Source organism: Rousettus aegyptiacus, unplaced genomic scaffold (genome assembly GCF_014176215.1).
Source record: "Rousettus aegyptiacus isolate mRouAeg1 unplaced genomic scaffold, mRouAeg1.p scaffold_m13_p_19, whole genome shotgun sequence".
In the NCBI taxonomy this organism is placed as follows: domain Eukaryota; kingdom Metazoa; phylum Chordata; class Mammalia; order Chiroptera; family Pteropodidae; genus Rousettus; species Rousettus aegyptiacus.
Genome location: NW_023416294.1, coordinates 4,378,416 through 4,449,207, shown reverse-complemented (window position 1 = coordinate 4,449,207; position 70,792 = coordinate 4,378,416). Strand labels below are relative to the sequence as shown.

The window sequence follows — 70,792 nt, the reverse complement described above, 5'->3', positions numbered from 1 at the left end:
TGGCGGTCTGGATCTCCTGCGGGGCACGATTTTAATCCGTCTGCAACATTTAAAAGGCAAGAGGGCTCTGTGAGCTGGAGGCGGGAAGCCCCGGACCCAGGTGCGGGCTGAGGCCTCCGTCCCGGGCGTGGGGACACGGTGCCGTCCCCGCGACCTCCCGTCCTCATCCCGTATCCTCATAAAGACACAGTCCTCTGGGAGCCGGGTCCAGCCCGGCGACCTCATTGTAACGCAGTCGTCTCCGTAAAGACTGGGTGCACGTCCTGAACTCCTGGAGGGGCGGACGTCGCCGGGTGGATTTTGGGGAGGGGGGGTCAGTGCGTGAAATTCGAGGCGTAAGCGTTTCCGGAAAGCAGCCTCCGGGATCGGGAAGAGGCGGACCGGAAATGCCCGTCACGTGGAGGGCATTCGGGCTGGGGCGCGGAGGCAGGTGGGCGACTGGGCTCTGGTCCCGCGCCCGTGCGCTGAGCCCTGACGCCCATCGGGCCGGCCGCCTCCCCCGGCTGCGCCCTCAGCCGTGGCCTCGCCGGCGCCCCGCCCGGCTCTCGGGATGGGGCCCAGAACACATTCCTGCGGTCTCCTCCCTAGAATCTTCGCTGGAGGAATTCGGCTTTAATTGCTTCTAAAAAAAAAAGAAAGAAAGAAGAAAGAAAAAAGAAAAATCCTGGCACTGGAAAAGATGCGAGATAAAGTGCCGTCGGCTGCGGGCGGCATCGGGGCCGAGGTCGCGGGCGGCTTATCGCGGCGTCCGGGACGCGTTTTGGGGGCACGGAGCTCTCGTTCGCCCGCCTTTGCGCGTGTGCGGCCCTTCCCCGTGCACCCCGCTCGGCGGCCTGGAGCAGACGAGCCCGCCCCGCCTCGCTCACGGAAGGCAGGACGCGTAGGTCGTCCGAGGGACTCCGGCTCTGTCCGGCGGACGAATGCGCAGATCCACCGCCTGGGGAGAGTCATCCTCGCGGCCGAGCTCACGCGTCTTCGCCGCCTTCGGCAGACGCTGGAGGCCGGAGCTGGTTTTGCTCGAGCGGCCGTGCTGGACGGATGTGCCGGTCCGTGCCTTCGGCGCGCGGGGCCACCCGCGACCTAAACGTGGAGACGCCGTGACTTTCCAGCTGCTGCCGGTGGCTCAGCTGAAGCCGTGAGTCTTTACGGCCTCCGGGTGGGGTTCGGGAACCGGGGTGGGGGGCTGGGAACGCCGAGCAGCCCTGCACCGGGGGAGGGGTTCATCTTTGGGTTCAGGGGAGACGCCTCGCTCTTCCCAAGCATAAATGTGTCACCTTCGGAGGAGACTGAGCTCAGAGCAGGACAAGCTGCGGAGACGCCGCCTTCAAACGAGGTCACGCGGCCCGGTGCCAGAGCTGCGGACCTGAGGATCCCTTTGGGGACGTTGGTCCAGGCTGTTCGAGGGGTCGAAGGGTTGTATCTTCAACGACCGCCGAAGCCTCGGGGGCCGAGTCGGGACTCGAGTAGGACGTCACCGTCCGCCGGACGCCGTTTCTGCTGCAGGAGAAAGGAGCCGCGTCACGACCGGTTGGAATCTCGATTTCGGGGCGAAATCTTCCTTTTCAGAGTTTTCGGACGTCCGACAGTGGGCCTGGGAGCCGAGACCCCAGACGGCCTTTTCCCGGCTCCTCGCGCATCTCCCCCAAGTTCGCTCGAACCGAGCTCACATCCGAGCAAGTGCCAGGTGCTCGTGAGCTGAAGGATGGTTGAAACGTGCGGGAAGAGGCTCCTGTGCAGTCGCCACCACGTCCCGGAGGAAGGCGGCCACGCTCCTGTGAACACCAGCGCGGGACCCGAAAAGAAAAAAGAAAAGAAAAGAAAACAAAACAAAAAAAAAACTCGAGGAAGCAGGCGTTGTTTATAAGGACTTTCCACATCTGGAGCTTCCAGATTCTGCCACTGCAGGTTTCTTTAAAACGTGTCAAACAAGCAGCCAGTGCATCTGAAATGACCCTGGCACTGCCCAGCACCCCACGCTGCCCGCGCCCCGACGGGCCGCGCTGCGGGGGGCACCACGTTTCCCGCGCGGAACCTCTGTTTACTGACTCTACCTCGATGTTCCGTATTGCCGGTTCAAGGTCCCCCCGTCGACGTGATCGTGATGATGATTATTTTTTTAATAAGAAAGCCTCGCTCACGCCCTTAGGTCTGCCATAAAATCCTTTGGTTACGAGAAGCAAACTTTCCATTATTAATGAAAACCATATGCTGCGGGCGAGATGATGTCAGCGCGATTCCTGGGGAAGGACGGGACGCGGGGAGCTCTGTGCGGCCGACAGAGAGCTGGAGAGAGGCAGAGAGAGAGAGACAGACAGACAGACAGACAGACAGACACAGGGAGAGAGAGAGAGACAGAGAGAGAGACAGAGAGAGAGACAGAGAGAGAGACAGACAGACACACAGACACAGGGAGAGAGAGAGAGACAGAGAGAGAGACAGAGAGAGAGACAGAGAGAGAGACAGACAGACACACAGACACAGGGAGAGAGAGAGAGAGAGAGAGAGAGACAGAGAGAGAGACAGAGAGAGAGATGGTGGATGATAAATGATAGATAGATAATAGGTAGATGGATAGATGGATGGATGGATGGATTATTGGATGGATAGATAGATAGATAGATAATTAGATAGATAGATAATTAGATAGATAGATAGATAGATAGATAGATAGATAGATAGATAGATAGATAGATATACATAATAGATAGATAGATATACATACTGGATAGATAGATAATTAGATAGATAAATGATAGATAGACAGGTAGATAGACAGACAGACAGATGGACAGACAGACAGAGAGAGCCAGAGGGGGAGGGAGGGAGGGAGCCTGCAGCTGGCCCTGCCCTGTCGTTTTCGGGAGAGAAGCCCGAGGGCTGTAAATCAGAACGTCCCGTCTTGGTGTCGAGGGCCACGAGGTGCCGAGTGCCGAGTCGGGGGTCGGCGTGGGGGGTCGGTTCCGTCACGCTGGTCGCCAGCACCGCCGCCCACGGCACGCCGTCCCGGCCGAGACGCCGGGCAGCAGGGAAAGCGCGGGTCCCCCGAGCGTCCGGTGCCCCCCGCCCAGCCCGGCGGCCTCCCCGCGCGGCCCGGCCTGCCGGGGGCCCTGCGTGATCACGTCCTGACCACGGACGGGCCCGGGCGGCTGGGGCTCCACCGGCGTCACCTCGATACCCGATGTGGGACGCGGCCGCCGTCCTGCCCGGCTGCCTGCCTCCCCCGCGGCCACGGCCCGTCTGCGTCCTCCGCGCCGTCGTGCCCGGGCCACACGCCTCGTCTCGGCGGCCCGGAGCCCTCGGCCCGTCGCGGGGCCCTCGCGCTGCCCAGGAAACGGGGCGGGCTCGCGTTCCCAGCCCAGGAGCCTGTTTCCGGGACGTTCCTCCTCCCGCGCCCCCTCCCAACCCCCCCCCCCCGTCAGCCCTGTTCCTCCATAATGCCCCCCGTCCCCTCACCCGGACACGCCAAGGCTGAGGGCCGGCCGGCTTCTTCTTGTGCACGTGACCCTGTCTCCTTCTGCTCCTTCAAACATGACAGAGGAGCCCGGCGTTGCTGCCACCCTCCCTGGGGACACTCACTTCGCCGGGCTCTAGGGACCCTGTCCCCCGCAATGCCCCCATGTGACCCACTCGTGGAAGTCCATGCGTTACCCACACTTCTCTGCCCCGAGCATGCTGTGCGCCCCGAGTCGCAGGGCCCTCCGGCCGTTCGCCCCAAGGAGAAACCACCGGACATTTCTCCGGTCCCTGTGCCTTGTGTCCCGGCCACGCCAGGGGCGTCCCACAGCCCCCCAAGTCTACGACCCTCTCTCGCCCGTCCCCCCATTCTCAGTCACACGGCTGTTTCTCCGTCTCGAGGCCTTGTCGCCCCGGTGACGGGCAGACCCCGCTGACCCCACTCCAATCGACTCGAGTCCAGAATCGGTGTGCCGGGTGCAGATGGCCCGGCAGGGGCTCATGTCCCAGCATTCCTTGCAGCCAGCGACGGCGAATGAGCCGGCCGCAGCCACCGGCCGTGGAAGCCGTGGGGGCCGAGCGCGGCCCTCGCTCGGCGTCCTCAGGGCCGAGCCACCTTCCTCCCGGGCGGCGACTCAACAAACCCAGATTCCACCTTGTTCGTTTCTCCCTCGGGGACCACTCACCTGCCCCATGTCCAGTCTGGAAGACCGTCCTTTCCTGCACGCGGACTATTTTTGTCTTTTGACTGCTCGTTTGAGGCTGGAGGGTCGATCTGACCTCTTGGGCCGAAGACTCGTGTGGTCCCCGTGACGTTTAGGATTTTAGCACCGAGTCTCCGCAGGGCGGGATGCGTTCGGCCCCGAGCCCCTCGGTCCGTGGGAAGGTCGGGGCCTCCGTCCACCTGCCGCCGGAGTCCCAGGGACGTCCCACTTCTCTGAGTTCCCTAATTCCACACCGCGTGTCCGCGGAGCCTACGACGCGCCACGTCCCGGGGCTCAGTGCGGCCTCTGACCACGCCGCTAAAACGTTTACGGACTTTTTTTGCACATTTGTTTGTGAGGGGAGGGGACGGGACCCTGTGAGGGGACTCAGTGAACAAACGGAAGGGGACGTCACGCCCTTTGTCACTCTCTGAGGACGACGACGGAAGGTCACTAAAAGGGGCTCGTGGTCAGCAAGGCAGGAAATGCCCTTGGAAGTTTAAGAGGGGGGAGGCGGAATCAGGGTGGCTGCTGTGCCTTTGAGGAGAGAAATGCAAAGTGTGTGTGTGTATATATATAAATGCACACACACTCACACTCACACACACACACACACACACACACGCACAGCAGGGCCGTGCGCTCGCCGCTCCGGGAGGCTGTGTCTTCTGAGGCTGGTGAGCCGCCCACGCCAGCCAGAGAAGACCTAGATGGTTTACTGCATGGCGGGACCCACTTTTTGAATTTGCGGCCGTTCGTTCATCTGAGTGCATAGCTGTTTGTTTTTTTTTTTTTTCCTTTCCTTCCCCAGATCGCAGGCTTCATGGGATTGTCACCCACGGCATGAGAAGCGCCCCGAATCCTGGCACCCTGAGTCTTCAGAATAGAGTTTCCACCCAGGATTATGCATGAGAAACGCTGGGAAAATGTTGTGAAAATCCGTTCCCTGCACCCCACCCAGACCCTGCTTGAGCACATCTGGTCGAGAGGAGGGAATGAATCTTCAGTCCGTGTTTTGAGAAGAAGGGAAAAGCCCAGCTCCGTCTCATGCATACCTCTCCGGAGCCGTCATCGCAGGCCACACGAGTGTCTTCAAGATCCTGAAATTCCCCTCCCGACCGGGCCTAGGAATGGACGAGGAACGACTTGCTTGGTCAGCGCCCGGCCGAGGGAAGAGGAAGGACCACGGCCTTGTGCACGTTTGTCAGCACACGGGGACTGCGCAGCGTGGCCCCGGCCGCGTCCCGCACGAGCCGGATGTGCAGCTGGGAGGCCGCCGTAGAAGCAGTGTGCAAAGCATGGTGTGTGGTGTGCAAGGCAAGGCGTGAGGTGTGCAAAGCAGGAAGTGCGGTGTGCCAAGCCAAGTGTGCAGTGTGCAAAGCAGGCGTGCAGTGTGCAAAACCAGGTGTGTAGTGTGCAAAGCACGCTGCGTGGTGTACAAAGCCAGATGTTCAGTGTGCAAGGCAGGGCGTGAGGTGTGCAAAGCAGGAAGTGCGGTGTGCCAAGCCAAGTGTGCACTGTGCAAAACAGGCATGTGGTGTGCAAAGCAGGTGTGTGGTGTGCAAAGCAGGCGTGTGGTGTCCTAAGCAGGTGTGCTGTGTGCAAAGCAGGTGTATGGTGTGCAAAGTAGGCGTGCGGTGTGCAAAGCCAGGCGTGCAGTGTGCAAAGCCAGGTGTGCGGTGTGCAAAGCCGGCGTGCGGTGTGCAAAGCCAGGCGTGCGGTGTGCAAAGCCGGCGTGCGGTGTGCAAAACCCGGTATCGATTCAGTGGAGCCCGCAGAGGGTCAGGGCTTCAGGCGGCGACGCTGCCGGCTACGTGTGTGCGAGTCACACGGACGCCTGGCTGTCGGCAGACGAAGGGAAGTCTGGGCGGGAGACGGGTGACCAGGGACTCGCTGTCGTCCAAGGCACGAGCCGCGCAGGACGGAGGGTCCCGGGAGTGTGGGGTGGACGGCCCAGGCCGTGCCGTCGGTGCGGCTGACGGCGAGCGGGGGAGGAAGGTGGCCCAGGCCCCTCCCCGCGCCGGCGGGGACGCGGCTAGCCGGGCGGGCGCGTGCGGGCAGGCCCTGCCACGCCGGGTCATCGGGGCTCACGTCACCGCTCACCACCCGGGAGCTAACTGCGCCGCGCGCCCCTTTCCTGGCCATGTCAAGGGTGCCAGGTGGAGCTCCATCTGGGCTCTTCACGGGCCCGTCGCGTCGTAGGGGGAAGTCCGAGCTCACGGACGGGACGGATTTGTCCCGCTGTGGCTCATCGCCCTCCGGGGGGCGACGTTTTTACGGGACACGCAAAGTCCCCCACGCCGGTGGTTTTGGGGTTTCGGGCGGTTGCTGTGGGAGGGTTTCAGCCGATGCATTTCAAAGCAGATTTACGTGTCAGAGCACCGAATGGCCCCCCACGGGACATTATAATACGTGGGAATGTATTCGTGTGACACGTTTCAACGTGCCGAGTGTTCAAGTAATCCCTGCCGCGAAGCTCTGGACAGGACGCGTGAGCTCGCCACGGCGCCGACCGGGCGGCCGATCGCGGACGCTGTGGCCCTCGGCCCCGCGGGCCTGCGGGAACAGAGGCGCGGGGCGTTCGGGACATTCAGCCGCGGTCCCACGAGCCGCGAGGGCGGACGTCGCCCTGCGCCAGGCCCGGTCTGCAGCGCGGCAAAGGCCGTGTCCCGGGCTTCCTAAGGAGAACCCCGCCGCTGTCGGGGGCGGCCGTGGCGGTCCGAGCGGCTTATTCTCGCCGTTTGCATTCGCCAGGGGGATTTCGGCGGCACCGGGCTCATCAGCACGGGGGGCGGGAGGGACCGGCAGGGGACGAGCCGTGCATCCGAGAGCCAGGGGAAGTAAGACACGGCTTTACCGCAGTGGATGCCGGGAAGTTCTCGGGGACGCGGGTGCCACCGAGCTTCGGAACGCGGCCGCCCTTGTCACGCGGGCCGGCGCCGCGGGCCGGGGCTGCTCTTTGCAATGCCCGAGGCGTCACGTCGCACGCACGGTGGGCGGCTCATCCTTGCTGCCATCTGGACCCGAGAGGACGAGGCGTCAAGAGCTGCTCGAGATCCGTCTACGCAGACGTGAGTTTTGAGGACGCACGCCGTTGTCTTCCTGGTGACAGTCGGGAGTCGGTGCCGGCGAGGTCCACGCGTCTCAGACGCGGGAAGAGGCGTCTAGAGGCCCCCGCTGCTGCCCCCCCACCCCGAGACGGTCCCCACGTGAGCACGCCCGCTCCGTGAAGGTCTCGTGAAATGCCATCGAGACAGGAAGACTGGGAGCATGCTCTGCAAGCGGCCAGGGCGGCCGAGACGGGACAGAAAGTAGGTCGCCTGTCACCTGGACTACGTCACGCAAGCAGATCACGGAAAACGGGAACGTTGCCGTGTGGCCGACCCGCGCCAAGGGCTTGGCAACGGTCTGAAACCCTGCAGCCACGGCCTCAAGTTTTCCACCTCCCTCGGCCAGGCTGAACACTGCATCGACTAGAAAACCAAAAAGAAAAAATAACCAAGGTCACTGTACCAAGAGGCACAGGTCCACGGCAGCGGGGCCTGAACCGAGGGAGAAGGGAGAAGGCAGACCCCCGCCGTCCTCCGGGGCCGGCTCCCCGGACGCGAGGGCTGGGGCCGGAGTTTCCCCCGCAGCGTCCACTCCTGGGCCTCGACTGAGACGTGCTGGGGTGACTCAGCACCTCGGATCTCTGAAACCTGGCAGGATTCCGGACACTCCTCATTTCGAGCATGGCTTTCGGCCAGATGGGCTCGGAAGACGCAGAGCCGTGTAATTTCTGGTGTCCTCAAAGCACGCCTGCACAGGGCGGCCGTGTCCAGGACCCCGGCGGGGGCCTTACGACCATAGACATTTGTTCGTCCCTGTCCTTGAGTCTGGACGTCCGAGATCTAGGTGCGGCCAGGGCTGGTTCCTCACGAGGCCTCTCTCCTGGGCGCATGGACGCTGTGCCCTCCCTGTGGCCTTGCCTGGCCTTCCCCCTGTGTGTGTCTGTCCGTCTGTCCTCATTTCACAGTCCTTTGGGATCGGGGCTGCCCTGGTGACCGCGTTTTATGCTGACATCAGCTCTGCACAGACCCGTCTCCACACCCAGCCACGTTCCGAGGTCCTCGGGCAAGGTCCTCAAGGGACACCCTTCGGCCCACGACGCCGCCCCTTCCTGAGACGTCGTGTCTGTGCTGATACAGACTGCGCGTCCCCGGCCTCTGCCCGGCATTTCCCCCTGGAGCCCCGGGGACACAGGCATTGTTTGCCGGAGTTAGAGAGCATGACGGAACAAAAATTGCCTAGTAGGGCTGGATCCGGTGTGAACAGCTTTACGCGTGACTCTTAAATGTTGGGAATCGGTCCTCGAAATCAGAGCCTGGCGAACTGGAGCCCACGGGCCAAATCCAGGCCACCATCCGGTTTTGTGGATAAAGTTTTATTGGCACACAGCTACGCGGTCCGTGCACAGTTTCTATGACCACGGAGTTGAGTTTCTGCCGTGGAACCCAGATAAACATCAAAGCCAAAGTCTTTAATTCCTCGGCCAGTTAACGAAACAAATAAACCGACACACAAAATGCCAGCCCCTGCCCGCAACGGCAAAGCGTGATCGGAAAGGACTTTTCTTTAAGAGAAGCATATACTCAGGTGCATAGTTTCGCAGTCACCCAAACACTTCCATAGGAACCGGAGCTGAGGGAGCCTGTCCGCATGATGGAATAGTACACGGCTGTGAAAAAGGGTGAGGCACGGCCGCGTGCTACTGTGCGGATGGGCCTGGCACGCACCCTGCCCAGAGCGAAGCCACACACAGGAGCTCACACGGCGCGTGGCTTTATTTGCGTGAAACCTGCAGGACACGCACGTCTCTCAGACAGGAAGTGGGGACGTGGTCGCCAGGGGCCGAGGGAGGAGCAGGGGGATGGGTCTCCTCTTGGGGGCATGAGAACGTTCTGGAACCAGAGAGACAGAGGCAGCGGTTACATAACACGGCGAATGTGCTGAACGCTACTGAACCGTCCACTGGGACATGGTTGGTTTTCGGCTGATGTCAATTTTGTCTCAACAAATTATTTTAAAATAGTTTAGCAGGAGCAGCATGCTGAGCACAGGTAGACCCTTGCCGTCACCAGTGAAACGTAATTAGTTCTGTGTTCCTATACTAAACGTGTAGATAGATAGATAGATGGATGAATGGATAGATCGATAGATGATGGATAGATAGATGGATAGATAGATAGATAGATAGATAGATAGATAGATAATATAGATAGATAGGTAGATAGATGGATAGATAGATAGATAGATAGATATATAGATAGATAGATAGGTAGATAGATGATAGATAGATAGGTAGATAGATGATAGATAGATAGATAGATAGATAGATATAGAGTAGATAGATAGGTAGTAGATGGATGGATAGTAGATAGATAGATAGATAGCTAGATAGATGATGATAGATAGATAGATGCTAGATAATGGTAGTAGATGGGTAGATGCTGGATCGGTAGATAGATCGTAGCTCGTCGCTGATCGCTAGTCGATCGATAGCTGATATAGAGTCGATGCTAGGTGATAGATGGTGTATATAGATATATGATATGATAGATAGATAGATAGATAGATAGATAGATAGATAGATAGATAGATAATAGAGAGTAGCTTAGATAGGTAGTGATGGATGGTGGATGGATGGATGGATGGATGGATGGATGTATGGATGGATGGATAGATAGATAGATAGATAGATAGATAGATAGATAGATAGGTAGATAGATGGATAGATAGATAGATAGATAGATAGATAGATAGATAGATGATGGATAGATAGATAGATAGATAGATAGATAGATAATAGAGATAGATAGATAGGTAGATAGATGGATAGATAGATAGATAGATAGATAGATAGATAGATAGATAGATAGATAGATAATAGAGATAGATAGATAGATAGATAGATAGATAGATAGATAGATAGATAGATAGATAATGGAGAGATAGATAGATAGATAGATAGATAGATAGATAGATAGATAGATAGATAGATAGATAGATAGATAGATAATAGAGATAGATAGATAGATAGATAGATAGATAGATAGATAGATAGATAGATGATGGAGAGATAGATAGATAGATAGATAATAGAGATAGATAGATAGGTAGATAGATGGATAGATAGATAGATAGATAGATAGATAATAGAGATAGATAGATAGGTAGATAGATGGATAGATAGATAGATAGATAGATAGATAGATGATGGAGAGATAGATAGATAGATAGATAGATAGATAGATAGATAGATAGATAATAGAGATAGATAGATAGGTAGATAGATGGATAGATAGATAGATAGATAGATAGATAGATAGATAGATAGATAGATAGATAGATAGATAGATAGATAGATAGATAATAGAGATAGATAGATAGATAGATAGATAGATAGATAGATAGATAGATAGATAGATAGATAGATAGATAGATAGATAGATAGATAGATAGATAGATAGATAGATAGATAGATAGATAGATAGATAGATAATAGAGATAGATAGATAGATAGATAGATAGATAGATAGATAGATAGATAGATAGATAGATAATAGAGATAGATAGGTAGATAGATGGATACATGGATACTCATAAATTTTACCAATATAAACCTTCGTATATCTTACGTTTAAAACGTAAATGGAAACCGCCTAAAGACCCTCCTAAACTCCTCCCTCCGGTAATCAGCATGAGCCCGCGTGTCCGCTGAGCACACGGGTGCAGCCCTCAGCAGATCCGCCAAGCGGACGTCCGGAGGACGATGAAAACTCTGCGTGAAGGCCCGCGGAGAAGTGGCCCGCGGCTGCTCGCGTGACCTGGGACCCTCCAGCTCCACGAGCTTCGACGGCTCCTCACGTCCACGTTGAGGAAGCGTGTCACGAGTCGGAGGCTGGCGCTATTGCTTGTGTTCTGAAAATCATGACTTCTTTAACGTCCTCGCTCAACAGGGAGGGAGTTCCGGGCAGCTCAAGGCTGCGCCTGGGACAGGTTCCTCCGGGGGGACCAGGAGGTGAGCAGGTCCAGCACCCACAGCAGGCGCCGATGATAGTCTTCCGAAGGACTCTCAGAGGCTGGCTGTTATCTCCCCGAAAGGCAACACCCCTTACACCCTGCTGACCTTCGCTGAAATAGCCTTGAGCCTAATGACACGTGACAGTTTTCGGTTTTTATTTTAATTTCGGAGCTAATTGATCTGAGCTCAAACGTGCCGGCTTGAAAGACTTGTATACAAATCCGAAACGAACCGGACCCAAAGCCAGGCGTGCCTGCTCTCTTTAAGGAGCGGTCTCATCTAGCTAGGACCTACCGTGGTCATCGCTGGCCGGGAAGCCAAGCGGGGGTTGGTACAAGGACCCGGGCGTCCTGCGCCGCCTCTGGAAGCCTGTATCCTTCTCGTAGCCACAGCCGCGTGTGCCAGCAGACTGCGGTGAGAGTGTCCGACAGTTTTCCCGTTCTCTTTTGGGGTTTAAAATGCAGGACGACCTACCACGTGCCAGCTCTGCTGGGGTGGACGCTTGGATTAGTGTAGATGATCCAGTTAGAGGGTCTGGACCTCGCCGTGAGCGGTCTCCTCTGCCCCCGGAAGGCACTCAGCCCTCCAGACGGGCTAAGTGGGTGGACTCACCGTCTCAGTGAAATTAGGTAGCGTCGAACAGGTGTACAGTTGGGGGGTGAGGTAAGGAGGGGGCAGAAGGAGAGAAGGAAGGAAGGAAGGAAGGAAGGAAGGAAGGAAGGAGGAAGGAAGAAGGAAGGAAGGAAGGAAGGAAGCAGGAAGGGAAGGGAGGGGAAGAAGGGAGGGAGGAACGGAGAGAGGGAACTATGTGCCTACAGGATTTCATTGCATAAGTACTCTTCGGAAGGCTGCATTTCACTTAAATGCTGCAAACACGAAGCTTTAGTCACCGTACATTGGTTGATAAAACAATACACTCAGAGAGATACTCGACCAAGACAGCATTAAGTCTTGACACTATATAAGAACTATAGAAAGTCTTTATTTTGCCCCCGAGAAACTTGGCAGTCCAAGGTTTCTCTTTTAATCAAGACTTGCTTTCAATGACTTCTCCAAACCTTTCTACTTTATTTTGGATCTCGACTACACCTGTTCCGCTGTCTCTCGGTTACACCTAACCCTTGGAAAAATAAGTCGTTTCCACGTTCACCATACTTCCATTTTCCTATGGATGAGGATTGCCAGCCGTCTGTGAAAATCTGAAGTTTGCTCAACGCTCAGAAACATCATCGATGTTAGCCGGATGCCCACGAAAAGCTGAGTTTCGGGGTCTGTAAGAGGAAAACACCTGATGAGCTGTCTGGACATTTTCACGATCGAGCCTTTTGCACAGTGATCATCCTTTGCATAGTAACTCGTGGGCCGTCTCGTTTGATGAGAGGCTACGTGATGTTTCCACCTTAGACAAAGACTCAGCGTGGCAGGCGAGGCAAGCGAAGCCTCCTGCCTCCCTGAGGTAGTGATAGAGAAGAGTCCAGACCTTCCTAAAATATGAGAGAATTATGCTTTTTCTATAAAACACACAGAAAGGATTATTTTGCAAAGAAAGTCGCTTGTAAAGCAGAGTAAGAGAAACCTACCGGAAGAATTAAAATATTTCTCAAACTCGGGGTGTCGACTTGTTCGATGACACCTACTGCCCCCTCATGGGAATATCTTGTGCCTTTGCCCCCAAAATATATATTTTCAGCTATTATTAGATGGATTATTTCCAACAGAGAGAAGGTGAATCAGTCTGGAAACATTCCTTGTTAATTGACGGAGCAGTTTAATTGTCCAGAAAAACCACAGCGAGCAGAGAATCTGCAAGTATTCTGTATACAAAGCAGCTGAAAGTTTTGCAGTTCGCATGACCGTAAAGTAAATTGTTTCTTCCCTTTTCCCCAAGATTACGCAACCATAAACTTTTTAGAAAGGTTCCAATCCGTCATGTTCGAATCTGTTTAGTCCACTTATCTTTAAAGAGTTGCGCAACGTCTGCTCGCTACGCGAAGGGAGGCCGTCCAGCCGCCACCGCAGAAGGAGGTCTGGGGCTTCTCACCACGGCGCGACTGTGGAAACAGTGTCCCTAAGGACACAGACGCCCGAGGGCCGTGGGCGCGAAGGGCGGGGTTCGCCTCGCCTCGTTCCGCTTGGCGACACTTCCTTTGTGTTATTGTCATTCTTGGTTTCGGAAGCAGTTTCGGACCCCAAAAAAGGAGGTGGCCGTGCCCGCCGGCTGGACCCAGGAAGCCGGGAGCATTGGAGCTCGCTCTGGGGCCAGAGACTCTTCAGGCGCCGGGCGGGAGTCGCTGCATGGAAAGCGGGGTTCAGGGAAAGGGCCCCTGCTGCCCGGAGTCCCGTTGGCCCCGGCAGGTGACGCGGAGGCCGAATGCGTCGCGTCTGGGCACGGCGCCCTCAGGGGACCCTGGACGAGGTCTGGAGACACTCATGGGTGTCGCGATTCGGGGGGAGAGAGTAAGTCCCGCGGCGTCCGATGAGTGCAGACCGGGGACGCCGCCCGCACCCCGCCGTGCGCAGGACGCCCCAGGTCGCCGGCAGCGCCCCGGACGCCAGCGGCGCCGAGGGCGAGTGACCCCGTTTGACCACGAAACTGTATCTGCCCAGCTGCCTGTCCGTTCGTCATGCATCAATCCGTCAGTCTACACACCATCTATCCATCCAGTGACTTATTGATCATCCAGCCATTCATCTATCCACCCGTCCACCCTTCTAGCCATTCATTATCTGTCTATAGTACACCTGTCATCTGTCTGTCTGTCATCCATCTATCTATCTATCTATCTATCTATCTATCTATCTATCTATCATCTATCTATCCATCCATCCATCCATCCATCCATCTCTATCTATCTATCTATCCATCCATTCATCCACCCACCCACCCACCCACCCATCTATCTATCATCTATCTATCTATCTATCTATCTATCATCTATCTATTATCTATCTATCTATCTATCTATCTATCCATCCATCCATCCATCCATCTATCCATCTATCTCTATCTCTATCTATCTATCATCTATCTATCTATCATCTATCTATTATCTATCTATCTATCTATCTATCTATCTATCTATCTATCTATCTATCTCTATCTCTATCTATCTATCTATCTATCTATCTATCTATCTCTATCTCTATCTATCTATCTATCAATCTCTATCTCTATCTATCTATCTCTATCTATCTATCTATCTATCTATCTATCTATCAACCCTGAAACGACCTGAGAACAACTCCTGCCATCCCAACCGGGCACCGACCGCGATTAGGAGAAGGTGCAGGTTTTGTGGGTGCCGAAGCTCACGACGTTGGGGTGCCGTCTCGAAGAAAATGAATGCAAACATGAACTTCTACCTTCGGAAGTTTTTCTAAAAGGCGCAACCGTGTGAGCGCAGCGTACGGGCCCCTAGGCAAGGGCGTTACGCCATTCGTGACCAAACCGCTTCCCAAAGCCCCTCCTCAAAGAGCACCGTGTCGGGGGGCTGGATGCCACCTCCACAAAGACAGTATCAGGCCACCCACGAGAGGCCCTGAACACAGACCCTAAGCGTCAGTCAGACATAACCCAGCCCCCTGAAGCAGCCACGTCTCATTTGCCCAAACGCTGACATTTTCACAATGCCGCGGACGCTCAACGTGCCGATTCTCCTTGGAGGACACTACACCTGCTTTTCATAAGCAGAGCATTAAAGCGTGTAACTCGACACGATTTGAGGAATTGTCTTACTTAAACGCTTCTTCTTAATAGACCGGGAAGGAATATCGATCAGACGGAAGCATTCCAGGCCACCTTCTAAAAGTGAGTGTATTTTCTCCTCTCATTATAGAAAATCTGAAGCCGCGGAATAAAGTCCAGCTCCTGAAGTATGACTTCTCATTTAAATAATAATAAAAAAAGAGCCTCATTGCTGTTTTTGTTGAAATGATCTCAGTGTTATTTACAAAAAGTTATTTTGTGAAATCGATTTTGATTTAAACTTTTAATGTAGATCAGCTCATCAAAGCATAGAGTCATCTGGGGAAGATGAAGGAGAGAAATATTGAGCTAAAGAAATGGTTTTATTTTCCTACAAAAATGTATTTTTAAGCCAATTTGGTTTTAACTCAGCGTGACATGGAACATTTGAGTTCTCTGTCTTGCCACAGCCACCCAGGTCAGTTCGTCAGAAATCCCCAGAATAATCTAAGACTGCGAGGAGCTCAGAAAATGCTTCTTATGCTTGCTTTCTTCTCGCTTTTTATGAGGAGAATATTTAATTATTTGGCTCTCGATGACTAGTTCTGCAGAAAAGTTTCATAATCGCTTTATAAGCAAAGATTGTTCACACAGCTGGGTCAAGCTTATAATTGATGGATGAATGGACATTTCAAACTAGGTGATAGACAGATGATAGATGATAGATAGATGATAGATAAATGATGGATAGATAGATGGATAGGTAGATAGATAGATAGATAGATAGATAGATAGATAGATAGATAGATAGACAGATAATAGAGGTATCTTTTCATGACATGGAAAACCTTCAAAATGCATTAGCAAACATCTAGTAAAATGAAAAAGATTTACTTAATTTTCAAAAATATTTACACTGTTGTGAAACTGGTCATGAAACAGCCAGTCATCAAACCAGTATTCTAAGATGTTTATCTGATTTATCTAACATTAGTCATTTTATCTCCACCAGTGCTTCTCAGGCTTAGAGCAATTTGACATTCGGAGCAAATGCTTCTCTGTTTTGGGGGGGCTGCCTAGTGCTTTGTGGGGTATTGAGCAGCATCCCTGGTCTCCACCTGCCAGCCACCAGTAACCTTCTGTCCGCAACTGAAAAAACATCTCCAGAGATTGCCAAACATCCCCCTGGGGAGGGAACGGATTATCCTCAGCTGACAACCACTCACCTGTAGGGTAATTTTCTGAGCATGTGTAATTTCGTTCATCCTGGTATGTGATGGCTAATTTTGTTTGTTAGCTGGGCCATGGCACCCGGATATGCAGCCAAGTATTAGTCTCGATATTTCTGTGAGAGTGGATTTGGGGTGAGATTAACTTTTCAATCAGTAAAAGATATCGCCCTCTCTAATGTGAGTGGGCCTTGTCCAATCAGTTGAAGGCCTGGAGAGAGCAAAGATTGACCCCCCCACCCACCCAAAAAGAGGACATTCTGCAGCCGATGACCTTTGCCTTGAAATGCAAGTTTTCTATGAGTCACCAGCCTGCCAGGCTACGCATCAAATGTTGGAGCTGCTAAACCTTCACAATTGTACAAGTCAATTTCTTAAAACAAATCTTTTGATGGATGGATGGTTGGATGGATGATGGATGGATGGATGGATGGGTGGATGGGTGGATGGGTGGATGGACGGGTAAATGGATGGATGGATGGGCAAGTGGGTAGATGGATGGAAAATAAATGGGTAAATAGGGATGGATGGATGGATGGATGGATGAATGGATGGATGGATGGATGGATGAATGGGTGGGTGGATGAGTGGGTGGCTGGCTGGCTGGCTGGAAGGAAGGAAGGATGGGTGGATTGACACATTATCCACTTATATACATCTTTGTTCAGTGTCTCTGCAGAACAGTGACTGATGGAAAGAGTCACCTAGGAGAAGCGCACGCTGTCTCTCTCTCTCTCTCTCTCTCTCTCTGTCACTCTCTCTCTCTCTTTCTCTCTCTCTCTGTCTCTCTGTCTCTGTCTCTGTCTCTGTCTCTCTCTCTCTCTCTCTCTCCCCCTCTCTCCATCCTACAATCTATACTTTGGCTCACACACTCATCTTGCTTCTCAAAGCCCATCTCGTACTGTCCCCCTGGCCTTTGAGTCCAGCCCCAGCTGGGTCTGACTTCTCGGCAGCGGTCAGGCGCTCGGCCTGGCTGTACCTTGGAATTCTCGGTTCAGAGCCACCGTCCCGTATGAGTAAGCCGACTTGGAGTCTGAGTATCTCCTTGAATGTTTCATTCTTTCTAAACCACTATCTGCTCCCTGGGAAGTTCGCCAGGTTCAAAAGGGCCTTCTCTTTCATTTTCTTGCAAAATCGGGATTGGGAAAGAACTGAGCTGGAAACGTTTTTTTTCTTTTCTTTTCTTTTCTTTTCTTTTTTTTCCTAATTGGGATTAAAAAACATGTAACATAAAAATAACCATTTTAAGGTGGCCTATTCGAGGCATTTAGTACATTTACAAAGTTGCACAACCAGCTCCTCTATCCAGTTCCAAGACATTGTCATCTCCCCGAAAGCAGGCCGGAGCCCACGAGCGGCCCCTCCCCGCCCCCCGCCCCCCACCCCGGCTTATCCTCACCCCCTCCCTGGCTCCCCAGATGGGCCTGTCGTGGACTCTCGCGTCTGCAGAATCACACACTGTGCGGTGTTTGGCGTCTGGCTTACTTCACTCAGCATCGCGTTTCAAGGTGTCAGAACTTGGTTCGTTTCTTCTTTTTCGCTTAGCAGCTTCCTCGAGGAAGACTCTGTGTGTTGGTCCGGGGGAGAGTCTGTCGGTCCGTCTGTCGATCCATTCTCACCGTGTCGATTTAACGCGGATAGCACGGAGCGCCTTTTTCAGGTTGGGTCCTTGTTTCGGTCATTCAGTCATTCATTCGTTCACTCGCTAATTGGCTCGCGCGCTCGTTACAATCAAGAGGAAAGAGGAGCTGCTCGTCTTAGATACCGGCGATAAGAGAGGCTGTCGATTCCCCGAGAACGTCTCCGTAGGCTCGAGCGGGTCTCGAGACGGCCCTAAATGCTTCCCTTGTACACACGCGTTCACTCTCTGCACACTTTCCTTTGACCTGCCACGTGGCAAATTATGTGACTCTCGAAAACTTACTCTACCGAGGGAAGCAGACGGGAGAAAACTCCGAAAGCTGAGTTCGTGTCACGTCACGCCGGGACCAGGGGAGGGAAGGGGAGGCGTCCCAAACTGTCGCCGTCCCAGGAAGTCATGGGAACGGGAGGAAATGCGTCGAATATCTTTCCTCGGCGCTGCATGGGGCACGGCAGAGCCCCCCCTTCCCAAGAGCCAGGGGTTTCGAAGTCTGTTTGCAAGGTCACCGAAGGTCACGTTCTCCAGGCCACGTTGTCCACGCTTCTCGTCCGTGTGAAAACCGTGACAGAAACCCACGCGGCAGCCTGTGTGGCGGCCGCTCGCTCGGCTGGCGACGGTCTGGGCCGGTCAGCGCTCCGGTCTGCAGATGCTTCGTACGGAGAGAGAACGACGTTTCGCTAGCTTGCAGGAGCGGTTCGCCCCGCCGGGGACACTCGCCGACTCCCGCAGGCATTTTTGGTGGTCGCAGTGGGGTGGATGGGGTGTTACCGCACTCGGTGGGTGGAGACGGGGAGACTGCTCAGCACCCTGCGGTGCCCGGGACGCCCCGCGTGAGAGTCAGCACCCCAGATGTCAGGACGGCAGGTTGAGTGACCTGCCTTGGCATGGGAGAAACTGTCTATCCATCCTCTGTCTGTCTATCCTCTATCTGTCTATCTGTCTATCTGTCTATCTATCTATCTATATCTATCTGTCTGTCTGTCTGTCTGTCTACTATCTATCTATCTATATCTATCTATCTATCTAGCTATCTATATCTATCCATCCTCTAGCTATCTATCTACTATCTATCTATCATCTATCATCTATCTATCTATCTGTCTATTTATCTATTTATCCATCCTCTATCTATCTATCTATCTATTATCTATCTATCTATCTATTTATCCATCCTCTATCTATATCTATCATCTATCTATCGTGTATGTATGTATGTATGTGTGTATCTATCTCTCTATCTATGTATCTATCCTCTATCTATCTATATCTATCTATCTATCTATCCATCTATCATCTTTCTATCTATCTATCTATCTATCTATTTATCTATCTATCTATCCATCCTCTATCTATCTCTCTATCTACCTTTCTATCTATCTATCTATCTATCTATCATCTATCTATCTATCTATCTATCTATCTATCCTCTATCTATATCTATCTATCTCTATCTATCTATCTATCTATCATCTATTTATATATCTATCATCAAGTTAGCTAGCTATCATCTACTCATCTATCTTTCTGTCTATCATCATATATCTATCTACCCACCTATTTGCTTGTAAGTACCTACCACCTACCTATCTGTCCTTCTAATCATCGTTTACTTTTCAATCAATCTGTCCACCTATCTATCATCTATTATGTATTATATATCTATCATCTACACATTGTCAATCTATCTTTGTATCTATCATCTATCTATCGTGTATGTATGTATGTATGTGTGTATCTATCTATCTATCTATCTATCCTCTATCTATATCTATCTATCTATCTATCTATCTATCTATCTATCTATCTATCCGTCTTTGTCTATGTAGCCATTATTTACGAATCACTTACCTACTTTTATATTTTTCTAATCTATACAATCTCTCATATATTTTATAACCTATTTATTTTTATGCATCATCTATCCTACGGATAGATGGATAAAAGTTTATAAAACATACACACACTTAGAATAAAACCCTTGGGGGGCGTGAGATGAGTAACTTGGAAAACGCGGTACGTGCGTAGAGCTCTCTGCCGTGTCACTCGCTCTTCCCGACAGCGTGGCCCGGGCTCCTTTCTGGGCACAGCCTCCTTCGCTGCCCCCTCCCGCCCCCCCAGCCTGCCCTCGCGCCCGGCTGGCCTGGTTTGGCCAAGGACCCATCTCCCTGGCCCTCGGCGTCTGAGGCTGCATCTCTCCTCACCTGCGCCCTGACTCTCGGTCCCTGGGCCGCGTCCCCCACACCCACGCCCACGGCGCAGACAGGGAGAGGCGCATGGCCGTTCCGGAACGCTCTCCCCCTGCCTCCGGGGGCCAGCCTCACGCCACAAAGCAACGGACGGAGCAGCTCTGTGTACAACTGCCGCCGAAGGACCCTAGATTACGGTCCCGATTTTCACTCCCGCGATCCCGCTCGTGACACTGAGGGAGTTTATGTTCGGGCCCGGGTCATGGCTGACAGGCAGTGGGGGGAGGAGGCTCGTTCCTGATGACCCCGTCCGCGCCGCGTGCAATGGAACAGCTCTGCTGGACCGTCTTCTGAGCCTCGGTTCCAATGCATCTGGTTCCCGTTCGGGCCGGAGGAAGTTAAGCGCGTTTCATCATGATTCTCCATGGCGCGCACATGTGTGTGTCGGGGGGCAGCGTGTGATGTTTGCTGGTGGTGGTGGGGAGCAGGTTTATGTCGTTAATCCAGCCGCTCTCCCCACTGTAGAAAGCGCTGCATATAAATTTGAATTTCATCTCCCAGCTTGCATTTCCCTTCATTTGTTCAATGCCCCCTTTTTTTTTTCTGATTAGAAGTGACATGACTAAATTTTCCTGAAAAATCATCACCAGATTAAAATCCTGTGGGTCTCTTAACTATCTATCTTCCTATGCCAGGGGGAACTTTTTTATAATTGTCATTTGGATTATTCACATATTCTTGAAATGTTTTAACAAAGTGACTTTTGAAATGTTTCGATGAAGATTTTGATCGGTAAGAAAGCCGATGCGTCTCGTAAAATTAAATCTCATGCGGATTGTGGTGGGAAGCGGTGTAACTACTCAGCGAAATAACAAAGATTCAGAGTCTGATTTTCCTGCAAAGAAAGAGGGCTGGAGAAATGTTCTTTTCCAAGTATAGAAACCATTCAAGCTTCATGAGTTCACTGTTTTGATCATAATTTAAATCTCTTCCAGATTTCTAGCCTTAGGAAAAAAAAAAAAGTATGGGTTCATGCTTTTAGCAACGAAAGATCAAAATAGTATATTAAATACTCCCGGAAGACTTCTCAAACACATAAAAAAAATATTCAGTGAGTTAACAGAACGTAAATCAGAAACAGATACCGACGCTGCCTCAGATGGGACAGGCATCGAACCCTCAAGAAGACGAGGGATCAGGAAGCGGAAGGTTCGCGGAAACGACCGGTCGCCCGAGAGAAATATGTTCAGATCTCCGCTGTGCCTCCGCGTCGCCATGGTCCTGGAAAGCTGACTGTTCCGCGAAAACACGCAGCGCCCCGTGGTCACACGTCACGACACGGAGTCCCGGCCCCGCGCACTTCGGGGGCCGTGCCGGGGGGGCCAGCGCAGGGCCGGCGGCCGAGCGGCCGTCGCCCACGGGGCCTCGGGGCCCCTGCACTGTGTCCGTGCCCGGTGACTCACACATAAACGACGTGCTGGGCGGAACACAAGTTCCCACCACTGCGTCCAGCGGCCCCCAGGTGCAGGGAGTCCGTGCTGGGGAAGCCGGCGGACCTCGGCCGCGGTTCAGCGTTCCCGCTGCACGGGGCTCGGCCGTCTGTCCGCATGACGCTCTGCGGCCGCACCGAGCCACTGCCTGCCCTCGGCCCCGTCACGGCACAGCCACAGCCACGGGGCCAGCGGTCAGCTCCTCCGCCATGCTGGGATGCGTTACAGATCAGTTAACCCCGGGTGGTCCTCCCGTTCGTCCCGCCTACGATCGGTCACGTGGGGGCCACAGCGCGGGTCGGAGGGCGGGCGGGTGAGCCAAGCCGGGGTCGGAGCCCCCGCCTCGTGGTCGCCGCCCTGGCCTTGCACGGGGCGGTCTCGGGGCTCTGCGCGGGTGGACAGGACCGCCCGGGAGGCATGACGGTGACTCCGCAGTGGGTCCCGCAACGGCGCGGGTCCGAACGGCGCGGGTCCGCTCCCGAACGCGTGGCTTCCCTTTCGCGGTCCATCCGCAGGGCTCCGTGAGTGGGGGTCGACTTCGAGCAGACGCCGCCGCTTGTGTACGCCGAGCAAACCGGTCCTCGGCGACCCGTAAGCGCTCGGGCCACGGCCGCCAGTCCGGGAAGCTGTGTTGGTATCGTGGGGCCTCAAGGACAAGTCACCGCTGGCTCCGGGACTGCAAACAACACACCGTGATTCCCTCGCGGTCCTGGAGGTCGGAAGTTCGAGACAGGGGTCGCCGGCGCGAGGCCGAGGCGACAGACAGCAGGGCCGGCTCCTGCCGGAGGCTCCGGGCGAGAATCCGTTCCCCGGTCTTTTCCGGCTCCTACAGGTGCCTGCACACCTGAGCGCCTGGATCTTTTTTCTCTTCCAAGCCAGAAGGCTGCGCCGAGTCCTCCTCCCCTGCGGTCACGGGGACCTTCTCTCCTGCCTTCTCCTCCTCTTTTAAGAAGCCTTGTGATCACAGCGGGACCACCTGGACCAGCCCTATTGTAAGCGTAAGCCAGTCGGCGACCCGAATCCCGTCTGCCCCTTTAACGGCCCTTTGCCCTATACGTGGGTAGTCTGGGTTTTAGACTGCCCTTCAGCAAATCCTTTTCTTCACTCCGAGAGTCTTTATGCCACCAAAAAAAAAAAAAAAAGGAGAATATCCCATAAAAGAAACCTCACGCAAAACCCCGCAGAGCTCTTGAAAGAAAAGACGGGGGTAGTTCACGTTCTGTCATCACGAAGGGGGGTTTTACGGGAGGCTCGTCGGGGGCTGTCGGGGCGGCAGCCGGCCCTGGCAGAGGGGACCACCCGGGGGGGGATCCGGGGGCCGCCCGCGCGATACCCTCCGTCTGCCCTTTCGCCTTGGGAGGCCACATGTGTGTTTAATGGATGAGGTCATCCCTCGGTGCGGTTAATAAAACCATGCTGTCGGCTGTGAACAGACTCCTATGAGCATCGACCATTGGAAAGTTAATTTCTGCAGCGGAAGCAAAATTTAAAAATGGAAGCGCGAGGGGCCCTTCCATCTGGGCACCACGTGTCCTGGGGAAGGAGTTTCCTTAGATACATGGGTCACGTCCCCAGTGGCTTCGGCTGGTGAAGCTCCCGGGGTCGTCCTGTTATTGGTGTGAATGTGCAGGGACAAGGCAGAAGGCGTCCTGCGAGCTGGTCGGGGACACCCGGGGTCCCACACCCCGGGAACCGAAGGGAGGAAATGTCCGTGCGGGAAACGCCACCTCGCGTCCGGGGCCGAGCGCGGCTTTCGTTAGTACGCGAGGACACAGAGACTCAGCAGTCTGAGCCACAGCTCCGGGGAGAAGCGGATCCTTCGACGCGGGCGCCGGGGAGGGCGGCTTCCCGGAGGAACGAGGCAGCGGCAAGAATCGCGACAGGATGAACACGGCACCTGCAGGGAAGAGCCCGCCGTCGAGGTCTTTCCCGCTTAAACGTGGAGGTCTGCGCGGAAGCCACTGAAGAATGTCAGCCGAAGCCCCGTGAGCTTCCGGAAGGCCGCGCCGTTTCCCACCCTCCTCACACCGAACGCGACCGCCCCCGGCTAAGTTCGCACTTTGGCTGTCATTCTCTGCAGAACTGTGGTTTTGTAACGCTGGACACGGTCCGACATACGCCATCCTGGCTGTTCTTAATGGCTGTGATTCGGGGATCTTTAAAGCTCTCCGTCTGGAGTTTGCGGCTGGCGGCAGACAGGCTCGGTCGGCTCCCGAAGCCCTCGCGAGCCGGGCTGCCGTGGGGTTCGGAAGACGGAGACTTGAACACAAGCCCCGGGAGGGGGGGGCAGGGGACGGTCCCGGGGGCCTGACGCGTCATGTGAGGACAGAGGAATGAGGTCACGGCACGTCCAAGCCCAGAGTGGCATTTTCACGGGGCCCTCATCGCGATGACGCTGTGACGTGTCGAGCACGTCGGTGCAAATCCTTGGACAAGATTACGGGACAGATGACATGGCTTGACATTCTTTCTGGCCCTACGGGTCTAGAAAAACACACACACACACACACACACACACACACACATTCTTGACGTTAGAGACGCTTGAAAGTCGTCCCCAAATGCCGCCTCCTTGAGGGAGCGAGAGATTCACGGCGGCCGTCAGCTCATGAAGCCCGTCTCCACCTCACGGCTCCGACGGCCCCTCGGGACTCCTTGGGCGGCCCGCGCTTCGCGGGGGACGCCGGCCGGAGATGCGTGTGGCTCTCTGCGGGCGGCTCGGCCCTGGCCTCCTGCGGCGTCGCCTGCGGGTGGAGGCCACTCGGGCCGCCTCAGGACAGGGACCGGGCGGCGCACGCGCCGAGCTCAGTCGGGGCGACGTTTGCAGCCCGTGCCGGACCCTGGGCGTTGCCACCTCCACATCTCCCTCCCGGGCACCCGTTAACACGAAAGCCAGCTGCACGGCTGCCTTTTTCGGGAAGAGCCACACCTAAGAGTTGCAAACTGCTGACCGGCATCCGGCCGGTTTGCAACGGACAGCTGTTTGCACTTAGAGGCGTCGACCCCATCTGTCTGGCTGTGTCATCGTTTCCTCAAGGATCTTCCCCCGCGGCTCGTCCCCTCCGGGTCAAGGGCCAGTCCTCGTCGTAAAGCCCCAGGCCGGCAAGGTCGCCGAAGCGGACGTGTAGAATTACGCTGACATTACATCGACCTGCGGAAGGGAAGAACGCTCTTTCCAAAAACATTATTTCTGGCTTCACTGTCTCGTTAGCAAACTGTCTTTGTGGAAGCGATTTCCTCCTGGATTCTGTTAGCCTCAGCGACTTTTTACCCAGAAGGATCTCATAAAACACATGGCTCATTCTCTCTGGAGTTCAAGGATGCGTTGGACTCTTCTCTTGTTTTTGTCCGTTAGAATTCCCTTTCGAAAACAAACTCCCTTTTCTAAGTTGAATGAAGAGGCAAACAATGATTGAGCCTTACCATATGTAGTGGGAGAATAAATATAAAGAGAGAACTTCACGTAACATACCATACGTAGGGAGATGTTTAGAACGTAACATCCGCCAGCTTTTAGGCAGCATTTTAGAAAGCGTGAGCTGGGGCGCGGGAGTCCTCAGGTCCCCGAAGCAGGGCACTGGACAGAACGCAGCAACCTCACCAGAATGTCACGTCCGTGCCGTTCAGAATCGGGTAGATAGAACCAAAATGAAAACTGTGTGGGCAAGTTCTAAGGAGGGAACAAGGGACGAAGAATTCAGACACCCACAGGCTAGAATTTTCCGATCGATTTTGTAAACACTAAACAAAAAAAAAAATACTGCTCTTTAAAGAAGGTTCTTCCGAAATAGGGTGAACAACGGCCATTTGCGGGCACACGTCCTTTGCGGGAGCATGACGGACATTGTCGAAATCAGCACGGAGTGCGTACACGTGAAAACCCAGGCTGGCCAAAGTGCAGGTTCTCGACGAGGGAAATCCCACACTGCGCCTCACGGAGACCTCAAGTCTGCGAAGCAAACGTCATGCTCAGAGGAAAAATTCACTGCGACGAAAATGGCGAGAGGTTCGTCGTTCCGTTTTAATATGCGGAGGAGGCGTCTAGCTAACCCGCGTGAAAGGATTCGCACGAGGCGAGCCTGTTCAGGCCGAAGAAATCACAGGAGAAAGAGCCGAAGAAAACTCTCCCGACTTGATGGAAGACCTGAATCAAAAGATTCAGAAAGAAACGCCGATGGTAAAGGAACGACAGGTAAATAAACACTCGTTCTGAACCTTAATGCAAATGATGAAGATGCCCATGACGGGAAGGCGGGACACACAGCCCATTTGAACTCGCGGAGCAGTCGGCCGGGCCTCGCACGCGAGGCCGTCATCGGTCAAATCCGCGTGGCGAGCGGGGTCGGCCGAGGGGCTCCGCAGCCTCCCGTGGATGTCCCAGGTACAATCCCAAACACGTTCCGGGAGACCCACGACTCTGCCCGCCCGGCCGGCCGCCTCCCGCTCTCCCCCTGGGGTCCTCGCTCGGCCCCCCTCGGCGGGAGGGATCGCGGCCACCCTCCTCCCGAGGCCAGGCGACCACGTCTGCAGGCGCTGAGCATCCTCACGGCCGGGGATGCCTCTGGCGTCTGGGGCACAGGGAGCAGGGAAGCCGCTCATCGCTCGGCGGCGCGGAGAATGAGCCGGCCCCAGGGGGCCGTGGCGCCCACGCGGGGAAATCGTCACGTGAATCGGCCGTGGCGTCTCGAGCCTCCGCCTCCGCGCGGCTCCGTCTTCCTTCCTTCTCCCTCTGCGTTGTCGCGGCTGAACTCCAGCTCCTCGTCCATTTTTGCAGGCGAGGTTCTTCCTTGCACGTCCGTCCCGAGAGTCGAGTCGTCCGTCCCGCCTCGCCGGCGCCGGCGCCCGCGGCAGGACCTCGCCTTGCTCACCTGGGTCTCCTCCTCCCCTCAGACCTCCGCGCTCCACCCCGGCAACCCGCGCCCCTCATTGCGATCTGCGCGGCGCGTGTCCTGGGCCCGGACCGCGGGCCGCAAACGACTCCACGTCTGCTCGCGAGGACGTGTGTGTGATTTACAGAAACAGCACCGTGCCCTAAATCTCATTCTGCCTTTCACTCAACAAAATGCTTCTAAGCCCTAATCTTGCTGCTAAATAACCCCACGTTCTCCCCCGTTTGTCACCACAACATACGCATCTACGACGCGATCTGAGCTTCCCGTGGCGACGACGACCCGAGCCAGCCTCGGCGTCCCAAAACCACGTGGAACGACCTCGCGCGCTTTTCTAGGAATTTCTTCAGGAGTGATCCCTACGGCGGGTGTTGTTGGGCCATCACATTGGCAAAACTTCTCTGTGTCCTTTAGCGAAAACCTACAATCTGGCTAAAAGGCTGTTCGGAATGGCCACCGAGGCGTCGACTGCTGCCGTCGGGGCAGGAAAGGTCCCGTGTCCTCACGCCCGTGCGAACACCGGCTACGTTCCGGTTCTGCAGAAGTTTTAGCGCCGATGCAAACGTGCTCAGATGATCTCCTCCTGCTGCTTTAACGTGCAGCTCTGATCACTAATAGTTATTTCGTAACGGGGCTCCCTCCTTCGTGTCTTTCCTGTTTCTCTCCTTCTCCTGTTTTTTGTTTGTTTGTTTGTTTGTTTGTTTGCTTTTTTCCTATCGGGTTTCTGGAGGGGTTTTTATTTCCTGTCCGTTGGCGAGTGTCCCAGTCGCAGTCTACTGTGGATCCTTTTCCTCCCCAGCTGGGACTTAGCCCTACGTTAGATGGATTTTTAATGCATCTTTTAGGACTCGTTTAAGAGCTGTCCGAAAATGACTGTGTCCATTGGTGGCATATTGCGTTGGATATTCATGTGACAGAGGGTGGCCTCCTGTGCCACAGGCTGGGGGTCCCCCGGGAGGGGAACAGCGCGCATGCTCCACCTGCAACTCCACCCGCGGCCGGACGCTCTGCAGCCCGATTCCCCTCGGGCCCCGCATCGCATGAAGCTACGGTAAGAAAATTTAAAAAGATCCGTGCCGTTACGAGGGGTTCGGACTCCCTTCCTGTTGATGGGAAGCAGGTTTGTGGGTCCGCACCACGAGACGCAGACGTCTCCGTGGTAAAGGGACCGTGATGAACAGGGAAGGGGGACCCCACAGCCGATCCGGCTCCCCGCGGCGCTGCGGCGTGTGGCTTTCTGCAGGAGCGTCTCGCGGGGGGAGGGGTCCCCGACCGGGAGGGCTTGCACGCGCTCACGAAGGGGGCCCCAGGCGCGAGGCGTGGGGGGCCCGGCTCCGCAGAGGGAGCGTCCCTGAGGGATGGCGTGAGCTCCCTGGGAGCAGGTGTGTGGACGCCCCGTCCCGCCCGTCCTGCGGATCCTGGGCCACCCCCGGCCACGCCACCATCACCCCAACTGGCCGCCGACTCCACTCGGGACTGTCCATCTCCTTCCCAACCCCCCCTTTTCTCTAAAATTAAATTTACGTTTCAGGTGCAATTGGCATCGGAGATTAAACCGCGTCCAGGGCTGCGGCCTCGTGGGTAGACATTCGTGGAAGCTGCGGGCGGTCTGCCCTGGCCACGGCTCCCCCCGCCGTGTCCCGGGGTCACCGACTCGTCCGCCAGCGCCGAACCGCACGTCCCCGTGGCGATTCGCCGCCTGCCACGTGGCCCTGCGCCCTCCCCCCTCCGCCTCCCATCTGGTGGCCATCGGTTTGTTCCCCGTGCGTCTGGTTCTGTTTTGTCCGGTCATTTATTTTGTTTTTTAGATGCCACATGGGACCAGCTCCTTTTTTAAATTTTTTTTAACAGAAGGGAGGCAGTCGACAGACGGCGGGGAGGGACCGGATGGGCCGGCCGCTGTCCCGCCCGGGGTCGCGGCAGAGCTCCGGGGGTCGCGAGGGCGGAGGTCGCGTCCATGTCCGTCGGCCGCACAGTCCGTCCTCCGTGCCCCCGGTGCCCGTGCCTAGCACACGGCTCCCGGGTGGACGACCGCTGGGCCGGGCACCGGCGAGCCCGCCTACGGCTCGTCCGCGCTTCTCACGGCGGCCACACTCGGATTAAACTCAGACTCCTGCTTTCTAGGCGCTTGTTTTACGAAACTAAAATGTCGCGGGAAGCGGACAGCCGCCGGATTTATTGATTCGAAACGCTGTGTTTCGCCCAGAGACACGCACCCCACCTGTATAAACACGAGACGCTCGGGAAATAGCCGTGCACTTGTTGTGGTAAAGCCTCTCGTGTTTATCTTTCCACACGAACGGAGAGCTGAGTCCCCGGCAGCAGCAGGGCGCGCGGTGAGCGTCCACGCGGACGGAACCGCGACGAGACGTTTGCTCGCGCGGCACAGACGGGCCGCGCGCGGTCACGGGACGAGCCGCCGGAACCGCCCGAGACGTCTCGTGCACGGCGCCCACACCCGCAGAGGAGGGGCTCGGGGGTGGCCGGCCCGGACGCAGGCGCGAGCTCGGTCCGGTTTCTCTCCGACACCAACCGCCTCGCTGGCCGTGCGGTGGACGCCGCGCACAGACGAGAACCGCACCGTGACCACGGAAGCGCCCGGCTCCCCGGGGGGCCCGAGCGACCGTGAGACGCCTCGGCTGCTCCGAAGGCCGGCGGGCTTTCCCTGCCAGCCCCCTCTCCTGAACGGGCGGGAGCTTGTCCCCCTGTTGGCTAAGATTCGGCTTCTTTACGTCGACCCTGTTTGGACTTTCTTTCAAGTAGAAGCAGATGGGATCCCTGGATGGACGGCTCACCCGGTGCTGGCGAGCCGAGGCAGCGCTGTGTATGGACGGCCGTCGGCTTAGCAAACGGGGACACGGGGCGTCTGCGGATACGGTACGCCCCAAATGTCACACGGGATACACTTACGATTATCATCAGCGTAACGTGCGTCAAATGTCACACGGGATACACTTACGATTATCATCAGCGTAACGCGCCAAATGTCACACGGGATACACTTACGATTATCATCAGCGTAACGTGCGTCAAATGTCACACGGGATACACTTACGATTATCATCAGCGTACTATGTTGCAAGTATTACATGAGATATACTTACGATTATCAACATGAGTGTGACCCAAGGATCACACAGGCTATACTTATACTTTAAAGAACAATTATTCGTTATTTCTCCAAAATTCAGATTTACCTGGCTGTCCCGTATTTTACGTGGCGACCATACACTTACGAGCTGACACTATATTTGTCTGTAGAAGCAGCAGACGGTGCCGGAACCGTCCGGGAGGAATCGAACCGTCGTCCTCGGGAACGTGCTTCTGAAAGCGCCGCGGGGGGTCCGTGAAGAAAGGATTTAATAGATCTTTCTCGCAGGGTTTCACCCAAAATGGTGACTGTTGCTGTTGGCGTCAGAGGGTCAAGCTCTCTGGAGTCGCATCCTGCGGGAGCGCGAACATTCGCCATCCTATAGGACACACGGGGCTTCCGTGTGGGGCTGTGCAGTCGCACCCAACGATGTGCGTGTCCGTGTGTGTGTGTGCGTGTGCGTGTGCGTGTGTGTCCTTCGCACAACCGCGAATCCAAGAAACACGATGCCTGCTCCGAGGGGGCAATGTCAACGTTATTTATTCACATCGCGACGTCCTAGAAGTGTGGGCGGACCCTCCGCCTCCTCACTCCGGGCCGCGGCTGCCGCTTTTTAACAACTACACAGACCTCGGCCCCGGGAACGGGCTCCAGACCGGGTCCGTTCCCGGTAACACTCCGGTCCTGGACTCTGCGTTTCGGCCTCCGCCTTTATCCTCCTATCTCACCCGCGGCCGATCACGCCCGTGAACGGGGAGGGAGCAGTGTTCGGGTCGGGGCGCGCTCCGCCTCGTCGCAGATGATGGATGAGGCCATGGCAGCGTGGTTCCTAGCGCGTGGAGTTTCTCCGCGCTGCGAAACGCCGTTCCGAAGTTGCCTTACTTCCCTGGGAATTGTTTGTTCAAGTGTTCCATTAGCCTTGGCTTTAAAAAAAAAAAAAGGCTTTATTAGCCGCTTCCCCCACGCCCCCCAGTTAAACGATGATGCTCCTGGGTGTGAGTCAGACTCCTGTTTCTGTGTTTTGACACTTGAGCACGGAGTCACGTGTACTCGCAATGACTGTGACTCTCAGAAGACTCGAGCCCGTCTCCGGGTCCGTTTTTGACCCCAATGCGTGTTACGTGGTCCGCACGGTCTCACGAGAAGAAGGCGCCTTTCGGACGTCCGCGTGAGGGCTTGCTGTGGAATGGAAGTGTCTTTTAGAAGTAAGACTTGCCCGCCGCGTCCAGGACATTCTGAAATAAATTAAAAAAACGTGGCGTTTTGACAGATGCCAGAGGAAGCTCATTGCAAACCCACAATAGGCTCTGGAAACGATCTGACAGACTTTACATGGGATAGCGCTATTTTCTTTTTTTTTGAAGAAATCATATAATAATAATTATTATTCTCCTCCCTTTAGTGAGTCAAAATAAAAGTGTCTTCATACCCGAGAACCTATAATTATCTGGTTACACAGCGAACTGTTGCAAAACTTACTGGGAATCCGTAATTATTTGGATTGAATTTTGGAATAATAGTAATTTTCCAATTATTCCGATTTCAGTGGCGTCCTGTACCTATTTCTAAGAATTGCAGCTTATCCCTTTTTCCTCCCGATTCTGTCCTTTAGCGTACATGATTATAAAGCCTAACACGTTTGTACGTGCCCCCGTGTGAATGACATGGCTTCCCAAAGGAGGCGTTCCGTCTAATTTGGTATCATTAAACAAACGGATAGCAAGAGAGGATGCACGTGATATTTGCGGAATGTGCCGGGCAAAGCCACGAAGGGGAAGGACATGTGGCCTGTCCCCGGGTCTGAGACGAAGCCCCGCTCGAGCGGGCTGCAGGCAGAGGCCGGTGTGACCGTGCCGGGGGGCGCGCAGGAGGTGACATGCTGTTTTGGGGCGAGGAGAGGCTGAATCGGGCACTTCTCCCTACCGCAGTGTCAGTGCAGATGAGGACGCACCGTGCGGGGGTCTACGAATGGGGGGGGTCTCAGCACCAAGAGCGAGAGGAAGTCAGGTGCTCGAAACACAGAAAGGTGAGGTGGTCAGCTCGGTGGGCACGGCCTCTTAAATCCTGGGGTTGTCGTCAAACCTCGGGCCATAGAGGAAGAAAAGGAAAGAACTCAAGTTTTGCTTTGCGGCCTGCCTCAGTTTCCCATGTGTGTGTGGACCTTCTCCGCGGATTTGGGTCTAGGAGTATGTGCTGAAGAAGGCGGTTCCCAAGGCGACTCACCCTCACCTCCAAAACAGCCACAGTCTCGGCATTATTTTCCAAGCAGCTTGTTCACTCATCACTAAGTCTTAAAAACTTTCCCGGATGCGGCCACGCCGCCCTGAACGCGCCCGATCCCGTCTGATCTCGGAGGCTGAGCAGGGACGGGCCTGGTTAGTCCTCGGATGGGAGACTGCCCCGGAATACCGGGTGCTGTAGGCGTAAAAAATAATAAAAAAAGGGCTTGTAAGCTCACAAGGTCCTTGCGAGCTGGGAGGTCAACCAAGTGTTGCCTCGCGAAAACAAACAAACAAAAACAAAAACAGAAAACAACTTTCCCTCGAGTCAAAATAGGGATCTTTTCAGTTAAAAAAATAATGGCCAGGGCTTGTTCCATATAGTCTATGTGCTACGGTTTATTCTCAAATCCTGCCCTCATTTCATGGTTAGTTTTCAAACTACTTTTTTTTTTTTTCTGGTAGCGCTCACCGGTTTACTCCTTAGCACTTTCAAGACAGAAGAGTCGGAGAAACCGAGCTGACCCCTGACAGCACCGCACGGAGATTTCTTTGTTGCCCGTTTTCCGATAAGGGAGGGATGCACGTGGGGAGAAAGTCGAGAAAAGGAACAAATAATGCAAACAACGATGTCACACGCTTACAAGCAAATAACACGCAACGGATAGGAAGCTCGGTTCATGTAAAAATGCAACTCACACTGAAACAGTTCTACCCATCAACTGGCCAAAACAACAAAAAAAATTAAGTCGTACAGAAGCAAAGATGTGACGATAAGTCTTTTGTTTCTTTTTTTTTTAAGTGCTAATTGACTGGAAATCAATGGGATCTTTTGGCAACACGTCAACAGCCCACAGAAGCAGGCAGTCTAGCGAAGGCATGGAGAGTGTGGCGTTTCTCTATTTCCTGTTCGATCGTCGACGCTTGAAGTTAAGATGCCGGACGCAGAGAGATGAAGGGCGAACTTCTGATGGGGGGGGGTCCAGCCACGAGGTTTTTTCCTTCCTAGCAGGCAGACCCTCCGTGAAGCCTCGTAAACTCCCAGGTGCCCCGGGAGAGGGGAGGGGAGGGAGGGAGAGAGGTGGAGGGAGCCTCGTCGCTCCAGAGACGCTCAACCAACCCAGGACGCCTCACGCGCTGCTGAGTGCCACGGAGACACGGAGATCTGGCCCCCTCCAGCCCCCGAAAGAGGACGCGCAGGAAGAAGCAGCTGCGCGAGCCACGGCGGGAGGAAGCGTCGGCCCCGTGGAAACGGACGGGCTTACCCGCGGCCGGTCGCCTGCCCAAGACCTCGTCCGCCCCCGTCAGAGTCCCGCATGCCCTCGGCGTCTCCTGAGAACACGGGCAGCACCATGTCCTGTACGCGGTGCGAGCTACAGAAGGGTGAGCCCCCCGCGACCTGCAAACTCGAGAAGACGCGGGAGCCTGAATGCGCATCGCGGAAACAAACCGACGCCTTCTGCTGCCCGCTTTCGCCCACACACGGGGAGGGCGCACAGGCCCTCCTTGGCTGCCGCCTCCGTGTTCTTCGGAGCGATCGGCAAGGATGACAGTGACGTGCTGTGATCCGCCTGCGAATGTTCGCTCGGATGCTGCAGAAAACGGTGCAGAGCGCCACCTGACAACGCGGACCACGCAGACGCCGCCCAGAGACCGAGAACGGCCCACGAAGCAGGTGCCCGCAGAGACGGAGAGGACGATGCACTCCATCTGGCCCCCACGACCGCAGAGGACAGAGATGCTCTGCACGACGGGCTGAGCTGCGGGGTTCAGGGGCCGGAGGGGGGTTCACCACGCGGGGTCCCCATCGCGTTGGCCCCAAGGCACGGCGACCCTGGAAGGCCGAGCACGGCGAGCGAATGGGCTTTCACCGCCAGGCTGCGCGGAGAAGCCGGCGCTCGGAAAAGCCGGTAGGTACCTCGCCCCGGTGGCAGACGGTCCACGGCGTGGGCACAGCCACCCAGCAGGGGCCCCTGCCGCGCCCCAGCCGTCGATCAACGACACAACCCCAAAACAAACCGGGGGTCACAACGCGGTGATCTAATTTCCGTGAAATTCCAAGTGCCAGAAAAACATGCGTTTAATTACGTTACAGTGTCGGCGATATGTTGCAGATGTGTTACTGCGGACGCAAATTAAATACATAAAGATACACGTTTTAAGTAACGTTGTGATTCATGTTTATGTTTTGGGTATAATTACACACATACACACACATATATAATGACACATATATATTTATACAGCTCACGTATCGAACGAACTGGAAAACATGTTCGATTTAAGTGGAGTTGCGTGGTCGGCGATGTATTGTGGCATGAAAGAGGCCGTCTTCTGTGCAGGCTGGGAACTTCTCGTAACGCTTAAATTATTTCAAGGGGAAAAAAAAATCCCTAGAAAATGGGAGAGACGATCACTTGAACGTCACGGAACCCCACTCGTTGAAAACTGCACAAATGAGGGCCATTCGAAAATAAAGTCAATGCTCAAAACCTACACATGTAAACATCTCAGTACTAAAGAAACGTGCATTGGAAATACTGAAATATCGCTTCTTTCCACCAATCCAGTTACCAAAACTCATGGAAGCTGGCAAAGCTCGCTGCAGACGAGGCCGCGAGAGCCTTTCATTGCTTGAGGAAGGCTGCACATTGCCACGGCAGTTCTGCGTGGGACCGGCCAGCGTCCGACCGTAACATGACTGTGCGGATCTTCTGATCCAGCGCTTCCTTTCTGGAAACTGATTTCACACACACGCGTGCGCACAGACACATCTCGGAGAACGATCTGGCCCCAAGTGAATAGGGCCCAGGCTGCTTGAAGGGCAGACTCTCCATACTGGTCACGCAGGCCATTGTACCCGCAGCAGGCACCGTGGCTGGCCGGCTTTCTCTGGACACATTTCCTTTCTCGTATGGACCTTGGTCGTGCAGTCGCTGCAATTCTTCCTGTCGGAAGAGACCGTCAGAGAAACACAGCAGGGCTCGCGCTGTAACCAAGAGCCACGCAGAAGCCGCACGCAGAACCAGAGACTAAGCTTCACCCGCTGGGACACTTAGCCCACCCGCAGGTCAAGGTGAGCTCAGGGAACCGCAGGGTTTTCCCAAGTCCAGAGGACACCTCGGCCTTGGTCACTCGCCAAGAATATTTATCAGTGTGGAAGAGGCTCACTGAGAACAACACAAAATGCGTATCTAGCCTGCCACATACTTTAGGACAATCACAAAGCCCACAGAAGGGAGAGCAGAGCAGATGTCGCCAGGTGTCGGGATGTATCCACCATCAAGCGGGTTTAATTTCCGTGCTTTGTTTAAGATGTATTTTCTGTTTTTAAATACACTATTTACAATGCTAATTGTACCAGTGAAATCTTACAATGTCTCAAACCGTTTTGAGTAACTAACGCATGTGAAATATTCATTATTCCATATCGAAGGGATGAACCATGCCCCGCAAAAGAAAAAAAATATATATATATCTCTTTTAAAGTGCGTTATCAGTATCGATTTTGCCTGCATAGAGAGCATAAATCTACCACTATTTTGGAAGCCTAGAATTATTCGTCATTGCTTCAGGAATTTTTTTTTTCCAAGTGCAGAAAACAAAGCAGACTTTCAGTGAAGATCGAGTGACAAAAAAAAATATCGAGCTATAGCCAAATGAGATCCGGGAGACAAAATTAGGGTATGGGCTGCAGACCCAGGTAGATTCTGGTGAGAAAGTCAGGGTTTTGCAGGCCCGAACGAGCCCGGCCGGATTCCGAAGGCACCGAGGCAGAGGCCCCGATCGGAAAGAGTGAGGACAGGCACACGGCGCTCCGGGGACCCCTCGTCCCGCTCCAGAAACAGAACGGGCCACGGCAGCAAACGTGGAAACGCCCGTCCAGGTCTTCGACGAGAACTGGAAGTCTTGCGCAGGGGCCGCCCGCCCGTCCCCAGCTGCCAAGAGGTGACGCGGATCTTCCACCGCCGCAGGAAAAATCCGGGGGAGCCCGTCCAGCTGGCGCGTGCCGTCCTCGTAAAAGATCAGCGGGAACCGACGATGTCAATGGCCATTCTGCTAAAAAAAAAAAATAATAATAATAAGACGATTGTAAAAAAGAAAAAAAAAAACAACCATCAAAAAAGCTGGATCCACTTCTGCTTCTCGCCGTCTTCATTTTTGGTCAAAGTACAAATCGGCAGAGTTGGAGCGAAGCCGCAGAGAAAAAAACAGTGCCCCTCTGTCGAGAGGCCATGAATAAACCGTCATTTTAAGAGCCGCGTTTAGCCGGGAGGCGCTGCGTGCCGGTGAACAACGCACGAATACGCAAAGGCCTCGCGGTGTGAGTCCGCGGGAGCCAGGGAGGCGTCGTCTCTCCGAGCCCCGGACACACCCGTCTCCGACTGGACGTGGACGTGGAAAGTACGGAGACTCAGAGAAGGCACCGACGTTTCTCTCAGGAGCGTTTTGCAGACAGGAAGCGAGACCCAAGGGTCGGGCCCTGTCTCCAATTGTGTGAGTCGCAACTCACGTTAAAGCGAGACCCGAAACCGAGCTAGGGCTCCACGGGCCGATGGGGCCGCGTTCGAGGGCACCGTGTGCACACGGCGAGCTTTCTCACGTTAGGGTTTTCTCTAGGGGTGTGTGTGTGTGCGTGTGTGTGCGCGTGTGAGCTCTGGATGGTTCTGACGAACACGCCGGCTCCAGGCCTCGACGTGGCCGTGGCCGAGGGATGGAAAATCCAGGCCGACGAGATCTCTGATTAAACCCCGATTCCTTTCAAGTCGGACACGTCTTCTGGATTAGGTCATCGGGGCCGCTTCTCTCAAGCCGAGTGGGGCAGGACGGGGCGTCGGCTTGGACAGAGCAAGGACCCCGGGGGGAAGAGAGGCAGCCCCACATCTGAGCGCAGAGGAAGGGACGGCCCCGGGGCCTGCGCGGGCCTCCCCCGCAGTCCACCCCCGGCCTTCGGGCGTCTTGGCCACTTATTCACCCCGCCCACCAACAACAAGGCCGAGCGGAAGTTCGCGTGAGGGCCAAGGGCGCGCTGTAGCCTTTGCTGGCTCACGTCCCTCTCACGGGGGTGATATCACTTTTTAAACTGTGCCCTTTGCGGATTTTTCTTTCTTTTTTTTTTTTCCTTTTCCTTTTCTTTGCAAGGCACTGGTTTTAAACGGCCTGGACGCGCAATCTGATCTCTCAGAACTGTTTCTGGGCCAGTGGCTCTCGGAGACGTGGACCCCCGGGGGACCCTAAAAAAGCTGACCATGCAGCACAAGCGTAGCCAGATGTTTAGAACGAGAACCGAGAGCTCGGGTGGAGCCTCCCCGATGTTCTCGGGAACTAAAAACATTTGGGATGAAATTTAAGACCCAGACGGTCGGGTCCCCGACTTCTCCGATTTGAGCCAAAGCTCGGTGCGGGGTGCCAGGGGCGGATGGGAAGTGGGGGGAGGTCACTCAGTGTTCCAGGGGTACAACGTCTTGATTCTGCACGATGAATCCCGTGTAGATACCGGCTTGATGACACCGTGCCAGCAGCTGACAAAACTGTATTGTGCACGGAAATTTTGCCAAAAGGGTAAATTTTGTGTTGCACTTTTTTACCGCAGTAAAAAAATAAAATAAAATAAAATAAAATAAAATAAAATAAAATAAAATAAAATAAAATAAAATAAAATGACCCAAGCTTGTAGCTTCCCAGGTTTATAAAATGCTCTCTGGTGTGTACCCTGGAAGGCAACTTGCCCATTGAAATAAATAAAATAGACTCTCAAAAGGCTCAATGTACCGGGTTTAAGGAGATGATGGTTTTCTGCCTTAAAGGGAAACATGGGATCCTCCTAAATCCACGCCCTCCGTGTGGGTCCCCCTCGGCCTGGGCAGTGCCGCCCAGCACCCTGAAGCATCTTCGTAGTTCTGTTGCTGGGACTTCGCGTGGCCATGGAGACCGGCAGCGCCAGATGGAGCTCAAATCCCAGCCGCGCGATTTAGCAGCTCTGAGGCCTCGGCCTCCACATTGCCACCTTTAAAGTGGGTGGATGAAGTCCTATTTCACAGGATTTCTAAGTATTGAGTGTTAACGGTGTACCGAGAATCGGAATGGCTGGGTCAAAAGGTAGTTTTATCTCTTTTTTATTTTTATTATTTTTTTTGAGGAACCTCCGTACGGTTTTAAATGGCGGCTGGACCCATTTGCAATCCCATCTCCACGTCTTTGCCAGAGCTTGGCTATTTCTTGTTTTTCTGACGATGGCTATTTGTTTGGACAGGGGTCAGGAGGGATCTCACAGTGATTTTGATTTGGAGGTTTAAGAAACGCTGCCTCCCCCCGACCACCCATCCACACACACATTCATTGCACCGTTATGCACGACAGCCAAGATATGGAAACGACCTAAGCGTTCGTCCACGGACGAATTGATCGAGAAGTGGTACGAATATGCAACGGAATACTACGCAGCCCGGAAAAAGGAAACCACCCTGCCATCTGCAATGATATGGATGGAGCTTAAGGGTGTTATGCTCGGAGAAATAAGTGTGAGAAAGACAAAAACTGGGCGATCTCACTTATATGTGGAATCTAAAAAAACAAAACAAAACAAAACACAAAAAAACACACACCAAACTCGTAAAAACAAATACAGTGGTGGAAGAAGAGAGATGTTGTTTGCAGGTACAAACCTACCTCTAATGCACAGTACAGCGAAGGTAAACAACAACACTGTATTATAATCATCAAACGAAGACCAGAACTCACTCAGTTCCACCGTAACATTGACGGTCGTGGGGCCCGACAGTGGACCGGGCTACCATGACCGCGGCGATCCCACGTAACATCTCACGGTATCAAATCCGCACACCGGGCGCCTTCAACGTCCTCGGTGTCACGGCAAACACGCGGGAGCCCCCCACTCACCTGTGGCTTCTCTCCACGGTTTCGGCTACCCGAGGTCAGCCATGGTCCTGAAATAGTGAATGGAAAATCCCCCAAAGAAACAGTTCATTAAGTGTAGAATCGTGCGCCCTCGTGAGCGGTGTGGCAAAACCTCGGGCCGCCCCGCCCCGTCCTGTCCAGCTGCGACTCATCTGTGCGTCCGGCATCTGCGCGCTGCGGATGCTCCCCGCCTGCTGGTTCCTGGACACCCCGCTCATCGCACCGACGGTCACGGGATGGCATGTTGTGACCACGTCACCCTTACTGTTCCTGACGGCCTCCCAGATGCGAAGGCAGTGAGGCCGGCCATTTGCACACACCAGAGAGAAGCCGTAAAGTGCTTCCTTTCCGTGGAAAAAAGTGTGTGTGTGTGCGGAGAGAGAATCTGGTATTACCCGTGGCCTCAGGCGACCAGAGGCAGTCACAGACCATGTCTCCCGCGGATAACAGGGAACTGGCACATGACGATAAAACATCGTCAACCCGTGAGAGGGCGCAGCTCGTCGCCCTGCAGGCAGGGGGCGCTCTGAAGATGGGCGCCCCTTCTTTTTCTGCAGACAGCACCCGAGACGTCGACCTGGGGGACATCTGTGTTTTCCTTTAACTCTCTGGGGACGAAGTTATCAGGTCCCTTTTCATGAGAATGCAGAAGGAGCTTGGGTGTCGGGCAAGGAAGAGACCGCGGTGGACAGGGTGTTATTAAAAACGAATGAAGGGGGAAAAAATTAGATGGCACCCCAAGAGGAGAACAGGGATTTGGTCACCTGGCATCACGCACCCCCCGGAATGTCGGTTCTTCAAAAATCCCTGCGTTTTCTCCAGGGCATCTGCTCACGCGTGTGCACGCGCGCGCACACACACACACACACACACACACACACACACATGCTCCCTCTCCCAAGCCAGGATGCCACCTCCTGAGCACCCGCTCTGTGGAAATGCCACAGTCCCGAGCCACTGACGATCCTGATTGTCTGGGTGACGAGTGTTATTCGGACTTTATCACGGGTGACCGTTTTGCGGACTCAGGCTGTGCACCTCAGGTTAACGTAATGTTACATGTCGATTACATCCCGAATAAAAGAATGAGGAATAAATACATTAAAAACTCTGAAAACTCATGCCGCGTCCTAGACCAGATGGAAGTCGACAAGCTACAGTTTACCCCGTAACAGAAAACGCAGACAGGAATCAGACTTCTTAAAAGATAACGACGTTTTATTAAACAAACCTGGAATCAATAGTATTATTCCATAAATTAGACAGCAGTAAAATTCTCCTAAGGTATATATACAAATCACAGTGATTTTCAGTGTGCAAGGAATTCACAGGATGAGAAACAGTCTCTTTTCTTGTTGTTGTCGGGATTTTCCCCACATGCACACGAGGAGCCGTGACGGCCCCCCGCACGTCCCAGGGGTGGCTTGCGGGGACGTGCCACCCCTGCGAAGGCACTGTCACCGGTCGGGGGCACCCTACGAAGCCCTCGGAAGCGCCCGAGTGACCCAGCCCGGCCGCCCGCAGCACGGCACACGGAAGGACAGAGCGACGTCCCGTCTACGGAGCTGAGAACCAGCCTCGGAGGACGGGGAGGGACAGACGGACGGGGAGGCACAGACGGCCCGCGGGTCGGACTTAAACGACGGACGCGTCCTCGAGACGGAAGACCGAGGACGCGAAGGAGGACATGTCCGGACCCGGTAATTCGCAGGGCGCCGTGAGCATTTCCTTGCCAGGAAGGACGCGCTGGCGGCTCCCCGCGGCGCGAGCCCACGGGGTCTGCCAAGCAAGCGCGGCGTGAACGTGTCCCGTGTGGTGAGAACGCCCCGGCCGCACGCTGCCTGCCACCCGCGCGCACCCACACGCGCACCCGCCAGGCCAGCCGAGAACGGCGTCCGCACCGCGGTCAGTCTGCTTTTCCTTTCGGTCTCGGTTACGTGGACATCGTCCTCGCGAGGGGAACGCGTCAGAAGCAAGAAGGCAGGTTACGGTACGCGGGACTCGCCCAGCACGTGTAAGAGATGCTCTGCGTAGATGCAGGACCAAAAATAAAACCAAACAAACCAACCTCTCGGGCATCGCATTGCAAACCTCGACGGTTGCAGGAACCGGGTGCTTGTGTGAGTGTTGATTTCGTGATGCACACACGCACACGCGCGCGCACGCACACACACGCACAATCCAACCAAGTGTTTTTTCCTGCACTCCATTGACCAAGAAGCCAGAGTGCAGAGTTTGATGTTCTAACGGGATCTGCCGTGGCCCGAAGTCCTCACCCTGGTCACTGGCCCTGCGGAGAGGCACCTGAGCCATATTTTTACAGTTAAAAGAGGCAACTTAGGTCAACTCAGAAACAGCAAACGCATCTCGCATCGCTCCAAGATTTAGCGCAGCGGGGGACGCTGTCATTCGTGGGGAGCTGGTCTTGCAGCTTAGATGTGTAGAACGAACCAGAACGTTCTAGACACTTACAGACAGGTGACTGTGTAGCTGCTCCCTGGGCGAGGATGGGAAGAGGGGTCTTAAACCCACACGGTGGTGTCCGGTGGGCATGTGCGCCTTGTCGCCAGGGCCTCTCTGGCTGTTGTCACGCTGACGGCAGAAACCGCGATTCGCCCAACGGCGGGCACAGACGTGTTCACGCCGAGGAGAATTCCGGCTTCCGTCTGGGAGGCGTGAGAAGTCAGCAGATACGAATGCGCCATCTGCTTGCTGTGCGATTTTCATTTCCTTCCTCGGTACGCAGATCGGGCCAGGCGAGTGACATTTCTGTCAGGGCGAGATCCACCTGAATGAACATAGCTCTCCTTAAAGATCCTTTCCGGATAGTTAGTCGTATCTGAGAAAGCCTTGCGAACCCTCCACGCTGCATAAACCAAAGACACAACCTCTTCTGGCCTGAACTTTGTGGTCCCTGCCATGAATTTTCCTCACACTTTTGCATAGTGAGTCTCTTTGATCACAGACGCATAGGCATTTCAGGACGTCCCTGCCGAGGAAACTAATTTTGCACTATACGCAGTGAGCGTCCCATGCGTTGAAGGCTCACGTGGATTAAGCCGGCCCTGCCACAGGTAAGTCACACGCAGCAAGGGCCACGCCAGGTGTGAACATCAGCGAGACCGTCGAAGGCGCGGGTAAGGCCCCCGAGGGTTTCTGAAATTCCTGTCGATGTTCCGTTTGTGTTGCGTGGTTACCACACAGTGGCTGACGACGATGTTTTTAAAGGATGATGTCGTTGATGCCGTCGAACCCTTGTTTTTCCGGCAGATTTGTTCAAAATTAAGGCAATGCCTCTCAGGCTTCCTTCAGGCTATTTTCCTATCATTTATTAAATGCTGCACAGTCAGAAACAAACCCAAAACTACGCAGATGGGCGAATGTGCCTATGGAGAACTGTTTTTCATGTTGGAGCACGGTGTTTCAATTTTTTTGAGCAGAAGGCTGTAATGTAACAGTAATTATTATTATTATTTACCTTATAGTCAGGAGTCAGGAGACATGCTTTTTTTTTCTAGGCCCACGTCTCAGTCAGTGCGCAAAGTCACTCACTCTGTCGATCTCACCGAAGGTTCAGTAACAAAACAGCTCAGGAACTGCTCGAGTGTCAGCCGGCGCTGGCCTTCGGCTCACAGCGAACAGGACGGACACCGAGGAGGACAGGCTGAGGGCGGAGTTCGGTGGGGGCCGCGCGCCCCGCACCTCCGGGAGATGACACGTCACCGAGGCGCCCCTCGGGGAGAAAGGGTTCAAGTCACCGCATTCCGCGCTCACGCCACGGCCCGAGTCGCTGCCCGCTTGACGGCGAGCTCGTGCATGAGCCGGGGGACGACTGTGCTCTTGGACGGCCCTGTGCTCCAGAGCTCCGCTGGGTGTGAGTCCTGATCATTCCAGCCTCGAGCACACAGCGCCTTCCCTGTCAGTCGTCCGTGGAAACCGGCCACATCTCATAGGCGAATGCATTCCTTTCTTTCTTATTTTTAAAACAAGCAAGAGTTCCCCGAACGGCAGCTCTCCGCATCAGAGCCCTGGCGTTCCCGAAGGCACTGGGACCTGCTTCTTAAACGCACAGGCGGCTGGGCGTGCGGAGCCTCTGAGCGGACGCACGGCGGGTTTGGGCGGCGGGGAACGGGCCGTCCCCGTGGGGCCTGCACAGCGAAGCGCAGACTCGGGGAGCAGGAGCGCGAGGGAGGAAAGGAATCGAGACCCGGGGAAAGCGCGGACTCCGGGGACCTCGGCTGTGTCCTGCTTCCGTGCGCAGCCGCGGCCGCCGCCACCATCACGAGCGGCTCCGAAGAGGAGAAACGTCTCCCGCGCTGGTCACCCTGCCCGAGCGTGACCTCCGCCGGCACGGGACCGAGGTGCGCCGCCCGCGGGCCTTCGCTCCGGGCTCCGTCCAGGTGAAAGCGGAGAGGAGAGCTCGGCGCGACGGCCTTCTGTTGCCTTTGGGGCGGTGCCGGGGAGATCTCAGCTCCGACTGCCGCAGCGTCTACCCTTCCTGGCCCGCGGCACGACACTTGGGGGGAAAGAAAGGTTTCTGACTGTCTCGCGCCTTCGACGACGCGAACGGTCAGGGGTCCCTCTCGGACTAAAATTCAAACCCCCGTCTCTTTCCCTTCCTTTTGGTTTCTAGACCTAAAATCACCAGATGTAAAGCCTCGAAGAGGTTAGCTAGAGAAGGTCAGGCGACGTTTTCTTCACGAAGACCTAACAACGCACGGAAAACGGCAAAGAAAAAAAAAAAAAGCACACATCTTCCTTCTTAGATTTTTGTCCCCAAGAGAACACGTTCTAGAGGAAAAAAAAAAGTCTGAAAACGCAGCGTCGTAGGCTCTGCCGAAGCGCGAACATTTACATCGACACACACGCCGTTTCTTACGACGCCCGGGTGGACATCCACACACGCACACGCACGCGACGCGTGGCCATGACCACGCACGCTCAGCCCGCACTCGGCGAGCCGGGTCGGTGGGAACAGGAACCACGGGGCATCGCGGCGGGGGAGGGATGTTTCAGCGCGTCCGACCGCGAGGCGCGGGTCCAGCCGCCGCGGTGACGCAGGTCCCAGGAGGGGCCCCGGGGCCCAGCTGCTCGCACGCGCGGGTGCAAGGGGCCGCGCAGGTGCGGCCGGTCGGCCGGGGCGGGCTCGGCTCCTCCGGTGTCTGGCAGGAGAAAAGACGAAGGGTCTGGTTAGCGTCTACCGCGGTGGGCGCCGTGCGTACCGCGCGTGACGGCACGAAACAGAGCGACGCTGTTTGCGGGCGTCATCGCGAGAGCCGCGGGCTCGGACTCCGGGGGGGGCGGTGCCCCGTGGGACACGGAGACGTGTTTCGAAGGCGGGCGACTGTCACGTGGTGGCCGCGCCCATGAGTCACGCTATCCGCTGCCCTCGGGCACGGGGCGGGAGGGGGTCGGCCGCAGGAGCGGAAACGGGGTTCCGCGCGAACGTGCGAAGCCAAAGGCGGAACGGGGGGGGGCGCGGGGGGGCCCGGCCCTCGTCACGCCCACGCGGCCCAGGCGAGTGGCTCGAGCGGCCCCCAACACGGAGACCGCGCGACCTCCCGAGTCCCGCGGCCACGGACGCTGGTTACAGAGCGTCCGGCGTTCAAGTTCACAACGAACTCAGAATGCTTTTTTTTGTTTTTTTTTTTTTTTAAATTTTAGCAAACGCCATGTGTGATCGCCTTGTGACAACCAGGGACCCGAAAGCACCCTTCCGACAACACTCGGGGTTTTCCGTGTCGGGAGGAGGCCGCCCCGGAACTCGGCGTTTCCATACGAGAAGAACTCGAGCTTTGTCAGCAACAAAGAAACAAGGAAACAAAGAAACAGAAAACCACGCCCAACAGGAAGGCGGCGTGCCTCCCGGACGCACCTGCCCAGGGGGCGTCGGCCGCGGCGGACACACGTGTTTGGGGATTTACACCCCGCGGGGCACATGCTGCCTCCAGGCCCCCCGCGCCCGGTGAGCGGCCCCCCTGGGGCGTTGGTCCGGCTGACGCCCGGAAGGCCGGTCTCCGTCTGTCTGCGGCTCGTGCCCCCATGGGCGACGGAGGTCCCCCCTCGGCCCGCGGACCTGCCTGCCTTGCGCCCCGCTGGACCGCGCTGCGTTAAGTCACTCACCGCGGACGCGCCCCGTCCCGGAGGCGGCCTCCTGTCCTCAGAAATTCTTGAAGACTTCCAGGTCTTTGGGCGACACCGGGGCGGCCGCGTCCCAGTCGCTTTCGGGGTACGCCTCGAAGTTGGAGGTGTCGCCCTCGCTGCACACCTTGGGCACGATGGGCGGCTGCGATGTGGGCCGGAGCAGAGAGGCACAGTGAGCACGTCGCGGCCAGGCTCCTCGGGGTCCACGGGCCATGTCTGAGGACCGCGCTGTGGGGGTCGCCCAGGAACCCCCCCCCCCCACGCATGCACCAGCATCGCCACGGACGTGCCGCTGACGGCTCCCCGGGGGAAAGCGGGGTGGCCGGACCCAGCGCGGTCCCACGGGGCCGGCGAGGGAGGGAGCCAGGCGCCTGCGAGTCCCGCCGCCGAGGCGGGGGCGTGAGCCCCGCGGGGGGCCCCCCGGCGCGCCCCGCACCTTCAGCTTCCTCTGCGGGACGGCGTCCCAGTCTACCGTGCGGAACCAGCGATGCCTCTTGACGTCGTCGGCCCCGTTCTTCGGGAGAGACGCACACGGGAGAAAAGGGAGTCGGGGCGTGGCCGGCCAGCCTGCCTGCCCCGCGAGGGCGCCCGGTGCCCGCGAGCCGCTCGGTCGCGCAGACACGCACGCCGCACAGGACGTGCGGAGTGTCGCCCAGCAAGGCAGACACAGGACCGCGCGCCCCGAAGGAAGTCCGCGCGGAGCCGGTACCGAGCACTCAGCGCCGCCGCCCGATTTCCCGCCTGCGTGAGCTTCGGGGCGCCCCGTCCTCCCCTCCGGTGGCAGACGCCCGCCCCACCCCGCGGCCCCCCGACCCCCGCCCGCCCCTCCCGCCCTGGGTCCTCCTCCCATTCGCCTGCATTCGCCAGAAACACCGTGACTCTGTGCCCACCGACGAGGTGGTGCCCGAGTCCGGCGACGGGCGCCCGCCGCGGAAGCCGCCGCGTGCACAGGACGGAAGCACCTACCTTCATGTTCCCGAGGCGCCGGGTCCTGTCGACGACGAGGAGTTTCTTCACCAGGTCTCTGTCCGGGGGGGAGAAGGGGCAGAAACAGCGTTGGCATCTCGATCCCGACCGCAGGGGACGGAGACCGTGAGCGGCCGCACAGCCCGCCCCCCGGGACGGCCGCCCGGGGCCCACGCTGCCGAGCGAGCGTTGGTCAGCAGCTCCGGCAGCGCTGGGCGGCCGGCCTACTACGCGCCAGCGCTGGCCCTACTGAGCGCCTACACGCAAAGCCGCCGTACTGGGATCATAAGGCACAGAAGGTTTATCTAAAATACGAGATCTGAGCCTCGCAGCACAGCCTGGTCCTGGAAGGATGGGGTGGGGGGCAGGGCCAAGAGGCCACCCCGATACGGCAAAGCCAGGGAGGCGTGTTGAGTGGGCGCCTCGATGCCGGGCCAGGCGATGTGTCTGATCTCCACTGCCACACGCGTGGGGAAAGGCAGAGCCCAGCTCACGGACGCACGGAGTTTCAGGACAGCAGTTCTGGGGGCGACGGGCGCGGGGCCCCGAATTTCAGCACGAGAAAAGGGCTTTGAGGACGGGGATCCCTGAACAGGGCAAGAAGGGGTTACACTCTGCTCCCCCCACTGACTCTTCTTGCAACGACGAAACTGGCCGCTCTCACGAAATATGATAGAAATAGCTTCACGGGCTGCGTGGAAATACCACTTATCTCCCGAGGCGCACGGTAGAGCCAAGAGTCACCAACAGGTGACGTGTCGCTACGGCGTGGCAAGGAAAACCTGGTCCGTTTCCGGGGAAACGGGCGACTGTCCAAAACAGTTTCGACACGAGGCTCCGGACAATGAGCGCGCTTCGGGGTCCTGCCCCCAAGACGCCGAGACTCACGCGATTCCTCATTGTTTCCCCCTAGGCGCTTTAAAAACGCAACGACCGCGCCCGCAAGGCGAGGGCGGCGGAGCGTGTACTCACTTCACGTTGAACTCCAGATGCCTGGGGAAGTCGATCTTGGCGGCGAGAATCTTCTGGTAGATGCCGAAGGGGTTGTCGTCGAAAAACGGGGGGAAACTGTGGGAAAAATCAACACGTGTCTCGGGCGGGAAAAGCTCCCCCTCCCGCACTCTGTCGGGGCCGTTGGTTCCGCGTCACAGAGTCAGGACGAGACCGGCTTTGACGCAAGCTTCCTTCGCTCGCTGGGGACATGTCGGGGGCACGGAGCAAGGGGCAGCCCTAACAGGCATAACACTGGAGGACGAGGAGGAGCCCCGCAGACAGGGAGCCTCCTGGGCCGCGGGACCAGTTACCGTGATTACAATCGTGAGGCCTGAGGAGTGTCACCCCGTTCCGCCCACCCTGCGGGGACGTCTCTGTACGCACCTCGCCCGAACGCAGAGGCGCAGAGAGCAGGGACCAGTACTCGGTCCCCCCACAGGCAAGCCCGGCCCCAAGAAATGCTCGCTGTTCTGCCCGAGACCCCACCGCACCCCGATTCTTAGAGAACAGGCTGTGAGCGCCTGGTTCATGGCTTTGGACGTTATGAGCAACTTCCTTCCTATCGAAATAAACAAACTAACATGACCCTAAACTGCCAGCTAAACGCTTTTCTGTGCTCAACTTGTTCGCAGGGAGCTGGCCTTGCAAGCGAGGTACTTTGAAAAGGGTTTGAGGCCAACGAGAATGACTTTCTGGACGGAGGATACAAAGGGAGTTCCTGGGATGTCACCCTGCTGTGACTTGTCCCGGAAAGTTCCCTGGCCGTCAATGATTGTGGCGATGGGACCCAGTGACATACCACATTCTGCTTATATTATAGCCTTTCCCTAACATTTCATTACGATGTTAGACAGATCCTATGGGTGCCATTCCATCAATATAACAAAAGACATTCCATTTTAGTCTAATAGTCTAAACATCATATCTTAATACTATTCTACTAATTCTAATTACATAGTAATATTAATATAAAAATTCTCATATATGCTAATATTATATCGTACTTCGATTTTACTTTATTCTTTTCCAATTCTTTTAAAATTATTTTCCGTTGCATTCCATCAATATTCTGTTTGCCAGTTTACCATGGCCTAATATTGTATTTGATAGTAACTTCGCATATTGTCATGCTCTGTGATATTATATCCTGCCCCAGGAGTAAAGACAAGACAGAAAACATGGGATTTCATTCCATTTTAAAATTGTTGGAGGCCAGGAGTCGGTTATGTCGGGCAATGCCGCCCTCTAGTGGCCAATAAAATTCCAGCAGGAAAACATCCGAGGGGAAGCCGATCGATACGGTCTGCATTTACAGCTGCTGCACCTGCTCGATGGCCTGACTCTGTGCATAACTGGCTTTAACTTTTTTTCCTCGCTTGGGAACTTCCTGGGCTAGGGTACCTGTCAAGGAACGCGCTAGAAATGTCTGAGTAAACAGTAATGGAAAACTCAGAACACTAGGTAGGTAGGTAGCTAAGTAGGCAGGCAGGCGGGTGGGTAAGTAGGTAGGTACGTAGTTAGAAAGGTAGGTACGTAGGTAGATAGGTAGGTAGATGATGATAGATGATAGATAGATGGATGATAGACAGACAATAGATGATGATAGAGAGGTGACAGGTGATAGGGAAGTAGTTAGGTAGACAGACAGGTAGATAAGCAGATGGAGAGATGATACATAGAGGAATGATTGGTGACAGACACGATAGACGGTAGATAGGACGGGTACACAGATGCATACGTTCATACATACGCAGGAGTGACAGAGAATGGGGAGTAGATGGGTAAGTAGATAGACAGACAGACAGACAGACAGATGGATAGATAGATGGATGATAGATAGATAGATAGATAGATAGATAGATAGATGATAGATAGATGACAGATGATAGAAGATAGGTAAGTAGTTAGATAGGTAGACAGATGGATGATTGATAGATAGATAGATAGATGGATGATAGATCGATAGACGGATAGATAGATGGATGATAGACAGACAGACAGATGGACAGATAGATGGATGATAGACAGACAGATAGACAGACAGATGGACAGATAGATGGATGATAGATAGACAGATAGAGAGATAGATGATAGAATGATAGACAGATGGACAGATAGATGGATGATAGATAGATAGATAGAGAGATAGATAGATAGGATAGATACACAGATACATACATTCATAGATACGTAGGAATGACAGATAATAGTGAGTAGATAGGTAAGTAGGTAGGTAGCTAGCTAGCTAGATAGATGGATGATAGAGAGAGAGAGAGAGATGATAGATAGATGGATGATAGACAGATGACAGACAGATGATACAATGATAGACGATAAATGCTAATAGATGACGATAGGAAGGTCACAGAAGATAGGTAAGTAGTGAGATAGGTAGATAAGTAGAGAGGTGATGTATAGAGATGACGTAGAATGATAGGTGGTGATAGGCAGATGCCAGGTAGGTGGGACAGATACATAGACTCATAGATGATAACGATGGCAGGTAGATGACAGGTGGGTAGGTAGGCAGGCATCTAAAGGGACAGGTAGATGACAGGTAGGTAGCACAGGTACACACACTCACAGGTAGATGGTAACGATCACAGGTAGATGACAGGCAGGCAGAGAGGTGACAGACTTAAGCTGGATGATAAAGACAGAAACGATTCGCCGATGACCAGACGAGATGGGGGTGACGGGGAGGACAGGGAACAGGGGTGAGTCGCGGATGATGGGCGGCTGGACAGGTCGGAAGATGAACCACAGACAGACGGACGGACCCAGCAGCCGCGGGGCGCGCAGCGCCTCCCCCCGCCTTTCTTGCCCACGGAGGCGGGCGCCGCCGTGGACACCCCCCTGCGCCGGGCACGCGAGGCCGGCCTGGCCTTTGCTACGAGGAGCGAGCGCGTGCGGCGTGTGCGAGGCCCGTGGGGAGGGGTCACCCACGCCGAACACAGGGGGCCGGGGCCGGGGACGGCACGCAGCGGGGGCAGAGAAGCGGCCCGTCCCCCGGCGTCCGATGCCCCCGCCACGGCCCCGGGCGACTCCCGGGCCGCCCGCCGCAGCAGCGTCCAGGACAGCGCCCGTCTGCAGGACGAGGTGGCGTCCCCGACACGCGAGGTCCCCGAGTGAGGAGCCTCCGACCTGTCTCGCAGACGCGCCTGCGGACCCGGTCATCTCAGCGTGGCGATGCCCGGAGCGTCGGCCGGCCTCCCGAAGGCCCGCCCACACGCGTCTGGGGTCCTGAGATGTCTGAGGGGCGAAGTGCCCAGCGGAGGGGAGCCCAGGTCTGCGTGCACGGCGTCGGGGGGCCCGTACTCACCCCGAGAGCATCTCGAAGATCAGGATGCCCAGCGCCCACCAGTCCACGCCCCTCCCGTGGCCTTTGCTCTGGATGACCTCGGGGGCCAGGTACTCGGGCGTCCCGCACAGGGTCCACGTCCTGGGGAGACAGAAGGGGGCGTGACGTGTTCCCACGCGGTCATCGATCGCGGCGAGTCGCCGTGCCCACCCCGGGGACCGCGACGCCGTGTCCGCGGACCCGCTCCCAAAGGGCACCCAAAGGGCATCGAGGAGGCCGGTCTCTCGTGGCCATTGCCGACCCTCGGCAGCTGAGGACGCACGGTGCCTGTCTTCCTGCGACGGGGCGCCGAAGACCACGATTCCGGGACGGCCTCGCCGACCCGGCTCCGTGCGCCCCTAGGAGGCCACACGCCGGCGCGATCGCGTGACCAGGCGCCTCGTGACCCCAGGAGGAAAGGCGCGTACTGCACGGGAGGCTTTCGGAAGTACTCAGCTTAAGGGGCGCGGAGAGTATTGGGGGGTACAATGGCACACGGGGCTTAGGGAACAGGCGTCTCTGTGGACGAGGCGACCTTTGCCGAGGAACGAGCATCCGGCCCCACCTCGAGGGCAGCCGGCGGCAGCTGGAGGTTCTGACGCGGTCGGCGGGGTGTTCTGGTCGCTTTTTGGTTGTTTGGTTTGTTTGGTTTGTTTCCTTCCGGTCACCCCTTTCCTCTGCTGCCTGAAATCTCCATTTCCCAGCGGCAGGAGGAACCATGCCTTTCCCCTCTTTGTAAAAGAATTCGCTTTCTACCTAAAAAAGACGCCCGGCTGCCGTTAAGATGTACAGACGTGTGAAGGCCCTGCTCACGCCTCTCCGTTCTCCGCCGTGCGGGACCTGGCTGACAAAGAGGCACCTGTGGAAGGACAAACTCATCCCAGTTACAAGACGACCGAGTCCCGAGGGTGGGACGAACCGACAGCCCGGCGGCCGCAGGGAGCCCCGCGAACCGTCGGTCTGAGAGTCGCCAAGAGAGGAGACGTGAGGAGACCTCATCGTGAGAAACATGACTGTCCCCGGCGAGGTGAGGGATGTTACCGAGACTTACGGGCGTCCGCTGTGCGATACGAGCACACGTCAAAAGCATGACGGGGCACACTCAAAACAAATGCGTCACATGCCGGTCACATGATGATGATGATGATGAAGAGCCATCGACCGACCAAGGATGAGCACGCGGCCGCGCGAAGGCAAGGAGCGCATACACAGCCGGACCTCGCGCGCACCGCAGAGCAGGAAGCCGCCCACGCACGTCACGCCGCAGAACCCTGCGGAGCTGCGGCTCCCAGATGGCGGGTCCTCGTCGCGCCCACCGGCCCACCCGCGCCCCTTCCGCGGCATCGGAGCCTCCGCGACGTGCCACCTCTGCAGAGAATCTCTCCCCCCGAGGGTGTCCACGTCCCCTGAGCGTCTCCTCATGAGGAATGCTGTCCCCTCAACGAGACGTGCCGGAGCCCCAAGTCCCGGGACGCAGGACGCGGTCTTATTTTCTCTTCCTCTTTCCTTCTTTCTTTTGTAAATTGTGTCATGTGAACCCACGTGCAGGTATTTAGCCAAAGAAATCCAAAACACTACTCTGAAAAGACATACGTTCACTGGAGCATTATTTCCGACCGCCGAGACGTGGAAGTCACCTACACGTCCATCGAAAGGCGACTGGATAAAGAGGGGGTACCTAGACGCGACGGCTTATTACTCGGCCGTGAAGAACAATGAAATCTCACCATTTGGGACAAACGTGGATGGACCTGGAGGGTCCTGTGCGGAGCGGAATCGAGTCAGACAGAGAACGAAAATCAGCATGAGATTTCGCCCACGTGTGACTATAAAGAACAAAACAAAGACTCAGATTCAGAGGACGCAGCAGCGTTTACGAGGTGGCGGGGGGCAGGGTGAGAACTGCAGTCTCCTTCTGAAATGGGGTCTTGACCGAGGGACTCCGGGTCACTCGAGGCCCCGCAGGCGAGCCTGACCCAGTGCCGGCGTCCTGGTGAGGCGCAGAGATGTCTGCCGCGGGGAAGGTCGGCGGGCTGTAAACTGGTGCGGCCATGACGGAAACCGAAGGAGAGGAACCACCTCGTGACCCGGCACCCCGACTCCCGGGCACGTTCCCCAGAGGCCCGACATCAGGACCTGGAAGACACATCTACTCGCGACAGCCCACCATGACCGACACGTCCATCGAGGGACGAATGGATCCAGAGTCAGAACAGATACGTGGGGGAATGAATATCACCCGGCCACGAACGGGAAGGAACTCGCGCCGTCCGTGACACCGTGGACGGGCCCCGAAGTCAGTGCGCCAAGTCGACCATGCCAGGCACAGAGACACAAGCATTACGTGCGGGACCCGAAATAATAAACTCACGGAGACGGGAAGTACAGTGCTCGGAAGTACAGTACAGGGACTCGGGGACGAAGAAAGTGGGCAGCCGTGAGCCAAAGGGTACGAACTTTCCGTTACGGGATGACTCAGTTCTGGTGACTGCACGTGCAGCAAACTGGTGATGGATAATAAAATTGGGTTCCGGCCCCGAAATTTGCTCAGAGCGTGGATCGTAAATGTTTTCGCCATCAAAACAATAATAATACAAAAAAAAGGTCGCCGTGTGCGGTGGTGGCCGTGTTAATAAACCAGACGGCGGTGTACGTTAGAGAGCACCGTGCGCTACCCCTGGGAGCTCCCCCACGGTCACCCGGCCCTGGCTGGAAGCCTCACTCTCCGCTGATATTAAGACCGGGGGGAGGCGGCCGCAGGTAACCGTATCTGCGTTAGGTGCGGCGTCTCCACTTACATCTCGAAAGGTGAGTCTCTTTTTAGCTCTGTCCCAGAGTAACGGGCAGAAGCAGTATCAACTTCCAGTTTCTAAGTAGCCCCGGGTCGCCTGCCACCTCGTCGGGGGACAGGATTCCGGCGGAAAAAGGGAGGCCCGACTCCTCTGGGACGGAGAGAGGCAGCCGGCGCCGCGAGGAGCTCGGGATACTGCCGCGGATCACGTTACGACCGCGGGAGCCTTGTGGGAGTCACCCGGAGATGCGCCGGCTGTGAATGACCCCACCCCTGGTCCGATGCCCTTTTCCCCATGTGGCTCTTGGGGAGAAGGCAAGCTGACACCCATTGCTCTCGGTTTCCTCAAGGTTATCAGTTCTACCCCAGCAGGGGCAGGAGACCACGTTACCCGCAGAAAGACAGGGTTCTCTGTAAAGTACAGATGTCAGACGCTCCTGAGCTCCCAACCCCCCACGGCCTTCTGTCCCGCAGTGAATTCTGTTCCCCCAAAAGTCCTGCACCCCAGGGCCTGTGGATACAAAGAAAGACGCGTAAATGTAACCCAGGTAAGATGAGGTTGAGCTGGATTACGACGGGGCTCAGTCAACGGCTGGTGTCCTTATAAGAAGAGAAAGAGAGACATCTGTCCGTCTGTCACGGGAGGACACACTGAGAAGGAAGCCAGCGACAAGGCAGGAAGGAATCTCCCCCAGGGACTGAATTAGCCAGCACCCCGATCTTCGATTTCAAGCCTTCGGAGCTGCGAGAAGTGAATTTTGTATGAGTTCATCGGTCTTACGGGATTGGGAGCTCCCCCTTCATGACCTCGTTTAACCTTTGGGACACCCTCAAAGCATCATCTCCAAACACGGACTCCTCGGGGGTTAGAGCTTTACTACATACATGAATTTGGGGGGGACACGATTCGGTCCACAGCGATGGCAATGATGGTGATCACTGTAACGTAACGATGGTGATGGTGATAATGATGATCGTGGTCATGGTGATGACAGTGATGGTGAAGATAACAATAATCACAACTATAATGACGATCATGACAATGATGACGGAGACCATCAAGCCTGAAACACCTGACTAACGCCGATCTGCTCAGTGCTTCCCATCTGCCGGGATCTGTTTTAAGGAAATACTTCTAAATGAGCAGATCTGTCCACCGTCGCCATGGAATCCTACGGGGCGGGAACAAGTTCCTCACGCCACAGGTGAGCGAAGCAAGGCACACGGAAGCGGCTACAGCCTGCGCTCGCCGGCGTGGCTGTATTGCGTGTCCCACAGGAGCTGAACCCACGTGGGAACCGCACAGTCTAAGGGCTGCTTTGCGGGGCCCTCGGCAACGGAAAGACACGTGACGCGGAAGGCAGAGGGTACCGGCCACCCGGCAGGTCCGGGAATGTGGCGAGAGCGTGCACTTTCTGAGCGGACGGCGAGATGTTTTTAAACGCACTGTCATCACTCGAGATCACTAAATTTAGCGCCAGACCAAGGCTTCAAAAACGCCAAGATAAAGAATGAAACGTGCACCGTGCCTCTCATCGAGCATGCCACTTCAAGGTCACCCAACGGCGGATGACGGAAAGCGTTTTTTTGTTTGTCTGTTTTTTTAAATAGAAAAATTCCAGCTAAAAACGCAGAAGGGATGAGAGGAAGAAGATTGACAACATTCTGTCATGTCTCGTGCGACATAGGGGCGATGCCTATGGGGGGACCCCGCAGCCACAGGGTCGGCACCGATGGGCACAAGGCAATGGACAGCATGGGGGGCAGGCGGGTAGGGAACAGGGGGACCCACAGATCAGACGTCTTCACTCCACTCACAGAGGTTGAGGAGGGATGTGTTATGTGTCTCTGATTACGATGCAAAAGCAGCAAGAAAAACAGAGCTCTATTTATAACAAAGGAAAAAGAAAGGGAGAGGCAGAGGGAGGGAGGAAGAGACCCCGAATCGAACTCAACCCACAGATCCAAGCGCCAGTTGACGAGCCGCACTGTGCACAGAAGAACAGAGAAAAACGTCACTCTGGGCAGCAGCCACCAGGTCTAGACTTCTAGGGCTCCTTGTGGGGTGAGCGGCCCGCCGGGTGTGACTACGCAGCGGCAGCGAAGGAAACAAAGTTACAAGGTGAACGTTGCGCATCACGTCGCACGGAGACACAAAGCAGCCGCAAGCGACCTGGAAACGTTCGTTAAATCCTCACGCGCGGAGCAGAAACAGGCATTTTTGAGACGTTCAGTGGAAATTTCACTATCGACTGGGTGTTAGATGATACTAAGGTTTTTTTTTTTTTTTTTTTACTTTGTAAGGTGATAATGATGCCAACATTTTTTAAAGGGAATCATCTGTTCGAGACAGGATGGTGGCTACTTACTTTGAGATAGTTCCAAAAACAAAAATGTGAACACAGGACGTAAAGCTTTGATACCTACGGAGTTGGCGGACAGGTACACCAGGATCGGACGCAAACCGCTCTCTCTACTTTTCTGTGTTTGAAAATGTGAAGGAACGATGGGAAAAGATTGGGTTCCAGGTCACGCCCCGCAGGAGGCCGGAAACGGAAATTCAAAGCACAGTTCTCCATTTAAAAGGAATGCAAAGTGCTTTGCTCACGGAAATCACATTAGACATAGCAGCAGCTTCCTGTGCTCCGTTCGGACCATGAACCCGTAAACCTAGGCCGCCCCTAAATCTTTTACGAGAGGTTCCTGCTTAACATAAAGTGTATATGCAAAACGGTCTAACAGGACAGGAAGCTATGCTGCTAGGAAGAGAACGAGAGGTTCGCGACACCGCGTCGGAAGAGAAGAGCGTCTAGGAAAAGCATCATAGACGGGGGGCCGTGGGAGGATGGGGCGCCCCCTCAGCCGCGGCATGCTCCGACGCGCCCAACCCCTCGCGAGAGGACAAACCCGACACACGCGCTTCTCCGAGTTCCACGTCCAAGGACGGCACGGACCCCTCTTTTCCAGCGATCCCCGGGGACTTCCGCCGACTTCTTTGCATTTCCACGCCCCAGTCCTGTGGGCTGTCTGAATCCTGAGCCAGGGGACGGGCCGGATACCTGCCCGTGGGCACCGCCCTCACCTGAGCTGGTCCGCAGAGAGGCTTCCAGAAGCCCAAACCGCGGGGAACAGGTGGAAACGGGGAAAAGAGACCCAAACGTGTAGATTTTGTGCAGCTACATGACCCGCGCCTGGGCGGAGAGAGTCTGTGAACGCCGTAGTCACGATGCTCACGAGGCTTTCCTTCCCAGCCTGGACCCTGCGCAATTTGGCAAATCAACGCCTCGACTTTCTCTACCCAACCGAGTTCCTCTCTTTAATCTTAAGTGGACACAATGGACGGGCCGGCAGGGAACAAAACACAGTTTGCTGAACCCGTGATCAAGGGAACATGAGAAACGTTTCCTTTCTGGTTCCAAGTAAAATGGATTAAAAATGGTAGACCCCAGACCATGTGCGGCCACTAGAGGGCAGCACCATCAGCCTCAAACGACGTCACAAGGATGGGCAGGTCTTCGCCCTCCCCGAAAAAGACCGTGGCTGTCACATCTGCTTTACTCTTAGGAGTGTGATCGGCGAAGGTCTGCCGGGGAAAACCAGACTGGCCTGAAGCGCATCGTAAGGTCCGTAGGACGACCGCTTCCGTGAAAGCCGCGTGACACAGACGCGTCGTCGAGGGAAAGCCTGACCCCAAAGTCAAGCTTGCCACTGACGCGGACCTTTCTGCAGTGACCGCCCGGGCGACCTCCTCTCTTCAAGACGTGGGATGACGCAGCTGTGTGTTCAGGGCTGCGTGCACGGGACGTGCCGTTTTCAGAGTGTTTCTGATCCTTCCTTTTGTCCGTCTTGTGCACTGCGTTAACTGATTGGTGGGCATTGAACCAATGCTGCGTGCCGGGAATAAAACTTCTCGACCGTACGAGCTGTTTGTTAAAGCAAACCGCTGAATTTGGTTTGTTACTATTTCATTGAGAATGTCAGCTGTAACTGGTAAGTTTTTAGAAATTAAGTAAAATATGTGAGTGTATCTTATATTCTGTACAGTAAAGGTTGTGTTGTTTCTAAAAGCGAGGACACACCAGGGCACTAAAACCAATAAAATGAGAGAGTGTCAGCTGCACTTAGGCTGAATACTGTTCTTTTATACGTCACATATGACGTAGTTAGAGACATTAGCTCTAAACATTTTTCCCAGGTCAATACAGCATTGTGGATCACTGGGGTGAATTAAGCCAGAAGGTGTTTTGTACTGAACTATGTAAAAGTTAATTTTATGCCAAGATTCCTAAGAATTTCAACTCTCACACTACTACTAATATTTATCCCGATTAATCCCGCTTTTTGGAAATGTGCATTATGGATTTCAGAATTAATCTGTAGGTTATATTGAGCTGTAGTTTATAAAGTAGAACCTATAGTATAGTTTCAGAAAGAACCTGAAACATAAATATTTATACATCGTGTAGGTATTCTATCTTTATTTACATAGGAAACTACTTATTCAGCAAGTAGGCTTTTTTTGTTTTGTTATAAGAAATAGAAAACAAGACAGAATTTAAAAAGGAACTATCTAAAGATGATCTCAATATTTTAAACGTATACACTCCCTTATTGTCAAGATGGTGAATTAAAAAAAAAATTAGCTTTACTCACACAAAACAAAATAAAGAATGATTAAAAAAAATGTTTTTTTAATGGAACCTACAAGGATTCAGAAGGGACCAGAAGACAAGGCACTAGAATTCTGGAAGCTGCCCAAGAAATGGGCCAGGAAAACTGGGTGCAGCCTTTTCAAACTGGGTCTACGGGGTTCGTGTGCTGAGTGAAAAATGGCGGAGGTGGGTGTGGGGTGCAGGCAGGAAGCCCCTCGATGCACGGCACGTGTGTGTATAATTTTTGATAAAAAGAAAAACTACGTTGAGACCTGTCAGCTCACACCCGTGAGATTGGCCGTCCTCACAAACAAGTGATGATGTGTCTGGGTGAGGACCTGGAGAACATGCCCCCCCCACCCCCCTTGGTGGGATTGCAGATTGCCGCAGCCGTGACGGAAAATCACCCCGCGGTTCCTCAGACAATTAAAAACAACACGGCGCAATGACCTGGCCATTCTAGTTCTGGGGATTTACCCAAAAATAAAAATAACAATTATGAACTCAGATCTGCAGGATCATGACCACGGCCAGCGTACCGCAGTGGCCACGGCGTCCGTGGGTGGACGAGTGGATTCAGGAAATGGGGCCTTTGCGGGGGACATGATGCAGGCACCAAGCAGACGGAGACCGTCACTTGGACCCGCATGGACCGCGGCAGAGGACACACGTCGGCTGGGGGACAGTGAGCACCCGGCGAATCGCGCCGCGCGGCCTGCACTCACCTGTCAACCAGCTTCTTGGCGAAGCCGAAGTCGGTGAGCTTGATGTGGCCGTCTCTGTCCAGCAGGATGTTTTCCGGCTTCAGGTCCCTGTAGACGACCTCCTTGGAGTGCAGGTACTCGATGGCGCACACGATCTCCGCGGAGTAGAACAGCGCCGCGTTGCTGGAGAAGCGGCCGCGGGCCCGCAGGTAGCTGAACAGCTCCCCGCCGGGCACGAACTCCATCAGCATGTAGAGGAAGCGCTCGTCGTGGCCCGTCCAGAACCTGGGGGACACGGTCAGGGCTGCAAGGGCGGGCGCGGGGGGACACGGGGCCGCGGCGCGCGCAGGTGGAGGGACCGAGTGCGGGTGGAGGGGCCGGGCGCTGGGGGACATGGGGCCGCAGCGCGCGCGGGTGGACGGGGCGAGAGTGGGGGGGACGGGAGGGAGAGGGGAGAAACGGGGGCTGCGGCATAGCGACGAGAGGGTGGAAGGGCCGCGGGCGGTGAGTGGGGGGCGGAGGGGACGCAGGGAGGGGGTGCGGGGCGGGGCGCGGGGCCTCGGAGGGGGTGCGGGGTGGGGCGCGGGGCCGCGGAGGGAGCGCGGGGCGGGGCGGCGCGGGGCGCGGACTCACAGCCGGACCAGGAACGGGTGGCTCACTTCGCTGAGCACCGACTTCTCGTTGTGCACGTGCTGCTCCTGCTTGAGGCGGATCACGTCGGGGATGCTCATGACCTTCAGCGCGAAGAAGCGCCCGGCCGCCTTCTGCCGCACGAGCTGCACGCGGCCGAAGGTCCCCGTGCCTGCGGGGAGAGCGAGCGAGGCTGGATGGAGCTCTGGAACCTTCCGCCGAGTTCCCACGGCGCCCCCTCCCCCTGTGCCCGCCCCCACCCCTGTCCCCAGACACCACCGGCCTCCGAAAGAGCCGCTAACGGGGGAAGCGGGCACACACGCACGCACGCGCGCCGGAGAAGCGGGCCACGTCGCGCCGGCCACGGGCCCTTTGCGCGTCTACGCGGGACCAGGACGCGCGGCGCCGAGAAAGACGCGGCGCCTCCGAGCAACGCTGGGGCTTCCGCGCGCACTGCGCCTGGGCGAGGAGCCGCGTCGCGGGATCCGACCCCCTTCTGCACGCAGCGGGGACGCCGTCCCCCAAAACGCTCCCCTGGCCCCCCAACGCGCGCCCTCCACACGCCGCCCACGGTGGCTCCCGCCCTTGGCTTCGAGGCGCGGTTTCCGATCACGCGCGTTTCACGCCGGCCGGAGGAGCGAGCCACCTGCGCCCGCGGAGACGCACACGGCGGCGCACGGAGAGGCCACGGGCGCCCCGCGCGCTCCGGGCGCAGCAGCAGCTCCGGAAAGGGGCGTTCGGAGGCCAGACACAGAGCGTGGCTGCGGGAAAGGGCCAGCCCTGCGCTCACGGACTCCGGTGGGGCGGGGTGGACGCGGAGGCCGCCGGGGGCGCGCGCTGCCAGCGGCGAGCGGGCGCGGGTCTTTCAGGAAATCTCGACGCGCGCCACGCGGGGTCCCAGTTTTGACTTTGACTTTGACCCGCAAACGCAGACCACGCCTTCCTCGCCTCACAGCCACGTCCCTCTGCAACAGGGCAGGCGGATGGCCGTGCAATCCGAGGCCTGGCCACGCCGCAAGGGCCTCCCGAGGAAACCAGGCTGTGCGTCCCCGGCCCCTCCATCCTGACCTGCCTGTCTGTCTGAGACCTGCACTGAGGGACCCATTCAGCCCCGAGGCTAGCGCCCGGACGAAGTCCTGTCTTTCCGGCACGTGCCTCTGAGCCTTGCCGGAGGGCGCTCCGTGCCCGGACGTGGCCAAGGACGCAGCCATGGTGGACACAGACAATAGATTTTTGTGTTTTTTTTTTTTTTACATGGACATCAACATTGCAAGCTGTGCGAGGTGCAAACACTCGGCACTCAAACCGGGGGGCTGCCGCCCCGAAGCGGACGCCGGCCCTGACCCTGGGAGCTGCGGCAGGCCCCCAACGCCACGGGCAGATCACGGGACCCAGACGGGCAGGACGCTGAGCAGAGGAGCCGCCCAGCTGGCTGCCGTCCGGGCGGCCATCGGCTTCGACGCACTCCGGGCAAAGACGGCACGAGAAAGCACAGACGGAACGTGTCCCCCTACTCGGCGCCGGTGGGCGGTCCGCGCCCATCGCCAGCTGCCCCTGTCCACGGTTGGCACCTACGAAAGGCCCCTTCACTCACTGTGGCTCCGCTGCATGTAAGGATGGCCACGGACCAGCATTCAGCCCTGAGAAAGAAAGAAGCCCCGGGCCACCTTCTCCTGGCGGAAGGGGACCCTGCTGGATTCGTGAGTTGCTGAATAAAGGCCATTAGGTTTTCTAGGGGAAAAAAATGCCGCCATTTGCGACACCACGGACAGACCCTGATGGCCCGATGGTCCACGAGCGGGGGAGAGAAACTCCGCGTCACCTCACGCCCGTGTGGACCCCGAGAACACGAGGCGCACGATGCCGAGAGCAGAGTGGCGGCTGCTTCAGGCGGCGTCAGGTGCAGGCAGAAGGGGTGCACTGCTCGTGGGGGTCCCGAATCCCACCGGCGGGACGAGGGGCCGAGGACCGCAGGCGGAGACGCTGTGCCGCGCACCCGAAACCAGCCGGGCCCCCCACCCCCCGTCAGCGCTGGGCCAGCCCCCTGCATGCGGGTCACTAACACGGGATGATGGCCTCTGCCTACCATGGCCAAAAAAGGAAAAATCGCCAAGAATAGACATGAAAGAAGAGAAATTCGCTGAGAGAGTCAAGTGTAAAAGTCCCGATCAGGATTAAAACTTGAGGCGATGGAGGTTCGTGCACGTGGAGGTGGTCTGGGGCGGCAGGTGCGACCAGACACTCCTCGCCGAATCAGCTTCTCCAACTTCTTACTGCGAATTATGGAAGTGTTTAATGCATAGAATTAAAAAAAAAAAAACGTTACGTTACACCGAGAAATGCACTGAAAATGATTCGCTGCGTAATTATAGCAAAAGTATCATCGCAAAACTCAGGGATTTCCCTGGGCTTTTTCCCTCTCGTGGGAATACTGGAAAGCATCACAAACCACGGCGTATGGAATAATGAATGCCTAAGGCACCCAGTTCTCCTTCGAAAAGGCAGGTTTTGACACACAAGTAGAGTCAAACTTATGTGTCATGGGGGAAAAGGAATTTGAAAGGTATTTTTAAGAGTGTGTGCTGACTCTGATGAAACTTAAAAAACAAAACAAAACAGACCTGGACCCTTTAAAAGGCCGAATCTTACAGAATGTGTATCTTATCTCAGCAATCGAGATGTACGAACCCCAATGTGGTTTGGATAATCGTATAGAGATATTTTAAAATAAAACTTGGATTACTTATTCAAAGATCAGCTGAATAAATGAGCGAATTCCCTCAGCACTGGGGGTGGGGGGTGGGGGAAGGGTTAATTGTGCGAGTTCGCTTGTCTAGACAGCTTTAACTCACAATTGTGTTGACTCACAGGACATTCCGTTTCACATTCTCCTGCTTAGAAAGATAAAAATAAAAGCTACTTGGAATCACAATTCTTCTGTTCAGAAGTGAGTTACTAAACTGCGCTCCGCCTTATCCAAGACACAAAGTAAATAATCACGGGAGAAAAAGGAAACACTGGAAGCCTCTCCCACCAGACACACGCACACGCACACACATGCACACACGCACATGCACACACACACACGCACACGCAGAGTTCACGCGGAGGTCCCGATCTCTAGGACCTCAGAACCTGGCGATCGGGACGTGCAGATGGCTCTTGACAGAGGAGATGCAGGGGCAGGGAGGTGGCCGTGACCCCACAGGACCGTGTCCTGGTAAGAAGAGACAGGGACACAGATCACGCAGAGGGACCACGTGAGGACATGGGGAGGGAGTGGGGTCCCCACGCCCAGCAGGGCGGCCGCAGGAGGGACCGGCCCCGCCCGCACCTGCGTCTCGGGCATCAACCTCCAGGACGGGGACAAATCGGGGAGAAATCGGGGACAAATCGGTGTCTGCGGCTGGAGCCGCCCGGTCGTCACACTTTGTTTCTCTAAACGTCTAACACGAGGACAGACCGGGACGCGGCGTCGTGACCACAGGAACGAGACGGGCAGGGTGGGCGGCCCCGACCCCCGACGAGGTGGCTCCCGCGCTCGCTGGGACGGCGTCACCCTCACGGGGCCCCGCTGGAGTCGCCCCCACGAGGGGACAGGCGCGTGGGGGGCTGCCGGGGGCGGCCCGCTCGGACGCCCGGACCTCACCGCGCACACCCCCCGCGCCCGGGCTGCCGCGCCCACGGCTGCGTCGCCGTTAGCCGCATGTTCTTGGTGGCGAGGAGGATTTGAGAGCCCGGACGTCAGCTGCCCAAGGACACTCGGCGACCGAGCAGCCCGGGGGCGTGTCCGCCGCCCCCTTCCACTGGGACAGGGCACAAAAAACTCCGCACGTGGAGCGTTTCAGAGAAGGAGGGACAGGCACATTGTGTGACTCGCACTGAAGGGGGGGACACCGTGTTCGCCTCAAACAGCGCTCGGGGGGAACATTGAGAAAGCCCCAGGGCGCCCGCCACTCCCGGACAGCGAGGCCGCCGCCCCGAGGACTCTGAGCTGCCCCCGGCAGGGGCGAGGCTGTGCTCGGGGGCCTGGCGTCCCTGTCCCCAGGAGGCAGGTCTCACACCGACATCAAGTCTCCGAGCACGTGGCCCACGCAAGGTGGGCTGGGCAAGGCTGGCCCCGCACACGGGCAGCACGCAGCCGTCCATGAGGGGACAGGGCGTGGCCAGGGGCACCTCCTCTGGGGGCGGCCACTGCCACCGAGAGGGGACGGCGTCACGGGAAGGGGAGGGGTGTAAGCTGAAAGTCCGGGTCTCCCCCAGAAGTGCACGTCGCAGCCGTAACCCCAAACGGGAGGTCCCCACCGGAGGCGGCTCTTCGAGGGGCGACGAGGTAAGGACGTGAGGGCGGGTCCCCCACGCCGCTCAGCCCGGCACGACTTGCGCCTGCGAAGCCGGTCTGCGGATCAGCCGCCTCCTGAGGCTCGCAGGGGACGGGAGCTTGCGGGGGGACTCGCGCAGACATGCCCGGGGTCTGTGCGCCCGTCTGCCCGGGGTCTGCCCTCATGTCATCTGTCACCCCGTTTTCCGCCACGGCCCCTTTCTCCTTCCTCCCTGTCCGCCCGGCGGCCCCGGCATCCTGCACAGGGGGAACATGGGGGACGAGGGCGCGGCTGGGAAGGGAAGGCATGGAGCGGGCGCACGGGGCGAGGGGGGCAGGCTGGGCACGGCGTCCGCTGCCTCGGCGCTCACGGGACCCCGAGGGCGACGAGCCGGGCAGACTTCTGCACTGGGCAACGGACGCCCAGGTGACCGAGTCGTCCGCAGGCTCGGTGGAGGCTCAGAGCTGCGGGTTCCGCTCTGTGGGTGTGCACAGGTGTGCTCAGGTGATGCAGGTGTGCTCAGGTGTGCTCGTGTATGTGCCGGTGTGCTCACGTGACTCACATGGCTCAGGTGTGCACAGGTGTGCTCAGGTGTGCAGCGAGAAGCTGCAAGGTCAGCAGCAGCCCAGGTCGGGGGAGGGACAAGGGGCCCTTCTGGGCTCTGAGACGCAGCCGCCACCCCGAGACTGGCCACCGTCAGGGGCCGAGCGCTCTTCCGGGAAAACTTGAGAAGCGCTGCACCCCCCGCTGCCAACGGGTTCCCGCGGCTGGGTCACCGAGGCGCAGGTCAGGACGTGTGCGATCACGCGCCCTGGGTGTGACCCTCCCCCTCCTTCCTCGCTCAGCAGGGGCTGGTGGCCGCCCGTGAACTCGGCCACCCTGCCGGCGAGGCCTTGGGCTGGCGCTGTGTCCCCCGACGCCCCTGCACGGCGCCGCCATCCGCGCGGCCACCATCGCCTGCCACCGACGGCGAGTCGGCGGTTCCGTGCCAAGGGCGCCCGTGTCCGGGCCCCTGGGAACAGGAAGGGGCGAAGAACACGCCCGAGCTTGCGGGCGAGGAAAAGGGCCAGGCACGCGGGCCGGGGGGGGCCAGGCCGCAGGAGAAGGCCCACTGCGCGCGGGCCGCTGCGGACCCTGTCGCCACCACCCCAACCGTTCCTGAAGGTTCCGGGGGGGCGGGGACTGGCACAGTAAACAAAGGAGAAGGGAAGGCGGGGGTTCTGTTTCGTGTTTCTTCTGCGTGTGCTCAGGTGTGCTCAGGTGTGCTCAGGTGTGCACAGGTGTCTCACGTGCTGGAGAATAACTTCACCCAGCAGGAAGACGACACAGAGACGCCCAGACACGCCGGACGGCCGCGGCTGCCCGCGTGGGGTGTGGGAGGATGGGGGGCAGCGGGCAGGGTGAGGGGAAGCGGCTTCGCTGAGCTAACCCGTGGGAGGCGGGGCTCGTGGCCGCAGGTGCAGCCCAACCTATCAATCACCCCCGCATCTCACGCTGTCATCGGAAGCTGCTGTCACTCAGCGGACATGACTGTGGCTTCTGCGTTTCATCCTCAAAACTTAGTCTTGCTCCTTGAGGCGAAGACTCAGCTAGTCTTCCCCCAGCATTAAAGAGAGGAGTTGAGCTGACGGGCTGCAGAAAACCTCGGTGTGACGAGGCGTGTGCACACGAGTCCGGGTCTCTGTGCCCTGCCTGCCCGAGCGCCGGAACGCGGGCCCCTGGGCTCTCCCCTCGCACCCCTGTGCCCACAGGAAGTGATCCCTCACGAAGGAGCATCTTCCTCACGGAGACGCGGAGCACAGGAAGAAAGGTCTCCCTGCCCTGCCCTGCCCTGCCAGCCCAGCCCCTCGGTCCCCGGGGGCGGTGACAGTCTATCTTTAACAATGACGTGGCTCGCTGGCGGCCATGCCCACTCGGCGGCGGCGTCCACAGGGCACAGGACGAGGCTGCGTCTGCACCCCGCCCGTCTGCCCGCACCGGACGCCGTGGCCCCCGGTCCCCGGACGGCGGAGCCAGGCGTGAGCCCGGACGGAACACGGTGGCCCGTGCCCTGTGCCAGGGGACGCGGGTCCCCAGCAACTTGCCATTGTCGCGTGATTCCAGCTAGTGTGCAGGTCCAGCGGCCTGTGTCCACGCCACGCCCAGGGCCCTGCCAAACGCGCCGGCTTTCTCGTCTCGGAGGGAGGGAGGGAGGGACAGAGGACAGGGCAGAGAGACACCCGTAGGAGGCCGGGCGCCTCCCTCACCCTCCCCCATCAGGCCCCCCGCTGGCCCTTCCTCACCCAGCCCCACGTGGGCGCGGAGGCCGCGGAGAAGGGAGAAGCCGCCGCTCCCAGGGCTGCCCGGGCACACTCCCTCTGTCCCTGGCTGCGGGATTCACAACCTGGAGCCCACTATTTGCCAGTTCCTCTCCCCCTAGTCAGGGACGGGGACCCCAGGCCGTCCCCCGCGCCCAGCCCGGGGCTCCCCGTCGCACATCCGCCCCCTGCGCCCGCTTCCTGACCCGAGCAGCTCGCGGGCACCCACCCGCTTGGCGACAAAGAGTCGCTAAGAAGCGGCGGCCTGAATTCGCCGCCCACGTGGGGGGATCCGGCGCGCGAGGACGGGAAACCGACTTTCCCAGCTGCCGCGTCGGGGCCAAGTTCAAAGGCGGAGGACAAAAGAAAGTGAGCGTCTGAGAGAGGCAAGCCGCGTTTGGGGCGCACGGGGCGCACGGCAGGGCGCTGGCGGGGCTCATCTGCTCCATCCGACGCCCCCCACGCCCCACCCGGAAGGGCACGGGGCACTGTCCCCCCGCCGCGGCCGGGCGCGAAGTGCACGCCGGAGCCTCCGGCCGCGGGGCGGAGGGGCGCTGGCTTCGGCGGGGTTCGCAAGCGCCCTCGCGGCTGCCGCCGGAGTCCCTGGGGATCCCTGCCTGCGAGGGCGCCCCGGGTCCCCAAAGGGAAGCGGCGTCCGGGAAGTTTTGTGACGTCGCGGGGCGCAGACACCTGGGTGGGTCAGCGGGGGGCGGGGGGGTCTGAATAAGGTGCATCTGAAGGGGGAAACGGGACGCCGGCCGGGCCGGGGGCGCGCGGGGCGCTGGGGGTGCAGGGGAGGTTCTCGCCAAGCCTGGGGGCGCCCGGGGCGCTGGGGGCGCAGGGGCGGCCGCGCGCGCGGCGCCGGGCAGGGCCGTCCCTGGCGGCGGCGGCCCCCGGCCCTTTGTCTGGGCCCGCGGCGCGGGCGGCCCCGGGCGCCCGAGCGCGCCGCGTCGCACTCACCCACGGTGGCCAGCGTGTCGAAGTCCTGCAGGCGGTAGGCGGGCGGCGCGGGCGCGGGCGCCCCGTCGGGCGTGTCCCCCGCGCTGTCCGCGGGGTCGGGCTCCGCCGCCGCCGCCGTGGCCAGCGCGGGCGCGTCCATCGGGGCGCGCGCCGGTGCGGGGCGCCGGGCCGGGTCGCGGGGCGCCGGGGGCCGGGCGGGCGCGGGCGCGGCGTCGGAGGGCGGCGCGGCGGGGGCGGCATCAGCGGCGCCCACCCATGCGCGCCCCTCGCCTCGCGCGCCGCGGCCGGGCGCGGCGGGGACAATGGCGGGGCGCGCGTCGGCGCTCACGGGGGCGGCGGGCGGCGGCGGCGGCGCGCGGGGCGGACGCGGGGTCCCGGCCGCGGCTGCCCGGCGCCCTGCTCATCCCCGGCTCCGCGCGCTGCTGCGGCGCCGGCGGAAGCGGCCGGGGCGGGGTCACCGCGCCGCTGTCGCCGACGCGCCCCGCCCTCGGCGACGCCCCGCCTCGGCCCCGCGCGGCCGGCCCCGGCGCGGGGGGACGCGCGGCTTTTGGGGCGACGCCGCCTTCCGGGAGCGGCCGCCCCACTACGCGCGCCCCAGCGTCCCGGGCGTGGTGACCCCCGGCGCCCCGGGGACGCGCGGCTGAGCCGCCGCGGCCGCCGCGCCCCGGACCGGAAGGCGGGGGGCGGGACCCGCGGGGGACGCGGAGGGCGGGGTTCAGCCCCAAGTAAAGTTGAAAAACAAAACCGAACCGGCAGGCGGCAGCGGGCGCGGCGCCCGGGGGTGCGCGGTGGCGGCTCAGCGTCCCCCGTTCCCGCGGCCACACGGCGCGGCCTGCAGACGGCGCGGGGTGCGGCGGCCACACCCCGAGTTTCTTTGCGGCGTCCCCTGATTCCATACTGATTTCGAAAGAGCCGGTTAAAAAGTAAAAAAAGGAAAATCAAGGCGAGACCGAGGGAAGACCCCGCCCAAGTGCCGGGCGTGCGACCCGGGGGCCACGGCCCCGCGCGCAGCGGGGGCGCAGGGGGCAGGCGGCGCCCCGACCCGCGTGCATGGCAGGCGCGCGGCGGCGACGTGCGTTGGCCGCCGGCCCGCGTCCCTGCTGGTCCCTCTTCCTGCCCCGGGCGACCTGGTCAGAAGGCTCTGGCGGGCCTGGCGAGGCCTGCGAGCTGACCCCCGGGAAGCGCACCCGAAGTTTGTTGGGAGGGGTCCCGGCCTCTACGCCTTTGCAGGGACCGTTCTCGGGTGGTGGGTGGGGGGGCTCAAGGCCGCGCCTGGGTCGCCACCTGAGAACCGAGGCGTTTCGCAGGCACCAGGCCCGGCCGCCCGGCTCGCTGGGGGAGGGCGGGGAGCGACAGGAAACCAGGCCCGGGCTCCGGGTGTGGCCTGTGGCCCGCGGTGCCAGCCTCGCCCCGACCTGCACCCACGCCTTGTGGGTGGCGTTTTCCCGGGGCGCGCCGCCCGCTCCCCACCTGCCCGTTGCCAAATCTTGCGCTCGGATGCGAACCACGCGCGCCAGGCGGGGCCGCGTGCGCCCCTGCGCGCCTTCTCGACGACAAGGGGCTGTCCCCGCGCTCCGACGGTCAGGCCCGGCCTGGTCCGCCCGAGGGGCCCCGGGCGGCGCGCGTCCTCTCCGCGGAGGTCTGACCTGTGGCTGCGACGCTGCCCGCTGAGCAAGGCCAGCGCTTCGCGCTGCGCTGGGCACGTGCCCTGCGCTCGGGCCGGCACCCGGGCGCCAACTCCCCCAGCTACGGTGGCCGGGCTAAGCCCGCTCCCACCCCTGGGCCTGACCTGTCCCGCGCAGGTGTCGCAGCCTCTGGGTGCGCCAAGCAGCTCGCCTTGCTGGGCCAGGACCCTGAAGATTGTTCTGGAACCACCGCACAGAACGTGAAAGACATTCTATATTCAATTATAACTCGTTCTGATACATCTTATCCACTGTAACTACATCCTAATACAGATTCTAAGAGAAGTGTGGAGCTGCCTTCAGCCTTTACAATGTGTATGTGCTACACAGTACATATTTATCATATTGTAATATATTCTGCAAACACATTCTAAAACATTTTATAATATACATTCTAACATACATCACTCAGGAAGCATATATTATATATATAATATATATTATTAGATATTTTACATGTATCTTATATTCTTATATATTCTAATATACTTTATGATCTATGTTTATATATTTTATTACATATTCTAATGTACACTCTAAAAGAAGTCTTCTGCGTTCATAGACTTTACAATTTACATAGATATTAGATATTACATACATTATCTATTATATTCTAATATAGTCTAATATGTTCTATTTTGTAATATTCTACTATACTTTATTATCTATGTTCTAATATAGCTTATTACATATTCCAATGTTTATTGTAAAACAGGTGTACTTTCAGACTTTATAATTTTTATATATATGTTAGATATTACTTACAGTATATATGATATTCTAATGCATTCTGTAACATTTGCTCTGTTTTTATAACATTCATTCTAATATGTTTTATCATAGACCCTGAAAGAAGTGTTGAGCCGCCTTCACACGCATCACGACTTAAACACATAGAAACGTATTTATAAATAAAAACGTGTCTGCACGGGTTCTGACTTAAGGAGATCTGTGGACGCCGCCGGCGACTCGGGTAAGCAGACGCTTCGGGGACCGGTGTGGCGTGTGCCCACGCCTCGGGACACGGTTCTCGGGCTTCCGAGCGAGACCGTTCCTGTTGCGTGGGAGTCGGTGTGCGCCCGGACCCGGACGGAGCCTTCCCGGAGCGTCCGCCGTCTCTCAGGCTCGGTGCCTCCATTCGCGCGCTCCCGAGTGAGCCGTCGGAGAGCCGTTCGCGGGGCTTCGGGGTTCGTTCTCCCTCCCCCCAGGTGACCCTGGGGACGCTTCGCGTTGGCGTAAGTGTGGTAGGCGTGTGTGGCAACTCGGTTCGCTGGCCGTGCTCTGTTGCAATCCTCGTCACCACGGCCTCTGCGGACGGAGCCAGGCCCTTCGTGACTAACACGGATGCCGCAACCTATTTTATGTGGCGATAAGGAGGACCACGGTCATCTGGGACCTGCTCGAGGTCCAGGCTCGGAGTCGCCACCAGCCACGGTGTCTGCGGGGTGCCCGGGAGCCTTATTTTGGCACTTGGCTCTCCGGAGAGCTTTCCTGCTAAGGGGGACCCCCGTGTCGAGCGGCTCCAATGACCCTTGTGCAAGAAGTGCCCTGCGTGGAATCGGGACCCGCCGAGTTCACGCCTCGGCCGAGACGCACCTGGGCCCCGGGGAAGAGGAGGGGCGGGTGGGAACCACGCGGCTTGGCCTCCGGTTTCCAGAGTCCGCGAGGCCGAGCGTGGCGCGTGGGTCGGGCGGGTTTCACTGCCCGTGTGGCTCACGTGCTCGTCTCCGACGCGTTTTCGACGACCCGGAGTTCGACAGAGTAAGCGGAGGAACGCGATATCACATCGAGTCGTGCATGTCCGTGGACGCAATAAATCATGTGCCGCTATCAGCCGTTTTCCGTTTCGAATTTAAAGCTTATTTAGAGCCTCGGCTCGGACCGTAGTTTAAGAACGCCACAAAGACATGAGGAGAAAAGAAAGCTAAAATTAATTCCTGGAGTATTATTGCATCACTTAAGGGGCGGGGGCAGAATCAGACTGAACACAGCAAGAGTAGAAAAGTGAGTGTTCAAACCCTTGGTAGTTCCTAGAAGCACATTCTAAACTCGATAGAACCACCGGGGTAAATAGATACGTAGACCCGACTAGAGAAAAATGTACATTATGGAAACATGGAGTAAAAAGACATTTACGGCAAGCATGCCTCGAGCATAAGCGGAGACGCCACACTGAGGTGTGACGGACAGCCTTAGAGGACGGGTCACCCCCAAAACGCCGTAGCCGTGGGTCCTTCTCGAGTGAGAAAGAAATGTTTGCAAGAACGAGCCAGAAAGTCAAAGAGGTGTGACTAAGAACAGGTGTGGTGGGAGCTGTGTTTGAAAGTTCACCTGGCTTTGGAAAGGTGAGCTGTTGCATGCCAACGAGACGATGGTCACGCATGTAGCTTCTAAGACCTTCAGCGGAGAGTCTGTTGGTGTTAGAAGGGACCCTACATTCTGGTCTGCTGCCTCTGTGTCTAGGGATTTGTCTTTCGAGATGGAATTTTTGAGTCCTTCAAAAACCCGGTGACCAGAGTTACCCACGTTTTCGGGGCTGAATCGTGTTCTTCCCCAAATTTGTATGTTAAAACTGTCACCCCCCAGGACCTCAGAACGTAGCTGGATGTGGAGATGGGTTTTTAACAGAGGGGACGGAGGCACAGTGAGGTCGCCAGGGCGGTCCTGACCCCACAGGACTGTGTCCTTGTAAGAAGAGGAGATGAGGACGTGGGAGGGGGGACCCGTCCACACGCCCAG

At 57.0% G+C, this 70,792-nt stretch overlaps 1 protein-coding gene and 1 pseudogene across 1 annotated transcript; one reads left to right on the top strand and one right to left on the bottom strand.

The window, feature by feature from the left end:
• Positions 1-31,737: 31,737 nt before the first annotated feature.
• Positions 31,738-31,856, top strand: LOC118613562 (annotated as a pseudogene).
• Positions 31,857-39,766: 7,910 nt separating this feature from the next.
• PRKX (protein kinase X-linked) lies at positions 39,767-66,523 on the bottom strand. The gene is made up of 9 exons (XM_016136428.2): positions 66,369-66,523; positions 58,793-58,961; positions 58,181-58,444; positions 49,995-50,114; positions 46,652-46,747; positions 45,680-45,737; positions 45,150-45,227; positions 44,693-44,855; positions 39,767-43,731 (listed from the first exon to the last, which is right to left on the bottom strand). Exons 1-8 carry the CDS (start codon positions 66,505-66,507, stop codon positions 44,730-44,732), a joined length of 1,050 nt encoding a protein of 349 aa, XP_015991914.2. The 5' UTR covers positions 66,508-66,523; the 3' UTR covers positions 39,767-43,731; positions 44,693-44,729.
• Between the last annotated feature and the right edge of the window lie 4,269 nt (positions 66,524-70,792).

What these genes read in the sequence shown, in the direction of transcription:
- PRKX (XM_016136428.2), bottom strand. Translation starts at nt 66,507, where the DNA reads ATGGACGCGCCCGCGCTGGCCACGGCGGCGGCGGCGGAGCCCGACCCC. An exon ending in CACCCGTTCCTGGTCCGGCT is followed by an intron (nt 58,445 to 58,792) that starts GTGAGTCCGCGC and finishes CGTGTCCCCCAG; the next exon opens with GTTCTGGACGGGCCACGACG. An exon ending in CATCTGGAGTTCAACGTGAA is followed by an intron (nt 45,738 to 46,651) that starts GTGAGTACACGC and finishes CCCCCCGGACAG; the next exon opens with AGACCTGGTGAAGAAACTCC.